Source organism: Elgaria multicarinata, chromosome 3 (genome assembly GCF_023053635.1).
Source record: "Elgaria multicarinata webbii isolate HBS135686 ecotype San Diego chromosome 3, rElgMul1.1.pri, whole genome shotgun sequence".
NCBI classification, from domain to species: Eukaryota; Metazoa; Chordata; class Lepidosauria; order Squamata; family Anguidae; genus Elgaria; species Elgaria multicarinata.
In genome coordinates this window covers 171,828,096-171,883,282 of record NC_086173.1, presented here as the reverse complement: position 1 = coordinate 171,883,282, position 55,187 = coordinate 171,828,096, and the positions used below count along the sequence as shown (strand labels likewise).

Below are 55,187 nucleotides of genomic sequence, written 5' to 3'. Positions count from 1 at the left end.
TAGCATATAGCCAGTGTGGTGTATAGTGCTGGACTGGGAGTCGGGAGATCCGGGTTCTAGTCCCCACTCGGCCATAGAAGCTCACTAGGTGACTTTGGGCCAGTCACAGACTCTCACCCCAGCCTACCTCACCGAGTTGTTGTTGTGAGGATAATAATGGAGAGGAGGAGGAGGAGGATTATGTACGCTGCCTTGGGTTTCTTGGAGGAATCATAGAATCATAGAATAGCAGAGTTGGAAGGGGCCTACAAGGCCATCCAGTCCAACCCCCTGCTCAATGCAGGAATCCACCCTAAAGCATCCCTGACAGATGGTTGTCCAGCTGCCTCTTGAAGGCCTCTAGTGTGGGAGAGCCCACAACCTCCCTAGGTAACTGGTTCCATTGCCGCACTGCTCTAACAGTCAGGAAGTTTTTCCTGATGTCCAACCGGAATCTGGCTTCCTGTCACTTGAGCCTGTTGTTCTGTGTCCTGCACTCTGGGAGGATCGAGAAGAGATCCTGGCCCTCCTCTGTGTGACAACCTTTGAAGTATTTGAAGAGTGCTCTCATGTCTCCCCTCAATTTTCTCTTCTCCAGGCTAAACAGGCCCAGTTCTTTCAGCCTCTCTTCATAGGGCTTTGTTTCCAGACCCCTGATCATCCTGGTTGCCCTCCTCTGAACACGCTCCAGCTTCTCTGCGTCCTTCTTAAAGTGTGGAGCCCAGAACTGGACGCAATACTCTAGGCAGGATATAAATGAAATAAATGAAAAGAACGTAAGAAGAACTGTTGAGCAACATTGATTGGTCTGTTTGAATTTCAGCATCTGCTCCGCCTCTTTTAGGTTTTTCATCCTCCAGTTTGCTCTCGGCCTGTGGCTCTCTGCCATGGGCACGAAGCCGGTCAAGCGGAACTTCTACTCCGAAGGAAAAACCCCAGCCGCAGTCCGGTCGCTGCTACTTTCTGATTCAGGACACAATCTTCTCATTTTCTCCTCTCAATTCTTTTTTCCTCATATCTGTTCCTTATGGCTCGTTCCAATTTCATCTCTCCTAACTTAGTTCCTATTCGGTGTCTCCCCTCTTCTCAGCTGCCTTTTTCATGTTCCTTATGGAACTGTCGCTCTGTTGCTTCTAAGGCCCCTGTCATTCAGGACTTGTTTATCTCTAGGTCTCTCCACCTCCTTGCTCTTACTGAGACCTGGCTTCCTGCCCATGATACCGCCATCTCTGCTGCCCTCTCTCTTGGAGGACTCTCTTTCTCTCACTCTAGTCGCCCAGAGGGTCGGGGTGGTGGTGTGGGTCTTTTATTATCTAGTTTGTGCCAGTTCCAGCCTCTTTCCACTCCATCTTCACATTGCTTCTCCTCCTTTGAGGTACATGTGGTGAGGCTCTTCGCTCCATTGCGACTGCGGATTGCAGTTCTGTACCGCCCCCAGCTCGTCCTCAAAATTTATCTCTGATTTTGATTCGTGGCTGTCCTTTTTCCTCTCTGATAACTGTCCTACTCTTATCTTGGGTGATTTCAATATTCATGTGGATGACCCTCAAGATGCTGCAGCTCTACGATTTCGCTCATTATCTTCCTCTTATGATCTTAAGCTTTGGTCTGATGCACCCACACATTCCCTTGGACACTGTCTGGATCTTGTTCTCACTCGCAATTGCTCTGTGTTGGACTTTTCTACTGCTCACTTTCCGTTGTCAGATCATCACCTAGTTTCTTTCAATATTACTCATAATCCTCCTCCTTCACGTCCCGCTTCTCGCTCTTGTCGTGACTTGCAATCTATCAATTATGAGGCTTTTTCTCAGTCTCTAGCCTCCTCCCTTCCTTCTGTCTTTTCGGCTGTCTCCTTAGACTCAGCTATCTCCTTCTTTAATTCCTCCTTATTTTCAACTCTTGATAATCTTGCTCCATCTACAACTCAGATAGTTCACCCTTCTCAACCCCAACCGTAGCTCACCTCTTTCCTCCGCTACCTTCGCTCTTGTTCCCGGGCAGCTGAACGCCTTTGGCGTAGGACCAGGGACTGGGCGGACTTTGTCCATTACAAATTTGTACTCTCCTCTTTCTCTTCTGCCATTTCATTGGCCAAACAGCAGTATTACTCAACGTTGATCCAGTCAAATGCTAGGCATCCTCAGCGGCTCTTTGCGTCCTTCAATTCTCTTCTGAAGCCTAATCCGCCGCCTCTCTGTCTGCTAATAACTTTGCCTCTTTTTTCAATGCTAAAATCCAAACTATCTGCTCTGATCTGGCCAGCTCTGCTCCTCTTCCAGTTCCTGTTCCTCATCTGTCAGCTCCTCCTGCAAATTTCTCTGCGTTTCCTTCGGTCTCAGCGGATGAACTGTCTACAATACTGCTCTCTTCGAAGCCTTCCACTTGTTCTCGTGATCCGATTCCTTCTCGCGTCTTTCTTAATCTTATCCCTGCTATCCTCCCTTCCTTGCTTCATATTATTAATCTTTCTCTGTCCTCTGGTTCATTTCCTTCTGCTTTTAAACATGCTACAGTCTCTCCCATTCTCAAGAAACCTACTCTTGATAGGCTATCTCTGTCTAACTACCGACCTGTCTCTTTGTTGCCGTTTGTTTCAAAGATCCTGGAGCGTGCGGTCTACTCCCGCTGTCTTGACTTTCTTTCTAGTAACTCTGCTTTGGATCCTTTTCAATCTGGATTCCGTCCTCTGCATTCCACTGAAACAGCCCTTACTAAGATCACCAATCATCTCCTTACTGCCAAGTCTAAAGGCCATTATTCCATTCTTATTCTCCTTGATCTAACTGCAGCCTTTGACACGGTTGATCATGATCTTCTCTTAGATTCCCTTCATGACCTTGGATTTTGTGGCTCTGTCTATAACTGGTTTGCCTCCTATCTAGCGGGTCGCTCTTTCAGCGTGTTGGCTAATGGCAGCTCGTCTTCCTCCTTTCCCCTTTCAGTAGGGGTTCCGCAAGGCTCGGTGCTTGGCCCGTTGTTGTTTTCCTTATACATGTTGCACTTGGGCAAGCTTATTCAATCTCATGGCCTCCAATATCATCTGTACACCGATGATACACAACTATATCTGTCATCTCCAGAACTTTCTCCTGATGTTCACGATCGTATCTCGGCATGTCTTTCAGATATCTCAGCTTGGCTGCTTCATCGTCGTTTGAAACTCAATATGGCAAAAGCTGAATTGCTTGTTTTTCCTCCTAAACCTTCTCCTCATCTCTCATTCTCTCTTACTGTCAATGATGTTACGCTTACTCCGGTCAAGGAAGCTCGTAGCCCTGGCTTTATATTTGACTCCTCGCTCTCCTTTATTCCTCATATTGAGGCAGTAGCTAAATCTTGTCGTTTTTTCCTGTATAATGTTGCCAGGATTCGATCATTTTTGTCTGTCTCTTCTGCCAAGTCGCTTGTTCATGCACTGGTTATTTCTCGGTTGGACTACTGCAACCTTCTTCTCTCTGGCCTTCCTTCTTCTCACATCAGTCCGTTGGTTTCTGTTCACCACTCTGACGCAAAGATCATCTTCTTGGCTCGCCAAACTCTTCCACAGCCCCCTCTTCACCCAGTTCCCTGGCTTTGTGGCCAGGAAAGCCAACACAACAGTGATTGTTCTTCCATGAGAAAGAAGACAGCACTTGGGAAAATGATGCTGAAGGCTGTTTGCCAGAGGAGACCGGTCAGAGCTCCTGGCCAGCAAATGAACCGGAAGACAGCTGGACATCAGGAAAAACTTCCTGACAGTTAGAGCAGTACGACAACAGAACCTGTGACCTAGGGAGGTTGTGGGCTCTCCCACACTAAAGGCCTTCAAGAGGCAGCTGGACAACCATCTGAAAGAGATGCTTTAGGGTGGATTCCTGCATTGAGCAGGGGGTTGGACTCCATGGCCTTGAAGGCCCCTTCCAACTCTGCTGTTCTATGATTCTGTGAAAAAAGCAGGAGGGAGAAGAGAGGAATGCAGCAGAGATCCCAGTCGTTGGCTTTGACCATTGGTGCTTCTAGATTTCTAATGAAGGTTCCTCACACAAAGCCTCCATCCTGTGGTTCCGCCCACATGCACATAGATCTGTCGAGTCGGGGTTAAGATTTCATACATCTGAGGAAGTAGCCACAAAAGTTTGTGCCATCGTAAATGTGTTAGTCTTCAGGGTGCAACAAGACTCTTTGTTGTTCTTTTCTGACTAAAACAGTAGGAGGTAAACATCGATGGAAGGTCACAAAAAAGAGAAACACATTCTCAGAATGCAAAATTTTTTTTTCAGGAAGCCTGACGTGTTTCGGCCTGTCCTTAATTCTAAGGCCTTCCTCAGGGGATTGTTAGAAGAAACGATCTGCAGAATTTCATCTTGTAAAATGATTGTCTCCTGAGGTAATCCAGAGCCTCAGGCATATTTTCCGTCCTGAAAACATGTTTCTCTTCTTTCCGACTTGCTCTTTCCTTCCACAGACTAGGAAATTGTTGATTGTGCTTATTATTTTATTGATTGAAAAAGAATGCAATGATTTATACAGAAGATGAAAGTCATGTTTCAAATGGAAGCTTTGTACACAATAGCCATTTCAAAATAAAACATCACAGTGATAATGAAGGTTATAATCAGAACTGAAATATTGTAATCAAACAAAAGATCAAACGATGTGTAATAGCGTGTCCTCTGATTTATTTATTTATTTTTTAGCAAGATTCATCTCAGGAATTCATTTATTCTAGCTGAATTTCTGAAAATATTATGGTTGATTTTAAGATGATCTCATCATTTTATGGTGCCCCCTCTTTGTGCATTGTTTGATGATATACTAAGCCTGAGCTAAACCGAAAGCTCTTTTCACATTTTAAGCATTTATAGGGTTTCTCCCCTGTGTGGGTTTTCTGATGAGAAGTCAGGCTTGAACTACAATTGAAGCTCTTTCCACACTCAAAGCAAGGATATGGTTTCTCTCCTGTGTGGATTCTTTGATGTGTAGAAAGGCTTGTACTCTGTCTGAAGCTCTTCCCACACTCAAAGCAAGGATACGGCTTCTCCCCTGTATGGATTCTTTGATGTGTAGAAAGGCTTGTACTCTGACTGAAGCCCTTTCCACACTCAAAGCATTTATATGGCTTCTCCCCAGTATGGATTCTTTGATGGTAAGTAAGATACGTGTGATAACTGAAGCTCTTTCCACATGTCAAGCATGTATAAGGTTTCTCTCCTGTGTGGATTCTGAGATGCACAGTAAGGTGTGAGCTCTGACTAAAGCCCTTTCCACAATCCAAGCATCTATATGGCTTCTCCCCTGTATGCATTCTTCGATGGGAAGAAAGGTGTGAGCTCTGACTGAAACTTTTTCCACAGACCAAGCACTTGTATGGTTTGTCCCCTGTGTGAATTCTCTTATGTAAAACGAAGCCTACCCTGAAACTGAATTTCTTCCCACATTCCAAACATGTATATGGTTTTTCCCCTGTATGGATTCTTTGATGTTGAGTTAGGCTTTGGCTATGACTGAAGCTCTTTCCACACTCCATGCATTTATATGGTTTTTCACCAGTGTGGGTTTTTTGATGTGAAGTTAGTCCTGAAGTGTGTCTGAAGCTCTTTCCACACTCAAAGCATCTGTATGGTTTCTGCTCTGTATGAATTCTTTCATGTATAATGAGTTTTCTTCTCTGACTGAAGCTCTTTCCACACTCCATGCATTTATATGGTTTTTCTCCAGTGTGGATTTTTTTATGTGAAGTTAGTCCTGAAGTTTGTCTGAAGCTCTTTCCACACTCAAAGCATTTATATGGTTTCTCCCCCGTGTGAATAGAGAAGTGTGCGTTAAGTTTCGATTTGAAACAGAACATTTTTCCACATGAAGGACACTCATACTTTCTCTTTCCCTTCTGCTGTTCTTGCTGGATTGGGGGCTGTCTGAAGACATCAGCCTGGCTAAAAATGGCTTCCTTCTTCTCATTATTGTCTTGATTGCCCTCCTGCCTCCTTGATCCATCTTCATCCTCAAAGGTTCCTTCCTTCATTTTGTCCTGCTTTGTTCTTCTCGATGCGATCTGACATGGTTCCTGGGAATGATCACAATTCTGTCCATCACCTGCTGGAACAGATAGAAAGAATGACAAGTTTTGGTTTCCAACATGGCAAGTGAAACATTTCTAGTAGCCGTGGTGGAACCAACTGTGCTAAGAGTGCAAATCTATCCATCTTTGAAAAAAAAGAAGCATTACAGCTCCAAATGGAATGGAAAATGCTTGGAGTTGCAGAACATTTTTTTTGTCTAAACATGGCTAGGATTGCATCCTAAATTTTAAGTACCACAAATGACCTGCAAAGGACGTTTACTGGAGAAAAATAAGCAGCCCTTCTGGAAACAACATAATTGGAGATCCAAAGGGATTTATTTAATCACTAATGGTTCCACCTCTATTTATTTCGAAACTTTTCAGCGAAGCAGTCAGTGAACTGAGTAAGAAAGCAATAAACCACAGCAGACATTTTAAACACCAATATAAAATAATGAACAGCAGGAGGTGAAACAGAACACCTTTGAGGTTCATCCACTTCCATGAAGCAGCTGGAATCATCATTATTATTATTATTATTATTATTATTTTAAAATCATTTATTGAGGACAGCAGTTAACAACATAAGTTGTTCAACTCTGGATCTGACAAAGGGTCCAGGACTCTTTTCACATTGGGGCCAACCAAAGCCCACAGAAAACGCACAAGCAGGACATGATCATTTATAAACAAGTTCAAAAGCATTGGTCCCAAGAAATCCTTCACTGGAAGAATTGATCATTCATTCCTAATCTCTGCTTTGTGTGATTTAGCCAGTAACTGATCCTTAAAATGACCTCCCCTCACATTCCATGACTGTCAAGTTTGCTTAGGAGACTTTGGTGAGGGACTCTGTCAAAACCCTTTAGGAAGTCCAAATAAACAATGTAGACTCATAGGATAGTAGAGTTAGAAGGGGCCGCTAAGTCCATCAAGTGCAATCCTCTGCTCAATGCAGGAATCCACCTTAAAGCATCCCTCACAGATGGTTGTCCAGCTACCTCTTGAAGGCCTCTAGGGTAGGAGAGCCCACAACGAACCTCGGCAGGGCTGGGCAGAGGAGGGGGCAGTGGGGCCAGTTGGCATGGGCCTATAATTTTGAGGGGGCCTACTCTAAGTCCCCCTGGGCAAAGTTGCTTGATTTTTAAGTTGTTGGTGATGAATTTGCCCAAAGAAAAGCTTAGGTCCCTAGGTCCCTAATTCTGTTGTCGTACTACTCTAACAATCAGGAAGTTTTTCCTGATGTCCAGCCGGACTCTGGCTTCCTTTAACTTGAGCCCGTTATTCCATGTCCTGCACTCTGGGAGGATGGAGAAGAGATGCTGACCCTCCTCTGTATGACAGCCTTTCAAGTATTTGAAGAGTGCTCTCATGTCTCCCCTCAAGCTTCTCTTCTCCACACTAAACATGCCCAGTTGTTTCACTTTGTTTCCAGACCCCTGAACATCCTGGTTGCCCTCCTCTGAACACACTCCAGCTTGTCTGCATCCGTCTTGAATTGTGGAGCCCAGAACTGGACGCAATAGTCTAGATGAGGCCTAACCAGGGCTGAATAGAGAGGAACCAGTACATCGCGCGATTTGGAAACTATACTTCTATTAATGCGTCACAAAATAGCATTTGCATTTTTTTGCAGCCACATCACACTGTTGGCTCATATTCAGCTGGATCACCCCTGGCCACATGCTTATTGACACTCTCAAGGACTCTGAATGGTAAACATGACATGTCTTACTTTTCCGGAGGCCAAGTTGATTCTTTTTCAGCCGGGATCTTCTTTGCTTCATCTTCTGTCACCACTATTTGCCTCAGTTCCCCAGATTCCCTTCCCGAAAACAGCATTCAAGGCCAGCTGAAACAAATCAAACTATATTTACTTTCTAAAGGATGAATGGGAAGAGACAAAGTTCTCACCTCCACACTGGGGAAGAAACCTAAGCAATTCCTGTCTCAGGGATTTGTCTAATGGACAAATAATATGTCAGAGTGTTATTTATTTATTTATTTATTTATTTATAGTATTTTTATCCTGAACTTCAGCCAAAAAGGCTCTCAGAGCGGCTTACAATTGATCAGTAACTGAATTTGCTTTAATGGATTTACTGGGAAGACAATTGAGAAAATACTCATCTACCTCTCTTAAAATACGGTAAGATATCATATGACATGCAAATGCCAAAATAAATGAATAAATGAAAAGAATTAAGAATTTGAACATACGAATGGGTAAGAAGTAGCAATTGTACCAAAGGGAAGACAACTTGCCTGGCTCACGTGGCACCAACACGGTTATCTTTCAGGCGCCAGGTCAAGACTTTTCTCTTCTCCCAGGCATTTTAACAACATTTAAGAACACTAAGTTTGTTTTTTAACAGACCCCAGAACTGTTGTTTTTAAGTGGATACTATTGTTTTTATACTGTTGTCTTTATGTTTCTGATGGTTTTTAAATTTTGTAACCTTTTTAATGTGGACCATTTTAAACTTTTGTAAACCGCCCGGAGAGCTTCGGCTAATGGGGTGGTATATAAATGTAATAAAATAAATAAAATAAACTCAAGAGATAACATGTACATCCACAATGAATTCTGGGTGATGAGCATCAAAAATAATGGTCAAGTTGATCTTTGAGGTTTACAAAAATAACATGCTACATTAAAGCTCCCATCACTTGGCCCAAAGATGTAGGCCCAGAAATACCTTCAGATCAGCTGGATAGTGATTTGCTACATTTGGATCAACTCACAAGACTTCTCTGCTCAGGCATCAACCCTGGGAGGAGCTCAAAGGAACTCAGGGCTGTCTGGAAGCATGGAAACAACAGGGGAGGTTTTGCTGTTGCCTTTCAGCCCCACTAAGCAAGGAGGAGGAAGCCAAAGGGTTCCTTGCAGGCTTCCAAAACACGCCCCCCCTTCTCCCCATTTTGGGCAGGTAAAGTGGCCCTGATGCCGTCCCACAGCAAAAAGACCCTGAACCCACCGAGGGGTCATTTAAGGCACAATCCGATGCAAATTTAACAGGGGGAAACGTCCTACAATTCCTGGCTGGAGGATGTTGGGAATTGTAGTACTTTTTTCCATACAAACATGTATTGCTTTGTTCCCTTATCCTTTCCATGGTACGTCCAGAGAGGTGGGCTTGGGAAGGCAGAAAGAGGGAGACCCTGGCTATTCCTTTGGAACTGCGCCCAAAGACCCCTCCTTGCCCCAGGCCTGGTGGCATCAAGCTCGGAGCAGGACAGGAAGCCTTTTTGGGGGGTTGGAGGCGCCCTCAAAGTAAAGGAGGCAGTTCATTTCACCTGCAGATTTTTCAAGGGAAAAATGGGAAAATTTCCTAATGAGTTTGTAAAAATGTTTAGTCGGAGCTAAAAAGAAATTGGGGGGGGGGGGGGACTTGGACCTTCTCATCGACCTCCCGGCCTCACTCCTGTGTTGCGCAAAGCTCGAATTTCCTGCAGAGATGCAACCGGATCTTTGCACCGCTTTGTCCGATTTTTCCTTGCGCAGGAGACCCTGGCGTGGTCGCGCAATGCAAAAATGCAAGAAAGGGTGCACGTTGTAGCTGGTTGCATGGAAAAGACCCGCCGGGAAGGGGGGTTCTCTCCCCCCACACACAAACACACAGACCCCCACTCTTTCTCCTGCTCTCACCCAAATGTTGCGCTTGGAATACTTGCCCCGCTTCAGCTCTTTCCCCGGGAAACACGCGAGGCGGGCGATCTCCCAGCACGCCTTGCAGAGATCCAGGTGCAGAGGAGGGGGCGTGGATGAATTGCAAAGAGACGTCACTTCTGGCTCTCTAAGAACAGCAGGTAGAGCCGACTTCAGGGCTGCTCTATGGACCATATCTCTAGGGTGCCCCGGTCCCTTCTCTTTGCATTGGGCGCTGTCCAAAGAGGCCGCGTTCGCTCAGGAGCCGGAAGTGTCGCTGCAGGAGGAGACGCTTCTGCCATTCGGAGTCCTCCAACGGGCGATGAACTGAGCTCTGGTTCCCAGAGTAGCAGGACTTTTTAACAAGTGTTTTTGTGTGTCTCTCTGTGTGTGTGAAATAGTGAGCACACGCACCAGCATTTTCCAGGAAGGGAAATAATAAACCTTTTGGGGGAAAATAGCAAAGCACTGCTTTGGGGGGATGATCCCAAGACCGCGGAACGTTTGGCCGGGAGCCACGGTTTTTCTCAGCTCCTCGCGAGTAACCACAAGGAGCCTGGAACCAGGCACAGACCCCCTCATTTGGGTGTGTGTCGTACACTCCTTCTCCTTTAAAAACAAAAACAGAATGGCAGACACGTCATCGCTACGTGTAAATGAGGGCGATGATCTCCCCTCCTACCCCCTCGTCTTGCCATGGCCAATGTTGGCCAAACTCTTCCACAGCCCCCTCTTCACCCAGTTCCCTGGCTTTTTGGCTAGGAAGGCCAACACAACAGTGATTGTTCTTCCATGAGAAAGAAGGCGGCACTTGGGAAGATGATGCTGAAGGCTGTTTGCCATAGGGGACCAGTCAGAGCTCCTAGCAGGCAAATGAACCAGAAGACAGCTGGACATCAGGAAAAACTTCCTGACTGTTAGAGCAGTGCGACAATGGAACCAGTGACCTAGGGAGGTGGTGGGCTCTCCCACACTAGAGGCCTTCAAGAGGCAGCTGGACAACCATCTGAAAGAGATGCTTTAGGGTGGATTCCTGCATTGAGCAGGGGGTTGGACTCCATGGCCTTGAAGGCCCCTTCCAACTCTGCTGTTCTATGATTCTGTGAAAAAAGCAGGAGGGAGAAGAGAGGAATACAGCAGAGATCCCAGTCGTTGGCTTTGACCATTGGTGCTTCTAGATTTCTAATGAAGATTCCTCACTCCAAGCCTCCATCCTGTGGTCCCACCCACATGGATATAGATCTGTTGAGTAGGGGTTAAGATTTCATACATCTGAGGAAGTAGCCACTAAAGTTTGTGCCATTGTAAATGTGTTAGTCTTCAGTGTGCAACAGGACTCTTTGTTGTTCTTTTTTGACCGAAACAGGAGGAGGTAAATATCGATGGAAGGTCAGAAAAAAGAGAAACATGTTCTCAGAATGCAAAATGTTTATTTTCAGGAAACCTGGCGTGTTTCGGCCTGTTCTTAATTCTAAGGCCTTCCTCAAAGCATTGTTAGAAGAAACTATCTGCAGAATTTCATCTTGTCTCCTGTGGTAATCTAGGGCCTCAGGCATATTTTGTTTCCTGAAAACATGTTTCTCTTCTTCCCGACATGTTCTTTTCTTTCACAGACTAGGAAATTGTTGATTGTGTTTTATTATTTTATTGATTAAAACAGAATGGAATGATTTATACAGAACATGAAAGTCACTTTTCCAATGAAAGCTTTGTACACAATAGCCATTTCAAGATAAAACATCACAGTAATTTTTTTTTATACATTTTTATTTTAAAACACAAAATAAACATCTTACAAAAGAACAACAACACAACATACTACATACATTTTAATAAATGTTGAATACATATATATTGAGTAAATATTATCTATTACCTATCCTATCATACAATATAACCATTCTTAACATATAAGTGCCCCCCCCCCACCTCGGGATCTATTCCTGCTTCCAAAATCTCATGCTTTCTTCCGCTGGCGGTTTCCCACTTCCCCTAGAAAACACAAATATTAGGAACTGTTTCCAAATTCCTTCAAACTCATTTATTTTGGTTATACCTTTCCTCCATTTAATATTACAAGTCAACTTATCATTAATAGCTACATCCCATATTTCTTTGTACCATTGGATTTTTTACCGTCAACAACGTGTCATCTGCAAACATATAGCAATTGAAGGATATAACTTGTTCAAAAAGAACAGAAGAAATAGAAAGGGAGGTGGAGTTGCACTATATGTTAAAAATACCTATCCCTGCACAGAAATACAGGCGGATGAGATTGGGAGCCCCGTCGAGAGCGTCTGGATTAAAATAAATGGGGCTAGGAATAAAAAGAATATGATAATCGGAGTCTACTACCGACCATCCAATCAAGGAGAAGACGAGGACGAAACTTTTGAGAAACAAATTACCAGTGTTTCAAGGAAGTGTGATGTAGTAGTGATGGGGGACTTCAATTACCCTGATATCTGTTGGGAGACCATTACTGCCAAAAGCGGCCCTTCCAAGAAATTCCTGACATGTATGGGTGATAACTTTCTCCTACAGAAAGTGGTGGAAGGAACTAGAGGATCGGCAATCCTTGACTTGTTATTGACCAATAGGGATGACTTAGTGGATAAAGTGGCAGTTACGGGAACTCTGGGGGAAAGTGACCACGTCATACTTGAATTCTTGATTATGAAGGAGACAAAAGTCGAGCATAGCCATACACGTACTCTGGATTTTAGGAAAGCTGATTTTAATAAACTCAGAACTATAATAAGTAAGGTCCCGTGGCAAGGGAGCCTAAAGAGAAAAGGAGTGCAGGATGGGTGGGAGTATTTAAAAAATGAAATTTTAAAGGCACAGTTACAAACAATTCCAACAAGGAGAAAAGATAGAAGACAACAGAGGAAACCAATGTGGCTCCACAAAAAGCTTATTGATGAACTGAAAACAAAAAGGGATACATATAGGAAGTGGAAGGAAGGCCAGGCTACAAAAGAAGAGTACAGACAAGTGGCGCAGAAGTGCCGAAATGGCGTCAGGAAGGCTAAAGCTGTGAATGAGCTGAGATTAGCGAGGGATGCTAAAAGCAATAAAAAGGCTTTCTTCAGATACGTGAGTAGTAAAAGACAGAGGAAAGAAATGGTGGTTCAGCTGCTTAATGAGGATGGCAAATTGATAACAGATGACAAAGAAAAGGCTGAAGTGCTCAATTCCTACTTTGCCTCGGTCTTCTCCCAAAAGCGGGTCTATGACCCCCCTGGAAAAAGTGAAGCAGAAGTTGAGGGGGCAGGATTGCAGTTTGAGATTGATAAACAAATGGTCAAAGAACACCTAATTTCCTTGAATGAGTTCAAATCTCCAGGGCCCGATGAACTGCATCCAAGAGTAATGAAGGAGCTAGCGGAAGAACTCTCAGAACCTTTGTCTATTATCTTTGCAAAATCATGGAAGACGGGTGAGGTGCCGGATGACTGGAGGAGGGCTAACGTTGTCCCTATCTTCAAAAAGGGCAAAAAGGAGGAACCTGGGAACTACAGACCAGTCAGTCTGACATCCATCCCTGGGAAAATTCTGGAGCAGATTATAAAGAAGACAATCTGTAAACACCTTGAAACCAATGCAGTGATTACTAGAAGCCAACATGGATTTGTCAGGAACAAATCCTGTCAGACTAATTTGATCTCATTTTTTGATAGGATAACCTCCCTTGTGGACTGTGGGAATGCTGTGGACGTCATATATCTTGACTTCAGCAAAGCTTTTGACAAAGTACCACATGACATTCTGATTCACAAACTAGCTAAAAGTGGGCTAGATGGAACAACTATTAGGTGGATCCACAGTTGGCTACAGAATCGGACTCAAAGAGTACTTATCAATGGAACCTTCTCAAACTGGGGAGAGGCAACGAGTGGGGTGCCGCAGGGCTCAGTCCTGGGCCCAGTGCTCTTCAACATTTTTATTAATGATTTGGACGAGGAGGTGCAGGGAACGCTGATCAAATTTGCAGATGACACAAAATTGGGTGGGATAGCTAATACCCTGGAAGACAGAAGCAAACTTCAAAGTGATCTTGATAGGCTGGAGTGCTGGGCTGAAAACAACAGAATGAAATTTAATAGGGATAAATGCCAAGTTCTACATTTAGGGAATAGAAACCAAACGCACAGTTACAAGATGGGGGACACTTGGCTCAGCAATACTACAAACGAGAAAGATCTTGGAATTGTTGTAGATCACAAGCTGAATATGAGCCAACAGTGCGATATGGCTGCAAGAAAGGCAAATGCTATTTTGGGCTGCATTAATAGAAGTATAGCTTCCAAATCACGTGAGGTACTGGTTCCTCTCTATTCGGCCCTGGTTAGGCCTCATCTAGAGTATTGCGTCCAGTTCTGGGCTCCACAATTCAAGAAGGATGCAGACAAGCTGGAGCGTGTTCAGAAGAGGGCAACGAGGATGATCAGAGGTCTAGAAACAAAGCCCTATGAAGAGAGACTGAAAGAACTGGGCATGTTTAGCCTGGAGAAGAGAAGATTGAGGGGAGACATGATAGCACTCTTCAAATACTTAAAAGGTTGTCACACAGAGGAGGGCCAGGATCTCTTCTTGATCCTCCCAGAGTGCAGGACACGGAATAACGGGCTCAAGTTAAAGGAAGCCAGATTCCGGCTGGACATCAGGAAAAACTTCCTGACTGTTAGAGCAGTGCGACAATGGAATCAGCTACCTAGGGAGGTTGTGGGCTCTCCCACACTAGAGGCATTCAAGAGGCAGCTGGACAACCATCTGTCAGGGATGCTTTAGGGTGGATTCCTGCATTGAGCAGGGGGTTGGACTCGATGGCCTTGTAGGCCCCTTCCAACTCTGCTATTCTATGATTCTATATACAATTTAATTTCTTTCATACTACCTATTCCTTCAATCTCCTCATCTTCTCGTATTGCATTCGCCAATAATTCCATTACCATTACAAATAGGACTGGTGAGAGCGGTCATCCTTGCCTTGTCCCTCTGGCTAGTCGTATCCTATCTGTCACACCATCATTCACTACCACTACGGCTGTATTTTGAGAGTATAACTGTTCTATTATAGCTTTAAATTTATTTCCAAACCCCATTTTATTTAAAACCATCTTTAAAGCTTGCCAGCTCAAACAATCAAAAGCCTTAAAAATATCCAGTGCCAGAATTCCCGCTTTAACCCTAGACTTATTTATCACCTGTATTACATTTAATACTCTTCCCTCTAAATTAGACATCTGTCTACCTGCTACAAATCCACATTGGTCCTCCCCTATATATTCCTCTATAAATTTATTCAACCGCCTTGCTAAAATAGTTGAAAAAATCTTAGCATCTTGGTTTATTAATGAAATAGGTCTATATGAATCAGGGACAGTCAAATCTTTATCTGGTTTTGGTATTAAAATTATTAATGAATGTTCCCATGATTCTGGTGTTCTTTCCCCTTCCAATATGGAATTATACAAATTCAATAATTTTGGTACTAAAATTCTTTTAAAAACCTTATAATATTCTGGGCCTAGACCATCTACCCCTGGTGATTTACCCAGCTTCAAATTCTCAATTACTACTTCTACTTCTCCTTATTACCTTTTCCATTAACTCTTTATGCTCTATTTTTATTCTCTTCTTTATATACTTTTCTATATAAGCTTCCAACTTTTGTTTTTGAATATCCTTTCCCTTATACAATTCTTGATAAAACTCCTGAAAAATCTTTACTTTATCCTTCATTATATGACAATACTTCCCTTGTTTATCCTTCAAAATCCCTATCCCATTCCTGGCTTTTTCTTTTTGTGTGAGTCTGGAAAGCAATCTAGAATTTCTATTACTGTTTTCAAAATACTCCCTTTTCATATATATTAAAAAAATTTGAACCTCCTCTAAATTTAAATTTTCTAATTATTTTTTCTTTGCTTGTATTTCTATTAATTTATATTTATTTTTAAATTGCCAATAATCTTTCTCCATTTTCTTAATCTCTTCCTCCAATTGTTCCTGCTGTGCTACTTGTTGCCTCCTTAAATTACACATTTCTCTAATACATATCCCTCTTGATACTGCCTTCATGGTATCCCAAACTACTGCCCTTGACGTTCCTCCCTTCTCATTAATTTCCCAAGACTCTGTCAATTCTCTTTGCATTTTTTCTACCACCTTATTATACTTCAAAAGTTTTGTGTTTAGTTTCCACCTAAACGCTTCTTTATAATTCTTTTTAACTGTAAACTCTAAACTTAGCAATGCATGGTCTGTTACCTTTATTACCCCCATTTCCATTTTACATACCTTACTTGCAAACTCTTTTGAAACCATTATATAATCTATTCTAGAGTATGTCTGATGAACTGAGGAGTAGTAAGAAAATCCCGAATTCGATCCATTCAGTAAACGCCAACAATCTACATAATCTTTTTCTTTTACTAGTTTATTTAATATAGTAATATTATTTCTTTTTTCCACATTTGTGGGGTTTGATCTATCCACTCTATTATCCATTACCATATTAAAATCCCCAGCTAAAATAAGATATCCTTCCCTAAACTCCTCTATTTCATTAAATAAATCCATAAAAAACTCTCTGTCTCTCTCATTAGGGGCATAAACATTAACTAATGTATATTGTTCACTTTCAATTTGCCCCTTTATCATAAGATATCTACCATTATCATCCTTTTTTACAGTTTTCAATATGAATCCACTTTTTTTTTAAATCAAAATTGCTACTCCATTTTTTTTTTGACGTCCCTAATGACTTTTCATAATAGACTGACCACTTTGTCCGAATTTCATTTACGCCGTCAAGTTTTTGGTGTGTTTCTTGCATCATAATTATATCAGATCTTTCTTTATTTAACATTTGTTCTATTCTCCTCCTTTTCACGACTGCCCCCAGACCTTTAACATTAAGCGTTGATACTTTAATTTTCTTATTCATATTCACCCATTTGATTTTCCTTCTGATCCCGTGTGCTCTGCAACTCATAAACATACACAACAACAAAAAATAAACCCTGAACCCCCCTTCAACTCCCTCCCTCCCACCCTATTAATCCCCCCCAACCCCCCTTCCCCCCCACTACCTTCCCCCCCCAATATCCCCGTGAGTCTACCACTCCGGCCATTATCTAACTTAGGGGAGGGGGGGAGGCAGAGCCCCGCCCTAACAGCAAGATCTCTATACTTAACTGCTTAACATATTATTATCTCATAAACCATTCCCCATTTTACCCCATCCCAGACGCCCCCGGTTTGGCTCCATTCCCAGCTCCAGCTCCAAGACTTGCATCCTTAAATAACCCCAAACTCTTCAGCAGCTCCTTGCCCTGCTCCAAAGAGGTTACTCTGTGTTGGCCCCCAGCATAGGAAAACTTTAGAAAAACGGGGTAACCCCAAGCATATCTCACTGTATTTCTTGTTAGCGTTTCAGTTATTTGCTTAACGCTGCGTCTCCATTGGAGTGTTTGCTGACAAAAATTGTTGAATACTTACACTGCTTTGCCTTTATATTTAATCATGACCGTAGACCTCAATTTCTTCATCACTTGCTCTTTTTTGTAGTAACTGCCAAATCTCACAAGAATGTCTCTGGTTGATCCTCTATAATTTGCTCCTCCCACTCTATGGATCCTTTCGATATCACAGTCTTTTATATCCAAATCTGGCATCATATCATTGAACCACTTCAAAACTATTTTTCTCAACTCCTCTGCTGGTTCTTCAACAAATTGTTTAATTCGTACATTACAACGACAATCCTGATCTTGGAGCTGGATCAACTTTAATTCTTGATCTTGAAATTTCACCTCACAACTTTTTTCAAAGACATCCTGTTTTTTCACAAGTGCTTTTACTTCCACATCCAGCTTCTTTATATCTTTGTCATTCTGCACGATCTTATCTGCAAGCACCCCCATCCTTGTTGCTGCGTTTTTTTCATTATCATCCATCTTCTTACTCAATGCTGCAGTGCTATCCAGAATCAGCTTCTTCAATTCTTCCAATACAGTTGAAATTGGCACCGTGCCAGATCCCTCCGCCATCTCGACAGATCCATTACTTTCGCTTCCACTACTTTGTGAGACTTTTTCTGCAGACACTTTCTCAAGACGGGCCAAATTATGATTAGAAGGATGAACTCTTTGCCAAGAAGCCTTCCCCGGGTTGTTGTTGTTTTTTTCAATTTTCTAACGTTCGGCATGGATCTATTTTTAACTCTCAGTCAATGTCCCGTTTACAGTCCACACCATCTCTCTTCCTACGCAGATAAACACTTTCTTCTTCGGTGCTTTTTAAAGGGTGAATTTACTGCCAATTAAACCTTTCTCTCAGATTAGGAGTATAAATCACCGCTTATCAGACTAGGAGACGGGAGAGCTCTAGCATTCCAAAGTTAGTTTCATTTTCTTGCTCCCCCCTCCTTTCGTCTGTTTACAGCCAAAGAACGGGCTGCTTTCCTCCCTCCTTATTCTGAGTCTGCTTCCGAAAACAGGATTTTCACCCTCTCTTAGCAATCATAATCATCTTCCTTCACGCATGCCTTTTTAAATGAGATAATTAGCTTTTCAGATCCCCCTGATCGGGAGCTCTTAAGGAGAAATCTTACCCGTCATGGCGTCTGGCTCCGCCCCAAAACATCACAGTAATAATAAAGGATATAATCAGAACTGAAATATTGTAATCAAACAAAAGATCAAACTATGTTTAATAGCGTGTCCTCCGATTTTTTTTATTTTTATTTTTAGCAAGTTTCATCTCCGGAATTCATTTATTCTAGCTGAATTTCTGGAAATATTATAGTTGATTTTAAGATGATCTGATCATTTTATGGTGTCCCCTCTTTGTGCAGTCTTTGATGAGATGTGAAGCCTTTGCTAAACCGAAAGCTCTGTTCACATTTTAAGCATTTATAGGGTTTCTCTCTTGTGTGGATTCTCTGATGAGAAGTCAGGTTTGAACGACTCTTGAAACTCTTTCCACACTCACAGCAAAGATATGGTTTCTCTCCTGTGTGGATTCTTTGATGTTGAGTTAGGTTGTGGCTATGACTGAATCTCTTTCCACACTCCATGCATTTATATGGTTTTCTTCCAGTGTGGATTTTTTGATGTGAGCTTAGTCCTGAAGTGTGTCTGAAGCTCTTTCCACACTCAAAGCATTTATATGGCTTCTCCCCTGTATGGATCCTTTGATGGGAAGTAAGGTGCATGTGATTATGGAAGCCCTTTCCACATGTCAAGCATGTATAAGGTTTCTCTCCTGTGTGGATTCTAAGATGACTATTAAGGTGTGAGCTCTGACTAAAGCCCTTTCCACACTCCAAGCATCTATATGGCTTCTCCCCTGTATGCATTCTTCGATGGGAAGAAAGGTGTGAGCTCTGACTGAAACTTTTTCCACAGACCAAGCACTTGTATGGTTTGTCGCCTGTGTGAATTCTCTTATGTGAACGAAGTTCTGACATATTACAGAAGCCCTTTCCACAATCCAAACATGTATATGGTTTTTCCCCTGTATGGATTCTTTGATGTTGAGTTAGGCTTTGTCTATGACTGAAGCTCTTTCCACACTCCATGCATTTATATGGTTTTTCTCCAGTGTGGACTTTTTGATGTTGAGTTAGGCTTTGGCTATGACTGAAGCTCTTTCCACACTCCATGCATTTATATGGTTTTTCTCCAGTGTGGATTTTTTGATGTGAAGATAGTCCTGAAGTGTCTCTGAAGCTCTTTCCACACTCAAAGCATCTATATGGTTTCTGCCCTGTATGAATTCTTTCATGTATAATAAGTTTTTCTCTCTGACGGAAGCTCTTTCCACACTCAATGCATTTATATGTTTTTTCTCCAGTGTGGGTTTTCTGATGTGAAGTTAGTCCTGAAGTTTGTCTGAAGCTCTTTCCACACTCAAAGCATTTATATGGTTTCTCCCCTGTGTGAATAGAGCAGTGTGCTTTAAGTTTAGATATTAAACAGAACATTTTTCCACATGAAGGACACTCATGCTTTCTCTTTCCATTCTGGTGTTCTTGCTGGATTGAGGGTTGCCTGAAGCCATCAGCCTGGCTAAAAATGGCTTCCTTCCTCTCATTCTCATCTTGATTGTCCTCCTGCCTCCTTGATCCATCTTCATCCTCAAAGATCCCTTCCTTAGTTTTGTCCTGCTTTGTTATTTTCGATGTGATCTGACATGGTTCCTGGGAACAATTACTATTCTGTCCATCACCTGCTGGAACAGGTAGAAAGAATGATCTGTTGTGGTTTCCAACATGGCAATTGAAACATTTCTAGTAGCCCTGGTGGACCAACTGTGCTAAGAGTGCAAATCTATCCATCTTTAAAAAAGAAGAAGCCTTACGGCTCCAAGTGGATTGGAAAATGCTGGGAGTTGAAGGACATTTTTGTTTCTAAACATGGCTAGCATTGCATCCTAAATTTTAAGTACCACAAATGACCTGCAAAGGACATTTACTGTAGAAAAATGAGCAGCCCTTCCCAAGACAACATAATTGGAGATCCAAAGGGATTTATTTAATCACTAATGGTTCCACCTCCATTTATTTTGAAACTTTTCAGTGAAGCAGTCAGTGAACTGACTTAGAAAGCAATAACCCACAGCAGACATCTTAAACACCAATATATATAAAAAAATAGCAGCAGGGAGTGAAATAGAACACCTTTGAGGTTCATCCACTTCCATGAAGCAGCTGGAATTATTATTATTATAAAATCATCTAATAAGCGAAGCAGTTAAGAAAATAAGTTGTTCAGCGCTGGATCTGACAAAGGGTCCAAGACTCTTTTCACATTGGGGCCAACCAACAGCCCGCAGAAAACACACAAGCAGGAAATGATAATTTATAAACTAGTTGAAAAGCATTGGTCCCAAAAAATCCTTCACTGGAAGAATTGATCATTTATTCCTAATCTCTGCTTTGTGTGATTTAGCCAGTAACTGATCCGTAAAATGACCTCTCCTCACATTCCATGACTGCCAAGTTTGCTTAGGAGACTTTGGTGAGGGACTCTGTCAAAAGCCTTTAGGATAGGGTGACCATATTTTGGAAACCAAAAAGGAGGACAACATGGTCGCTCCCAAGGGGGCATGTCCAGTAGCAAGGGGGCGTGCCCACCTGAACATAGCCTTGGTCATATGTCTGATTTTACAGCACACATTTAAGAAAAATCTGTTCTACATAACATCTTAATGTTAAAATCACTGAAATAAAGAACAAGTGAGAGATTCAATGTATCTGAAATTAACTTCACTCACTCCTACTTTTGTAGGTTTTGCTGTACTTTGAAGCTTTTGCTATAGTCTGTGTGTTACATTCTCCCCTTCCCTCAAATATCTTTTCTGAATGTATCTTCACTCATTGCAAGTTGCTGTTGTTGTTAACAGGGTTTGCTACTGCCCCCAGATCTGTTTCAAATTTGGTACGGCTCTTTATCTTTAAAAATGACAGTTTAAAAAATAATTTTAAAGCCTCATTTTTAAAAAAATTCCTAAAAAATCAATGGATAAACAGATCTGATTCAAATTCGGTGTGGCTAAAGCTCGACCTAAATCCTATCATGGTACAAAGTTTCATCTCTTTATCTTTAAAAATGATGATTTTAAAAATAATAATTTTAAAACCTCAATTATTAAAAAATTCCTGAAAAATTTATTGATGAATGGATCTGTTTCAAATTTGGTGTGGCTAAAGCTCAACCTAAATCCTATCACAGTACAAAGTTTCATATCTTTATCTTTAAGAATGATGATTTTAAAAATAATAAATTTAAAACCTAAATTTTTAAAAAAATTCCTACAAAATTAATGGATGAACAGATCTGTTTCAAAATTGGTATGACTAAAGCCCTTCCTAAGAGCTACCATTGCGCCACATTTCATGCCTTCATCTTAAAAAATGACGAAGTTATAAACATTTTAGTTAATTCCCATTAGAGCTACGATTTGAAAAAAAATCCGGATTTCCCCTCCCCTTCCGGATTTGCCAACAAAAACCCAGGCAAATCCGGGCAAATCCAGTCATATGGTCACCCTACTTTAGGACGTCCAAATAAACAATGTAGACTCATAGAATAGTAGAGTTGGAAGGGGCCTCTTAGGCCATCGAGTCCAACCCCCTGCTCAATGCAGGAATCCACCTTAAAGCATCCCTGACAGATGGTTGTCCACCTGCCTCTTGAAGGCCTCTAGTGTGGGAGAGCCCACAATCAACCTCGGCAGGGCCGGGCAGAGGGGGGGGCAATGGGGCCAGTTGGCATGGGACTACAATTTTGAGGGGGCCTACTCTAAGTCCCCCTGGGCAAAATTGCTCTATTTTTCGGTTGTTGATGATGAATTTGTGTGTCTAAACATGGCTAGCATTGCATCCTAAATTTTAAGTACCACAAACGACCTGCAAAGGACGTTTACTGGAGAAAAATGAGCAGCCCTTCCAGAGACAACATAATTGGAGATCCAAAGGGATTTATTTAATCACTAATGGTTCCACCTCTATTTATTTTGAAACTTGTCAGTGAAGCAGTCAGTGAACTGACTAAGAAAGCGAGAAACCACAGCAGACATTTTAAACACGAATACAAAATAATGTTCAGCAGAGGGTGAATCAGAACACCTTTGAGGTTCATCCACTTCCATGAAGCAGCTGGAATTATTATTATTATTTTAAAATCCTCGAATGAGGGAAGCAGTTAAGAACATAAGTTGTTCAGCGCTGGGTCTGACAAAGGGTCCAGGACTCTTTTCACATTGGGGCCAACAAATGCCCCGCAGAAAACGCACAAGCAGGACATGATCATTTATAAACAAGTTCAAAAGCATTGGTCCCAAAAAATCCTTCACTGGAAGAATTGATCATTTATTCCTAATCTCTACTTTGTGTGATTTAGCCAGTAACTGATCCTTAAAATGACCTCTCCTCACATTCCATGACTGCCAAGTTTGCTTAGGAGACTTTGGTGAGGGACTCTGATAAAAGCTTTTAGGAAGTCCAAATAAATAATGTAGACTCATAGAATAGCAGAGTTGGAAGGGACCTCTAAGGCCATCGCGTCCAACCTCCAGCTCAGTGCAGGAATCCACCTTAAAGCATCCCTGACAGATGGTTGTCCACCTGCCTCTTGAAGGCCTCTAGTGTGGGAGAGCCCACAATCAACCTCGGCAGGGCCAGGCAGAGGGGGGGGGCAATGGGGCCAGTTGGCATGGGACTACAATTTTGAGGGGGCCTACTCTAAGTCCCCCTGGCAAAGTTGCTTGATTTTTCGGTTGTTGATGATGAATTTGCCCAAAGAAAAGCACGTAAAGCATTTCTGAATATGAAGAAGTGATGTCTTATATCCACCTTCAATAAAAATGCTTGCATTACATTTTTAATAAATCGTTCTAGTTCATATGTATTTAGAACAGATTCATATGTATTTAGAACCGCTCATTAAGTATTAAAAAATACTTCATGAGCCGTTTGAAATGGAGCCTACATTTCCCATCCGGACCAGGCCTACTACCAGCTTTGCCAGGCCCTGTCCTTAGGTCACTACTTCCATTGTCGTACTACTCAAACAATCAGTTAGTTATTCCTGATGCCCAGCTGGAATCTGGCTTCCTTTAACTTGAGCCCGTTATTCCGTGTCCTGCACTCTGGGATGACCGAGAAGAGATCCTGACCCTCCTCTGTATGACAACCTTTTAAGTATTTGAAGAGGGCTATCAAGTCTCCCCTCAACCTTCTCTTCTCTACGCAACGAATAGAGTGGAACCAGGACCTCGCACAATTTGGAAACTATACTTCTATTAATGCAGCCCGAAATAGCATTTGCTTTTAGTTGCAGCCACATAACACTGTTGGCTCATATTCAGCTGGATCACCCCTGTCCACATGCTTATTGACGCTCTCAAGAACTCTGAATGGTAAACGTGACATTTCTTACTTTTCCGGAAGCCATGTTGATTCTTTTTCAGCTGGGCTCTTCTTTGCTTCATCTTCTGTCACCGCTATTCCCTCAGTTCCCCAGACTCCCTTCACGAAAACAGTATTCAAGGCCTGCTGAAACAAATCAAACTATATTTACTTTCTAAAGGATGACTGGGAAGAGACAAAGTCCTCACCTCCACACTGGGGAAGAACAATAAAAAATTCCTTTCTCAGGGATTTGTCTAATAGACAAATAATATGTCAGAGTGTTATTTATTTATTTGTTTGTTTGTTTATAGTATTTTTATCCTGCACCACAGCCAAAAAGGCTCTCGGACCAGCTTACAATTGATCAGTAAAGAAGACGGTCCCTGCCCTCAGACTTATTCTAAAAAAGACATGACACACAAGGAAAAAGGGATGAGGAGGGAAGAGGGATAATAACTGAATTTGCTTTAACGAACTTACTGGGAAGACAACTGAGAAAATACTCATCTACCTCTCTTAAAATAAGGTAAGATATCTTATGACATTCAAATGCCAAAATAAATAAATAAATGAAAAAGAAGTAAGAATTTGAACATATGAATGAGTCAAAAGTAGCAATTGCACCAAAGGGAAGACAACTTGCCTGGCTGACCTGGCACCAACACTGTTATCATTCAGCATCCAGGTCAAGACTTTTCTCTTCTCCCAGGAATTTTAACAGCATTTGACAATGCTAAGTTTGTTTTTTAACAGACCCCAGAACTGTTGTTTTTAAGTGGATACTGTTGTTTTTTATACTGTTGTCTTTATGTTTCTGATGGTTTTTAAGTTTTGTAACCTTTTTAATGTTGACCATTTTAAACGTTTGTAAACCGCCCGGAGAACTTCGGCTAATGGGGTGGTATATAAATGTAATAAAATAAATAAATAAAATTAACTCAAGAGATAACATGTACATCCACAATGAATGGGTGACGGGCATCAAAAATAACGGTCAAGTCAATCTTTGAGGTTTCGAAAAATAACACACTACATTAAAGCTTCCATCACTTGGCCCAAAGAAGTACGGCTAGGAATACCTTCAGATCAGCTGGATAGAGAGCTTCGGCTATTGGGCGGTATAAAAATGTAATAAATAAATAAATAAATAAATAATAAAATAGTTATTTGCTACTTTTGGATCAACTCACAAGACTTCTCTGCTCAGGCATCAACCCTGGGAGGAGCTCAAAGGAACTCAGGGCTGTCTGGAAGCATGGAAACAACAGGGGAGGATTTCTGTGTTGCCTTTCAGCCCCACTAAGCAAGGAGGAGGAAGCCAAAGGGTTCCTTGCAGGCTCCCAAACAACCCCCCTTCTCCCCATTTTGGGCAGGTGAAGGTGGCCCTGATGCCATCCCACAGCAAAAAGACCCTGAGCCCACCCAGGGGTCATTTGAGGCACAATCCGATGCAAGTTTAGCAGGGGGAAACGTCCTACATTTCCTGGCTGGGGGATGTTGGGAATTGTAGTCCTTTTTTCCATTGAAACATGCATTGCTTTGTTCCCTTATCCTTTCCTTGGTCCGTCCAGAGAGGTGGGCTTGGGAAGGCAGAAAGAGGGAGACCCTGGCTATTCCCTTGAAACAGCGTCCAAAGCCCCCCCCCCCGGTTGCCCCAGGCCTGGTGGCATCAAGCTCGGAGCAGGACAGGAAGCCTTTTTGGGGGGAAGCGCCCCCAAAGTAAAGGGGGCAGTTCATTTCTCCTGCAGGTTTTTCAATGACAAAATGGTAAAATTTCTAATGAGTTTGTAAAAATGTTTAGGCGGAGCTAAAAAGAAATGGGGGGGGGGATTGGCCTTTCTCATCGACCCCCTGGCCTCACTCCTGGGTTGCGCAAAGCTCGAATTTCCAGCAGAGATGCTACCGGACCTTTGCACCGCTTTCTCCGATTTTTCCTTGCGCAGGAGACCCGGGAGTTGTCGCGCAATGCAAAAATGCAAGTCCGGGCGCACGTTGCAGCTGGTTGCATGGAAAAGACCCGCTGGAAAGTGGAGTTCTCTCCCCCCACACACCGACCCAAACTCTTTCTCCTGCTCTCACCCAAATATTGCGCCTGGAATACTTGCCCCGCTTCAGTTCTTCCTCCGGGAAACGCGCGAGGCTGGAGATCTCCCAGCACGCCTTGCAGAGACGCAGGAGCAGAGGGGGGGGGATGAAATGCAAAGAGACGTCACTTCTGGCTCTCTAAGAACAGCAGGTAAGAGCCGGCTGAAGGGCTGCTCTATGGACCATATCTCTAGGGTGCCCCGATCCCTTCTCTTTGCATTGGGCGCTGTCCAAAGAGGCCGCGTTCGCTCAGGAGCCGGAAGTGTCCTTGCAGGAGGAGATGCTTCTGCAATTCGGAGTCCTCCAACGGGCGATGAAGTGAGCTCTGGTTCCCAGAGAAGCAGAACTTTCTCAATGTGTGTGTTAATGTGTGTGTGTAAAATAGTGAGCACACGCACCAGCATTTTCCAGGAAGGGAAATAAACCTTTTGGGGGGAAATAGCAAAGCACTGCTTTGGGGGGATGATCCCGAGACCGCGGAACATGTGGCCAGGCGTCACGGTTTGTCTCAGCTCCTCGCGAGTAACCACAAGGAGTCAGGACCCAGGCACAGACACCACCCCATTTGGGGGGGGGGGTCGTGCACGCCTCCTTTAAAAACAAAAACAAAATGGCAGACACGTTGTCGCTGTGTGTAAATGAGGGCGACGACCTCACGATCATAAAATCGCAAGAGCGTCACTCTCCTTCCCCCTCATCTCACCATGGCCAATGTTGGCCAAACTCTTCCACAGCCCCCTCTTCACCCTGTTCCCTGGCTTTGTGGTCAGGAAGGATAACACTACAGTGATTGTTCTTCTATGAGAAAGAAGACGGCACATGGGAAGATGATGCTGAAAGCTGTTTGCCAGAGGAGGCTGGTCAGAGTCCCTTGCCGGCAAATGAACCAGATTCCAGCTGGACATCAGGAAAAACTTCCTGACAGTTAGAGCAGTACGACAACAGAACCTGTGACCTAGGGAGGTTGTGGGCTCTCCCACACTAGAGGCCTTCAAGAGGCAGCTGGACAAGCATCTGTCAGGGATGCTTTAGGGTGGATTCCTGCATTGAGCAGGGGGTTGGACTCGATGGCCATGTAGACTCCTTCCAACTCTGCTATTCTATGATTCTATGAAAAAAAGCAGGAGGGAGAAGAGAGGAATACAGCAGAGATCCCAGTCGTTGGCTTTGACCATTGGTGCTTCTAGATTTCTAATGAACATTCCTCACAACAAGACTCCATCCCATAGTCCCGCTCATATGCACACAGATCTGTCCTGTCGGGGTTAAGATTTCATACATCTGAGGAAGTAGCCACAAAAGTTTGTGCCATTGTAAATGTGTTAGTCTTCAGGGTGCAACAAGACTCTTTGTTGTTATTTTCTGACCAAAACAGGAGGAGGTAAACATTGATGGAAAGTCAGAAAAAAGAGAAACACATTCTCAGAATGCAAAATGTTTATTTTCAGGAAGCCTGGCGTGTTTCGGCCTGTCCTTAATTCTAAGGCCTTCCTCAGGGGATTGTTAGAAGAATCTATCTGCAGAATTTCATTTTGGAAAATGATTGTCTCCTGTGGTAATCTAGGGCATCAGGCATATTTTGCATCCTGAAAACATGTTTCTCTTCTTTCCGGCTTGCTCTTTCCTTCCACAGACTAGGAAATTGTTCATTGTGTTTTATTATTTTATTGATTGAAACAGAATGGAATGATTCATACAGAACATGAAAGTCACGTTTCCGATGGAAGCTTTGTACAAAACAGCCGTTTCAAAATAAAACATCACAGTAATAATGACCGATATAATCAAACTATGTGTAATAGCGTGTCCTCTGATTATTATTATTTTTAGCAAGAGTCATCTCAGGAATTTATTTATTCTAGCTGCAGTTCTGTAAATATTATGGTTGAGTTTAAGATGATCTGATCATTTTATGGTGCCCCCTCTTTGTGCATTCTTTGATGACATGCGAAGCCTGAGCTAAACCAAAAGCTATTTTCACATTTTAAGCATTTATAGGGTTTCTCTCCTGTGTGGATTCTCTGATGAGAAGTCAGGCTTGAACTACAATTGAAGCTCTTTCCACACTCAAAGCAAGAATACGGTTTCTCCACTCTGTGGATTCTTTGATGTGTAGAAAGGCTTGTACTCTGACTGAAGCTCTTTCCACACTCAAAGCATTTATATGGCTTCTCCCCCGTATGGATTCTTTGATGGGAAGTAAGATGCATGCGATTATGGAAGCCCTTTCCACATGTCAAGCATGTATAAGGTTTCTCTCCTGTGTGTATTCTAAGATGCCCATTAAGGTGTGAGCTCTGACTAAAGCCCTTTCCACAATCCAAGCATCTATATGGTTTCTCCCCTGTATGCATTCTTCGATGGGAAGAAAGGTGTGAGCTCTGAATGAAACTTTTTCCACAGACCAAGCACTTGTATGGTTTGTCCCCTGTGTGAATTCTATTATGTGAACCAAGGTCTGACTTATAACGGAAGCCCTTTCCACACTCCAAACATGTATATGGGTTTTCCCCTGTATGGATTCTTTGATGTTGAGTTAAGCTATGCTTATGACTGAAGCTCTTTCCACACGCCATGCATTTATATGGTTTTTCTCCAGTGTGGATTTTTTTGATGCGAAGTTAGTCCTGAAGTGCATCTGAAGCTCTTTCCTCACTCAAAGCATCTGTATGGTTTCTGCCCTGTATGAATTTTTTCATGTATAACAAGGTTTCTTCTCTGACTGAAGCTCTTTCCACACTCCAAGCATTTATATGATTTCTCCCCCGTGTGAATAGAGCAGTGTGCGTTAAGTTTCGATTCCAAACAGAACTTTTTTCCACATGAAGGACACTCATACTTTCTCTTTCCCTTCTGGTATTCTTGCTGGATTGGGGGTTGTCTGAAGCCATCAGCCTGGCCAAAAATGGCTTCCTTCCTCTCATTATCGTCTTGATTTTCCTCCTGCCTCCTTGATCCATCTTCATCCTCAAAGATCCCTTCCTTCGTTATGTCCTGCTTTGTTCTTCTCGATGCGATCTGACATGGTTCCTGTGAACAATTACTATTCTGTCCATCACCTGCTGGAAAAGGTAGAAAGAATGATCCGTTGTGGTTTCCAACATGGCAATTGAAACATTTCTAGTAGCCCGGGTGGACCAACTGTGCAAAGAGTGCAAATCTATCCATCTTTAAAAAGAAGAAGCCTTATGGGTCCAAGTGGATTGGACAATGCTAAGTGTTGAAGGACATTTTGGTGTCTAAACATGGCTAGGATTGCATTCTAAATTTTAAGTACCACAAATGACCTGCAAAGGACATTTACTGGAGAAAAATGAGCAGCCCTTCCGGAAACAACATAATTGGAGATCCAAAGGGATTTATTTAATCACTAATGATTCCACCTCTATTTATTTTTGAAACTTTTCAGTGAAGCAGTCAGTGAACTGACTTAGAAAGCAATAAACCATAGCAGACATTTTAAACACAAATATAAAATCATGAACGGCACGGGGTGAAACAGAACACCTTTGAGGTTCATCCACTTCCATGAAGCAGCTGGAATTACTATTATTATTTTAAAATTATCTAATGAGGGAAGCAGTTAAGAACATAAATTGTTCAGCACTGGATCTGACAAAGGGTCCAGGACTCTTGTCACGTTGGGGCCAACGAACAGCCTCCAGAAAACGCACAAGCAGGACATGATCATTTATAAACAAGTTGAAAAGCATAGGTCCCAAGAAATCCTTCACTGGAAGAATTGATCATTTATTCCCATAAACTGCCCAGAGAGCTTCAGCTATGGGGCAGTATATAAATGTAATAAATCAGTCAATTTTTGCTTTGTGTGATTTAGCCAGTAACTGATCCGTAAAATGACCTCTCCTCATATTCCACGACTGCCAAGTTTGCTTAGGAGACTTTGGTGAGGGACTCTGTCAAAAGCCTTTAGGAAGTCCAAATAAACAATGTTGACTCATAGAATAGCAGAGTTGGAAGGGGTCTGCAAGGCCCTCGAGTCCAACCCCGTGCTCAATGCAGGAATCCACCTTAAAGCATCCCGGACAGATGGTTGTCCACCTGCTTCTTGAAGGCCTCTAGGGTGGGGGAGACCACAATCAACCTCGGCAGGGCTGGGCAGAGGGGGGCAGTGGGGCCAGTTGGCATGGGCCTACAACTTTGAGGGGGCGTACTCTAAGTCCCCCTGGGCAAAGTTGCTTGATTTTTCGGTTGTTGATGATGAATTTGCCCAAAGAAAAGCACGTAAAGCATTTCTGAATGTGTAGAAGTGATGTCTTATATCCATCTTGAATAAAAATGCTTGCATTATATTTTTAATAAATTGTTCTAGTTCATATGTATTAAGAACTGATTCATATGTATTTAGAACCGCTCATTAAGTATTAAAAAAGACTTCATGGGTCGTTTGAAATGGGGCAGACGTTTCCCATATGGACCAGGTCTAGAACCAGCTTTGCCTGTCCCTGTCCCTAGGTCACTAGTTCCATTGTTGTACTACTCTAACAGTCAGTTAGTTTTTCCAGATGTCCAGCCGGAATCTGGCTTCCCTTAACTTGAGCCCTTTATTCCGTGTCCTGCACTCTGGGAGGATCGAGAAGACATCCTGGCACTCCTCTGTGTGACAACCTTTTAAGTATTTGAAGAGTGCTATCATGCCTCCCCTCAATCTTCTCTTCTCCAGACAAAACAGGCCCAGTTCTTTCCGTCTCTCTTCATAGGGCTTTTTTTCCAGACCCCTGATCATTCTCGTTGCCCTCCTCTGAATACACTCCAGCTTATCTGCCTTCTTATTGAATTGTGGAGCCTAGAACTGGATGCAATACTCTAGATGAGGCCTAACCAGGGCTGAATAGAGAGGAACCAAGACCTCGCACAATTTGGAAACTATACTTCTATTAATGCGTCACAAAATAGCATTTGCTTTTTTTGCAGCCACATCACACTGTTGGCTCATATTCAGCTGGATCACCCCTGTCCACATGTATATTGAGATGTTTATCTCTCAAGAACTCTGAATGGTTAGTGTGACATTTCTTACTTTTCTGGAGGCCATGTTGATTCTTTTTCAGCCTTTCTTTGCTTCATCTTCTGTCACCACTATTTCCCTCAGTTCCCCAGACTCCCTTCCCAAAAACAGTATTCAAGGCCTGCTGAAACAAATCAAACTATATTTACTTTCTAAAGGATGACTGGGAAGAGACAAAGTCCCCAACTCCACACTGGGGAAGAACACTAAGGAATTCCTGTCTCAGGGATTTGTCTAATGTTGTTGTTATTATTATTATTATTATTTATTTATTTATTTATTTATTTATATAGCACCATCAATGTACATGGTGCTGTACAGATTACACAGTAAATAGCAAGACCCTGCCGCATAGGCTTACAATCTAATAAAGTTGTAGTAAACAATAAGGAGGGAAAGAGAATGCAAACAGGCACAGGGAAGTGTAAACAGGCACCGGGTAGGGTGAAGCCAACAGTATAGAGTCAGAACAAACTCAATATTTAAAAGCTATACGGAAAAGAAAAGTTTTTAGCTGAGTTTTAAAAGCTGTGATTGAGTTTGTAGTTCTCAAATGTTCTGGAAGAGCGTTCCAGGCGTAAGGGGCAGCAGCAGAAAAAGGACGAAGCCGAGTAAGGGAAGTAGAGGTCCTTGGGCAGGCGAGAAACATGGCATCAGAGGAGCGAAGAGCATGAGCGGGGCAATAGTGTGAGATGAGAGAGGAAAGATAGGCAGGAGCTAGACCGTGAAGAGCTTTGAAGGTCAGCAGGAGAAGTTTATATTGGATTCTGGAGTGAATTGGAATCCAATGAAGAGATTTCAGAAGTGGAGTAACATGGTCAGAGCGGCAGGCCAAGAGGATGATGTTAGCGGCAGAGTGGTGGACAGAGACCAGCGGACTGATGTGAGAAGAAGGAAGGCCAGTGAGAAGAAAGTTGCAGTAGTCCAACCATGTCAGAGTGTTATTTCTTTCTTTCTTTCTTTCTTTATAGTATTTTTATCCTGGACCTCAGCCAAAAAGGCTCTCGGAGCCGCTTATAATTGATCAATAAAGAAGACGGACGCTGCGCTCAGGCTTACATTCTAAAAAAGACATGACACACAAGGAAAAAGGGATGAGGAGGGAAGAGGGATAATAACGGAATTTTCTTTAATGGACTTACTGGGAAGACAACTGAGAAAATACTCATCTACCTCTCTTAAAATAAGGTAAGATATCTTATGACATGCAAATGCCAAAACAAATAAATAAATGAAAAAGAATTGAGAATTTGAAAATATGAATGAGTAAAAAGTAGCAATTGCACCAAACGGAAGACAATTTGATTGGCTCAACCGGCACCAACACGGTTATCTTTCAGGCACCAGGTCAAGACTTTTCTCTTCTCCCAGGCATTTTAACAACATTTAAGAACACTAAGTTTGTTTTTTAACAGACCCCAGAACTGTTGTTTTTTGTTTTTAAGTGGATACTATTGTTTTTATACTGTTGTCTTCATGTTTCTGATGGTTTCTTAATTTTGTAACCTTTTTAATGTGGACCATTTTAAACTTTTGTAAACTGCCCGGACAGCTTCGGCTAATGGGGTGGCATATAAATGTAAATAAAATAAACTCAAGAGATAACATGTACATCCGCAATGAATTCTGGGTGACGAGCATCAAAAATAACGGTCAAGTTGATCTTTGAGGTTTCCAAAAATAACACGCTACATTAAAGCTCCCATCACTTGGCCCAAAGAAGTAGGGCCAGAAATACCTTCAGATCAGCTGGATAGTTATTTGCTACATTTGGATCAATTCACAAGACTTCTCTGCTCAGGCATCAACCCTGGGAGGAACTGAAAGGAACTCAGGCTTTCTGGCAGCATGGAAACAACAGGGGAGGTTTTTCTGTTGCCTTTCAGCCCCACTAAGCAAGGAGGAGGAAGCCAAAGGGTTCCTTGCAGGCTTCCAAAACAACTGCCCCCCTTCTCCCAATTCTGGGCAGGTGGAGGTGGCCCTGATGCCATCCCACAGCAAAAGGACCCTGAGCCCACTGAGGGGTCATTTCAGACACAATTCGATGCAAGTTTAGAAGGGGGAAACGTCCTATAATTCCTGGCTGGGGGATGTTGGGAATTGTAGTACTTTTTTCCATTGAAACACGCATTGCTTTGTTCCCTTATCCTTTCCATGGTCCGTCCAGAGAGGTGGGCTTGGGAAGGCAGAAAGAGGGAGACCCTGGCTATTCCTTTGAAACGGCGCCCAAAAGCCCCCCCCCCCCGGTTGCCCAGGCCTGGTGGCATCAAGCTCGGAGCAGGACAGGAAGCTTTTTTGGGGGTTGGGGGTGCCCCTAAAGTAAAGGGCGCAGTTCATTTCACCTGCAGGTTTTTCAAGGGCAAAATGGGTAAACTTTCTAATGAGTTTGTAAAAATGTTTAGGCGGAGCTAAAAAGAAATTTGGGTGGGTGGGGCTTGGCCCTTCTCATCGACCTCCCGGCCTCACTCCTGGGTTGCGCAAAGCTCGAATTTCCTGCAGAGATGCAACCGGATCTTTGCACCGCTTTCTCCGATTTTTCCTTGCGCAGGAGACCCGGGAGTGGTCACGCAATGCAAAAATTCAAGTCCGGACGCACGTTGCAGCTGGTTGCTTGGAAAAGACCCGCCGGGAAGTGGAGTTCTCTTCCCCCACACACCGACCCCCACTGTTTCTCCTGCTCTCACCCAAATGTTGCGCTTGGAATTCTTGCCCCGCTTCAGCACTTTCCCCCGGGAAAAGCGGGAGGCGGGCGATCTCCCAGCAGGCCTTGCAGAGACCCAGGAGCAGGGCGGGGGGGGGGAATGAAATGCAAAGAGACGTCACTTCTGGTTTTCTAAGAACAGCAGGTAAGAGCTGGCTGAAGGGCTGCTCTATGGACCATATCTCTAGGGTGCCCTGGTCCCTTTGGGCGCTGTCCAAAGAGGCCGCGTTCGCTCAGGAGCCGGAAGTGTCGCTGCAGGAGGAGATGTTTCTGACATTTGGAGTCCTCCAACGGGCGATGAACTGAGTTCTGGTTCCCAGAGAAGCGGGACTTTTTAAGAAGTGTGTGTGTGTGTGTGTGTGTGTGTGTGTGTGTGTGTGTGTGTAAGTGTGTAAAATAGTGAGCAAACGCACCAGCATTTTCCAGGAAGGGAAATAAACCTTTTGGGGGAAATAGCAAAGCACTGCTTTGGGGGGATGTTCCCGAGACCGCGGAACATGTGGCTCAGCTCCTCGCGAGTAACCACAAGGAGTCGAGACCCAGAAACACACCCCGCATTTGTGGGGGGGAGGGTGTCGTGCACTCCTTCTCCTTTAAAAGCAAATGTATTTGAATTTGAGCATCTGCCCCTCCCTCTTTCAGGTATTTCAGCCGCCTGCTTGCTGGAGGCGTGAGCCTTCTGCGCGAGCACAAGGGCTCTCGGCCTGAGGCTCTCTGCCGTGGGGGCGAAGCCGGTCAAGCGGAACTGTTACCTCGGAGGAAGAACCCCAGCCTCTGACCTTTTCTCCTCATATCTGTTCCTTATGGCTTGTTCCAATTTCGTTTCTCCTAACTTAGTTCCTATCCGGTGTCTCCCCTCTTCTCAGCTGCCTTTTTCGTGTTCCTTATGGAACTGTCGCTCTCTTGCTTCTAAGGCCCCTGTCATCCAGGACTTGTTTATCTCTAGGTCTCTCCACCTCCTTGCTCTTACTGAAACCTGGCTTCCTGCCCATGATACCGCCATCTCTGCTGCCCTCTCTCTTGGAGGACTCTCTTTCTCTCACACTAGTCGCCCAGAGGGTCGTGGTGGTGGTGTGGGTCTTTTATTATCTAGTTTGTGCCAGTTCCAGCCTCTTTCCATTCCACCTTCACATTGCTTTTCCTCCTTTGAGGTACATGTGGTGAGGCTTTTCGCTCCATTGCAACTGCGGATTGCAGTTCTGTACCGCCCCCCAGGCTCGTCCTCAAAATTTATCTCTGATTTTGATTCGTGGCTGTCCTTTTTCCTCTCTGATAACTGTCCTACACTTATCTTGGGTGATTTCAATATTCATGTGGATGACCCTCAAGACTCTGCAGCTCTACGATTTCACTCATTATCTTCCTCTTATGATCTTAAGCTTTGGTCTGATGCTCCCACACATTCCCTTGAACACTGTTTGGATCTTGTTCTCACTCGGAATTGCTCTGTTTTGGACTTTTCTACTGCTCACTTTCCTTTGTCAGATCATCATCTAGTTTCTTTCAATACTACTCATAATCCTCCTGCTTCTCGCTTCTACTTCATAATCCTCCTGCTTCTCGCTCTTGTCATGACTTGCAATCTATCAATTATGAGGCTTTTTCTCAGTCTCTAGCCTCCTCCCTTCCTTCTGTCTTTTCGGCTGTCTCCTTGGACTCAGCTGTCTCCTTCTTTAATTCCTCCTTATCTTCAACTCTTGATAATCTTGCTCCATCTACAACTCGGATAGTTCGCCCTTCTCAACCCCAACCGTGGCTCACCTCCTTCATCCGCTACCTTCACTCTTGTTCCCGGGCTGCTGAACGCCTTTGGCGTAGGACCAGGGACCGGGCAGACTTTGTCCATTACAAATTTGTACTCTCCTCTTTCTCTTCTGCCATCTCACTGGCCAAACAGCAGTACTACTCAACGCTGATCCAGTCAAATGCTAGGCATCCTCAGCGGCTCTTTGCATCCTTCAATTCTCTTCTGAAGCCTAATCCACCATCTCTCCCCGCCTCTCTGTCTGCTAATAACTTTGCCTCTTTTTTCAATGCTAAAATCCAAACTATTCGCTCTGATCTGGCCAGCTCTGCTCCTCTTCCAGTTCCTGTTCCTCATCTGTCAGTTCCTCCTGCAAACTTCTCTGCATTTCCTTCGGCCTCAGCTGATGAACTGTCTACAATACTACGCTCTTCAAAGCCTTCCACTTGTTCTCGTGATCCGATTCCTTCTCGCGTCTTTATTAATCTTATCCCTTCTATCCTCCCTTCCTTGCTTCATATTATTAATTTTTCTTTGTCCTCTGGTTCATTTCCTTCTGCTTTTAAACATGCTACAGTCTCTCCTATTCTCAAGAAACCTACTCTTGATAGGCTATCTCTGTCTAACTACCGACCTGTCTCTTTGTTGCCTTTTGTTTCAAAGATCCTGGAGCGTGCGGTCTACTCTCGTTGTCTTGATTTTCTTTCTAGTAACTCTGCTCTGGATCCTTTTCAATCTGGATTCCGTCCTTTGCATTCCACTGAAACAGCCCTTACTAAGATTACCAATGATCTTCTTATTGCCAAGTCTAAAGGCCTTTATTCCGTTCTTATTCTCCTTCATCTGACTGCAGCCTTTGACACGGTTGATCACGTTCTTCTTTTAGATTCCCTTCATGACCTCGGATTTTGTGGCTCCGTCTATAACTGGTTTGCCTCCTATCTAGCAGGTCGCTCTTTCAGCGTGTTGGCTAATGGCAGCTCGTCTTCCTCCTTTCCCCTTTCAGTAGGGGTTCCGCAAGGCTCGGTGCTTGGCCCGTTGTTGTTTTCCTTATACATGTTGCCCTTGGGTAATCTTATTCAATCTCATGGCCTCCAATATCATCTGTATGCCGATGATACACAATTATATCTTTCATCTTATACTGTTATCTTATACTTTCATCTTATACTTTTATCTTATACTGTTAGTTTTACCCTACCCAGTGCCTGTTTGCATTCTCTTCCCCTCCTTATTGTTTTATTATGATTTTATTAGAATGTAAGCCTATGCGGCAGGGTCTTGCTATTTACTGTTTTACTCTGTACAGCACCACGTACATTGATGGTGATATATAAATAAATCATCATCATCATCATCATCATCATCATCATCATCTCCGGATCTTTCTCCTGATGTTCACGATCGTATCTCGGCATGTCTTTCAGATATCTCAGCTTGGTTGCTTCATCGTCGTTTGAAACTTAATATGGCAAAGACTGAATTGCTTGTTTTTCCTCCTAAACCTTCTCCTCATCTCCCATTCTCTCTTACTGTCAATGATGTTACACTTACTCCAGTCAAGGAAGCTTGTAGTCTTGGCTTTATATTTGATTCCTCGCTCTCCTTTATTCCTCATATTGAGGCAGTAGCTAAATCCTGTCGTTTTTTCCTGTATAATATTGCCAAGATTCGATCATTTTTGTCTGTCTCTTCTGCCAAGACTCTTGTTCATGCATTGGTTATTTCTCAGTTGGACTACTGCAACCTTCTTCTCACTGGCCTTCCTTCTTCTCACATCAATCCGTTGGTTTCTATTCACCACTCTGCTGCTAAGATCATCTTCCTGGCTCGCCGCTCTGACCATGTTACTCCACTTCTGAAATCTCTTCATTGGCTTCCGATTCACTTCAGAATACAATATAAACTTCTCCTGTTGACCTACAAAGCTTTTCACTGTCTAGCTCCTTCCTATCTTTCCTCTCTCATCTCACACTATTGCCCCGCTCGTGCTCTTCACTCCTCTAATACCATGTTTCTCACCTGCCCAAGGGTCTCTACTTCCCTTGCTCGGCTTTGTCCATTTTCTTCGGCTGCCCCTTACGCCTGGAACGCTCTTCCAGAACATTTGAGATCTACAAGTTCAATCGCAGCTTTTAAAGCTCAGCTAAAAACTTTTCTTTTCCCTAAAGCTTTTAAAACTTGATTTTGTTCTGACTTTTATACTGCCTCTTTGGTGCATTCTCTTCCCCTCCTTATTGTTTTATCATGATTTTATTAGAATGTAAGCCTATGCGGCAGGGTCTTACTATTTATTGTTTTACTCTGTACAGCACCATGTACATTGATGGTGCTATATAAATAAATAAATAAATAAATAAATAATAATAAACCAAATGGCAGACACGTCGTCACTGCATGTAAACGTGATCATGAAGTCGCAAGAGCGTCACCCGCCTACCCTCTTGTCTCGCCATGGCCAATGTTACCAAACTCTTCCACAGCCCCCTCTTCACCCAGTTCCCTGGCTTTGTGGCCAGGAAGGCCAACACAACAGTGATTGTTCTTCCATGAGAAAGAAGACGGCACTTGGGAAGATGATGCTGAAGGCTGTTTGCCAGAGGAGACCGGTCAGAGCTCCTGGCCAGCAAATGAACCGGAAGACAGCTGGACATCAGGAAAAACTTCCTGACAGTTAGAGCAGTACGACAACAGAACCTGTGACCTAGGGAGGTTGTGGGCTCTCCCACACTAAAGGCCTTCAAGAGGCAGCTGGACAACCATCTGTCAGAGATGCTTTAGGGTGGATTCCTGCATTGAGCACGGGGTTGGACTCCATGGCCTTGAAGGCCCCTTCCAACTCTGCTGTTCTATGATTCTGTGAAAAAAGCAGGAGGGAGAAGAGAGGAATACAGCAGAGATCCCAGTCGTTGGCTTTGACCATTGGTGCTTCTAGATTTCTAATGAAGATTCCTCACATCAAGTCTCCATCCCGTGGTCCCACCCACATGGATATAGATCTGTCTGGTCGGGGTTAAGATTTCATACATCTGAGGAAGTAGCCACTAAAGTTTGTGCCATCGTAAACGTGTTAGTCTTCAGTGTGCAACAAGACTCTTTGTTGTTCTTTTCTGACCAAAACAGGAGGAGGTAAATATCGATGGAAGGTCAGAAAAAAGAGAAACACGTACTCAGAATGCAAAATGTCTATTTTCAGGAAGCCTGGCATGTTTTGGCCTGTCCTTAATTCTAAGGCCTTCCTCAGGGGATTGTTAGAAGAATGTATCTGCAGAATTTCATCTTGTAAAATGATTGTCTCCTGTGGCAATCTAGGGCCTCAGGCATATTTTGCATCCTGAAAACATGTTTCTCTTCTTTCTGACTTGATCTTTTCTTTCTACAGACTAGGAAATTGTTGATTGTGTTTATTATTTTATTGATTAAAACAGAATGGAATGATTTATACAGAACATGAAAGTCACATTTACAATGGAAGCTTTGTACACAATAGCCATTTCAAAATTAAACATCGCAGTAATAATAAAGGATATAAGCAGAACTGAAATATTGTAATCAAACAAAAGATCAAACTATGTGTAATAGCGTGTCCTCTGATTTTTAATATATATATTTTAGCAAGATTCATCTCATAGGAATTCGTTTATACTAGCTGAATTTTTGGAAGTACAGAAAGGTTTGAAATATTATGGTTGATTTTAAGATGATCTGATTGTTTTATAGTGCCCCCTCTTTGTGCATTCTTTGATGAGATATGAAGTCTGTGCGAAACCGAAAGCTCTTTTCACATTTTAAGCATTTATAGGGTTTCTCTCCTGTGTGGATTCTCTGATGAGAAGTCAGGTTTGAACGACACTTGAAGTTCTTTCCACACTCAAAGCAAGGATATGGTTTCTCTCCTGTGTGGATTCTTTGATGTTGAGTTAGGCAATGGCTATGACTGAATCTCTTTCCACACTCCATGCATTTATATGGTTTTTCTCCAGTGTGGATTTTTTGATGTGAGCTTAGTCCTGAAGTGTGTCTGAAGCTCTTTCCACACTCAAAGCATTTATATGGCTTCTCCCCCGTATGGATTCTTTGATGGGAAGTAAGATGCATGCGATTACGGAAGCCCTTTCCACATGTCAAGCATGTATAAGGTTTCTCTCCTGTGTGGATTCTAAGATGCTCATTAAGGTGTGAGCTCTGACTAAAGCCCTTTCCACACTCCAAGCATTTGTATGGCTTCTCCCCTGTATGCATTCTTCGATGGGAAGAAAGATGTGGGCTCTGACTGAAACTTTTTCCACAGACCAAGCACTTGTATGGTTTGTCCCCTGTGTGAATTCTCTTATGTGAAACAAGTTCTGACCTATAACGGAAGCGCTTTCCACACTCCAAACATGTATATGGTTTTTCCCCTGTATGGATTCTTTGATGTTGAGTTAAGCTTTGGTTAGTACTGAGGCTCTTTCCACACTCCATGCATTTATATGGTTTTTCTCCAGTGTGGACTTTTTGATGTTGAGTTAGGCTTTGGCTATGACTGAAGCTCTTTCCACACTCCATGCATTTATATGGTTTTTCTCCAGTGTGGATTTTTTGATGTGAAGTGAGTCCTGAAGTGTCTCTGAAGCTCTTTCCACACTCAAAGCATCTGTATGGTTTCTGCCCTGTATGAATATTTTCATGTATAACAAGGTTTTTTCTCTGACTGAAGCTCTTTCCACACTCCAAGCATTTATATGGTTTCTCCCCTGTATGAATAGAGCAGTGCGCATTAAATATCGATTTGAAACAGAACATTTTTCCACATGATGGACACTCATATTTTCTCTTTCCCTTCTGGTGTTCTTGTTGGATTGGGAGTTGTCTGAAGCCATCAGCCTGGCTAAAAATGGCTTCCTTCCTCTCTTTCTCATCTTTATTGACCTCCTGCCTCCTTGATCCATCTTCATCCTCAAAGATCCCTTCCTTCGTTTTGTCCTGCTTTGTTCTTCTCGATGAGATCTGATATGGTTCCTGGGAACGATTACTATTCTGTCCATCACCTGCTGGAACAGGTAGAAAGAATGATCAGTTGTGGTTTCCAACATGGCAATTGAAACATTTCTAGTAGCCCAGGTGGACCAACTGTGCTAAGAGTGGAAATTTATCCATCTTTAAAAAAGAAGAAGCCTTACGGCTCCAAGTGGATTGGAAAATGCTGGGAGTTGCAGGACATTTTTGTAGGGGTGTGCACAGACCCCCCGCTCCGCTTCACTTGCAGATCCGCCATTTTCCGGATCGGGCCACTCCGCCCCGCCCCCGCTCCGCCCACTTCCGCTCCGCTCCGCCCGGAGCTCCGGATCCGGATCCGGAGCTCCGTTTCCCCCCATAGGCTTGCATTGAAAGCTAAAAAATTATACAACTTTTTTTCTGTTCAAGTTAGAAACCTCATGTTTGGCACCATGACACCTCATGGGGATATACACACGCATGCCAAGTTTCAAAGCAATCCCATCATCCCCTGATTTTTGACGAATTTTTGAAAATCGGGCACCCCACACACAACATCCCTGCGAGGTGGGCAGGGGAGGAGGGAGGGAAGGCAGGCAGGCATGCAGCTGGCATTTCTGGGGGCATAAGGAAGTGAGCCAAGGATAAGCCAGTAATGCATATAAAATGGAATAAATCAATCAATAAACAAAGGAGGGGTGGAATTAAAAGCAGCAGTGTTGCTCAATAAACAACAAGAAGAACTTTTTTTAAAAGGCTATATCTGTCTTTTACCAGCAATAGGGGGACGTGCCCGGGGGAGGGGGAAGTAGCTGCCAGTTCAAGACACTGACAGCCACAGCTCTGAGAAGAAGTAAAACGCTCACTTCGACTCAGAACAGGCATTGCTCCACCACTGAAAAGTGACCATTCACTTCAACTCATGATAGGCATTGCTCCACCGTTTTACTCTCTTTGGAAGGCTCTAATGGCCTTCCAGTGCAGGAGAGAGTGGGGGCACGTCCACAATGAGATGCCCTAGGGGAGCTCATCCCCTTGCACCACATCGATTCAGTTGTTCCCCAAGGTTAGGGTGGGGAGCAGTGCTGTGTTTCTATCTCTTATTCTTGGCTTAGTATATGATTTCAGGTTGTGTTTGTGCATTTGGTGGGGCTACTGTGTTAAAAAACACGGGGAAAAGCCCGTTCAGATGAAGAAAGAGAAGTTTCCCAGAATCCCAAGTTACCTGTTTTGCCTATGCCCTCCTCCAACTTTGGGATCATCATGACCGGGAGCTGACTCTGCCCCTCAGCCCTTTGAAAAAGGTATTTTTCCCGCCGATTTTTTAAAAACGTCTAGCCCGCGACCCGTACGATGGTCTCAAAATGACCCCCATCCACGACTCTCTGTGCACAAGAATTTTCAGAACGATAGCTTAAACCCCCCCCCAGTTATCCCCGATTCTTTCCCTCAATGCAATCCTATGGGCGAAAAGCCGAAAACGCAGTTTGAGCCGCGCGGTTGACCCGATTTTCACAAAAATATAGCCCGCGACCCAGACAACGCAGAAAGTTGAGAGTGGTCTCAAAATGACCCCCATCCACGACTCTCTGTGCACAAGAATTTCCAGAATGATAGCTTCAAAAACAACGTAGTTATGCGCGATTATTTGCCGCAATGCAATCCTATGGCGAAATGTTTTCAAGATGGCGACCGGAGCGCTCCGCCTGAACTCGGAGCTCCGAAAAATGGGCGCTTCTCTTCGCCTTGCTTCTAGGGGGGTCCGCGGTCCGCTCCTACTCCGCCTCTGGGTAAGGCGGAGCAGGCCAATCCGCTACTGCTTCTACGCTCCTAATCGGAGCGGAGCACATCCCTACATTTTTGTTTCTAAACATGGCTAGGATTGCATCCTAAATTTTAAGTACCACAAATGACCTGCAAAGGACATTTACTTGAGAAAAATGAGCAGCCCTTCCCAAGACAACATAATTGGAGATCCAAAGGGATTTATTTAATCACAAGTGGTTCCACCTCTATTTATTTTGAATCTTTTCAGCGAAGCAGTCAGTGAACAGACTTAGAAAGCAATAACCCACAGAAGACATTTTAAACACCAATATATAAAAAAATGAGCAGCAGGGACTGAAATAGAACACCTCTGAGGTTCATCCACTTGCATGAAGCAGCTGGAATTATTATTATTATTTTAAAATCATCTAATAAGCGAAGCACTTAAGAAAATAAGTTGTTCAGCACTGGATCTGAGAAAGGGTCAGGGACTCTTTTCACATTGGGGCCAACGAACGGCCCACAGAAAACGCACAAGCAGGAAATGATCATTTATAAACAAGTTGAAAAGCATAGGTCACAAAAAATCCTTCACTGGAAGAATTGATCATTTATTCCTAATCTCTGCTTTGTGCGATTTAGCCAGTAACTGATCCGTAAAATGACCTCTCCTCATATTCCACGACTGCCAAGTTTGCTTAGGAGACTTTGGTGAGGGACTCTGTCAAAAGCTTTTAGGATAGGATGACCATATTTTGGAAACCAAAAAGGAGGACAACATGGTCGCCCCCAAGGGGGCGTGTCCAGTACCAAGGGGGCGTGCCCACCCGAACATAGCCTTGGTCACATGTCTGATTTTACAGCACACATTTAAGACAAATCTGTTCTACATAACATATTAATGTTAAAAACACTGAAATAAAGAACAAGTGAGGGATTCAATGTAACTGAAATTAACTTCACTCACTCCTACTTTTGTAGGTTTTGCTGTACTTTGAAGCTATTGCTATACTCTGTGTGTTACATTCTCCCCTTCCCTCAAATATCTTTTCTGACTGTATCTTCACTCATTGCAAGTTGCTGTTGTTGTTAACAGGGTTTGCTACTGCCCCCAGATCTGTTTCAAATTTGGTATGGCTTAAGCTCTACCTAAAAGCTATAATGGTGCCAACTTTCAGCTCTTTATCTTTAAAAATGAGAGTTTAAAAAATAATTTTAAAACCTCATTTTTAAAAAAATTCGTAAAAAATCAATGGATGAACAGATCTGATTCAAATTTGGTGTGGTTAAAACTCAACCTAAATCCTATCAAGGTACAAAGTTTTATCTTTAAAAATGATGATTTTAAAAATAATAATTTTAAAACCTATTTTTTTTAAAAAAAATCCTAAAAAATCAATGGATGAATGGATCTGTTTCTAAATTGGTATGACTAAAGCCCTTCCAAAGAGCTACCATTGTGCCACATTTCATGCCTTTATATTAAAAAATGACAAAGTTATAAATATTTTTGTTAATTCCCATTAGAGCTGCTCTTTGAAAAAAAATCTGGATTTCCCCTCCCATTCTGGATTTGCCATCAAAAACCCGGACAAATCCGGGCAAATCCAGTCATATGGTCACCCTACTTTAGGACGTCCAAATAAACAATGTAGACTCATAGAATAGTAGAGTTGGAAGGGGCCTCTAAGGCCATCGAGTCCAACCCCCTGCTCAATGCAGGAATCCACCTTAAAGCATCCCGGACAGATGGTTGTCCACCTGCTTCTTGAAGGCCTCTAGGGTGGGGGAGACCACAATCAACCTCGGCAGGGCTGTGCAGAGGGGGGCCAGTGAGGCCAGTTGGCATGGGCCTACAATTTTGAGGGGTCCTACTCTAAGTCCCCCTGGGCAAAATTGCTTGATTTTTCGGTTGTTGATGATGAATTTGCCCAAAGAAAAGCACGTAAAGCATTTCTGAATATGAAGAAGTGATGTCTTATATCCACCTTGAATAAACATGCTTGCATTACATTTTTAATAAAGCGTTCTAGTTCATATGTATTTAGAACTGATTCATATGTCTTCATGAGCCGTTTGAAATGGAGCCTACATTTCCCATTTGGACCAGGCCTACTACCAGCTTTGCCCGGCACTGTCCCTAGGTCACTCCTTCCATTGTCGTACTACTCGAACAATCAGTTAGTTTTTCCTGATGCCCAGCTGGAAATAGCATTTGCTTTTAGTTGCAGCCACATCACACTGTTGGCTCATATTCAGCTGGATCACCCCTGTCCACATGCTTATTGACGCTCTCAAGAACTCTGAATGGTTAGTGTGACATTTCTTACTTTTCCGGAAGCCATGTTGATTCTTTTTCAGCCGGGCTCTTCTTTGCTTCATCTTCTGTCATCACTATTTCCCTCAGTTCCCCAGACTCCCTTCCCGAAAACAGTAGTCAAGGCCTGCTGAAACAAATCAAACTATATTTACTTTCTAAAGGATGACTGGGAAGAGACAAAGTCCCCACCTCCACACTAGGGAAGAACACTAAGAAATTCCTGTCTCAGGGATTTGTCTCATGGACAAATAATATGTGGGAGTATTTATTTATTTATTTATAGTATTTTTATCCTGCACCTCAGCCAAAAAGACTCTCGGTGTGGCTTAAATTGATCAGTAAAGAAGACGGTCCCTGCCCTCAGGCTTACATTCTAAAAAAGACATGACACACAAGGAAAAAGGGATGAGGAGGGAAGAGGGATAATAACTGAATTTGCTTTAACGAACTTACTGGGAAGACAACTGAGAAAATACTCATCTACCTCTCTTAAAATAAGGTAAGATATCTTATGACATGCAAATGCAAAAATAAATAAATAAATGTAAAATAATTAAGAATTTGAACATATGAATGAGTCAAAAGTAGCAATTGCACCAAAGCGAAGACAACTTGCCTGGCTCACCTGGCACCAACACTGTTATCTTTCAGGCGCCAGGTCAAGACTTTTCTCTTCTCCCAGGCATTTTAACAGCATTTAACAACACTAAGTTTGTTTTTTAACAGACCTCAGAACTGTTGTTTTTAAGTGGATACTGTTGTTTTTATACTGTTGTCTTTATGTTTCTGATGGTTTTTAAATTTTGTAACCTTTTCAACGTTGACCATTTTAAACTTTTGTAAACCGCCTGGAGAGCTTCGGTTAATGGGGTGCTATATAAATGTAATAACATAAATAAATAAATAAATAAATAAAATAAACGCAAGAGATAACATGTACATCCGCAATGAATTCTGGGTGACGAGCATCAAAAATAACGTTCAAGTCGATCTTTGAGGTTTCCAAAAATAACACGCTACATTAAAGCTCCCATCACTCAGCCCAAAGAAGTAGGCCCAGAAATACCTTCAGATCAGCTGGATAGTTATTTGCTACATTTGGATCAACTCACAAGACTTCTCTGCTCAGGCATCAACCCTGGGAGGAGCTCAAAGGAACTCAGGGCTTTCTGGCAGCATGGAAACAACAAGGGAGGATTTTTCTGCTGCCTGTCAGCCCCACTTAGTAAGGAGGAGGAAGCCAAAGGGTTCCTTGCAGGCTTCCAAACAACCCCCCTTCTCCCCATTCTGGGCAGGTGAAGCTGGCCCTGATGCCGTCCCACAGCAAAAACACCCTGAGCCCACTGAGGGGTAATTTAAGGCACAATCCGATGCAAGTTTAGCAGGGGGAAACGTCCTACAATTCCTGGCTGGGGAATATTGGGAATTGTAGTACTTTTTTCCATTGAAACACGCATTGCTTTGTTCCCTTATCCTTTCCTTGGTCTGTCCAGAGAGGTGGGCTTGGGAAGGCAGAAAGAGGGAGACCCTGGCTATTCCCTTGAAACGGCGTCCAAAGCCCCCCCCCCCCGTTGCCCCAGGCATGGTGGCATCAAGCTCAGAGTAGGACAGGAAGCCTTTTTGGGGGTGGGGGGTGCCCCTAAAGTAAAGGAGGCAGTTCATTTCACCTGCAGGTTTTTCAAGGGCAAAATGGGAAAATTTTCTAATGAGTTTGTAAAAATGTTTAGGCGGAGCTAAAAAGAAAGGGGGGGGCTTGGCCCTTCTCATCGACCCCCTGGCCTCACTCCTGGGTTGCGCAAAGCTCGAATTTCCTGCAGAGATGCAACCGGATCTTTGCACCGCTTTCTCCGATTTTTCCTTGCGCAGGAGACCCAGGCGTGGTCGCGCAAAGCAAAAATGCAAGACCGGGCGCACGTTGCAGCTGGTTGCATGGAAAAGACCCGCCGGGAGGGGGGTTCTCTCCCACCACACACCGACCCCCTCTTTCTCCTGCTCTCACCCAAATGTTGCGCTTGGAATACTTGACCCGCTTCAGCTGTTTCCCGGGAAACGCGCGAGGCGGGCGATCTCCAAGCGCGCCTTGCAGAGACCCAGGTGCAGAGGTGGGGGGGGGGATGAAATGCAAAGAGACGTCACTTCTGGCTCTCTAAGAACAGCAGGTAAGAGCCGGCTGCAGGGCTGCTCTATGGACCATATCTCTAGGGTGCCCCGGTCCCTTCTCTTGGCATTGGGCGCTGTCCAAAGAGGCCGCGTTCGCTCAGGAGCCGGAAGTGTCCTTGCAGGAGGAGATGCTTCTGCCATTCGGAATCCTCCAACGGGCGATGAAGTGAGCTCTGGTTCCCAGAGAAGCAGGACTTTGTCATGTTTGCGTGTGCGTGTGCGTGTGTGTGTGTGTGTGTGTAAAATAGTGAGCACACGCACCTGCATTTTCCAGGAAGGGAAATAATCCTTTTGGGGAAAATAGCAAGGCACTGCTTTGGGGGGATGATTGCGGGCGTCACGGTTTGTCTCAGCTCCTCGCGAGTAACCACAAGGAACCGGGACCCAGGTACAGACACCCCCCATTTCAAGGGAGGTGTCGTGCACTCCTTCACCTTTAAAAATAAAACAAGGGCTACAATATCACAATCATGCAGTCGTAAGAGCGTCACCTGCGCACCCCCTCATGTCGCCATGGCCAATGTTGGCCAAACTCTTCCACACACCCTCATCACCCTGTTCCCTGGCTTTGTGTCCAGGAAGGCCAACACAATAGTGATTGTTCTTCTATGAGAAAGAAGGCGGCCCTTCGGAAGATGATGCTGAAGGCTGTTTGCCAGAGGAGGCTGGTCAGAGCTCCTGGCCGGCAAATGAACCGGAAGACACCTGGACATCAGGAAGAAATTCCTGACTGTTAAAGCAGTACGACAACGGAACCAGTGACCTAGGGAGGTGGTGGGCTCTCCCACACTAGAGGCCTTCAAGAGGCAGCTGGGATGCTTTAGGGTGGATTCCTGCATTGAGCAGGGGGTTGGACTTGATGGCCTTGTAGGCCCCTTCCCATTCTACTATTCTATTATTCTATGAAAAAAGCAGGAAGGTGTAGAGAAGAATACAGCAGAGATCCCAGTCGTTGGCTTTGACCATTGGTGCTTCTAGATTTCTAATGAAGATTCCTCACAACAATCCTCCATCCCATAGTCCCGCCCATATGCACACAGATCTGTCGAGTCGGGGTTAAGATTTCATACATCTGAGGAAGTAGCCACAAAAGTTTGTGCCATCGTAAATGTGTTAGTCTTCAGGGTGCAACAAAACTCTTTGTTGTTCTTTTCTGACCAAAACAGGAGGAGGTAAACATCAATGGAAGGTCACAAAAAATAGAAACACATTCTCAGAATGCAAAATGTTTATTTTCAGGAAGCCTGGCGTGTTTCGGCCTATCCTTAATTCTAAGGCCTTCCTCAGGGGATTGTTAAAAGAAACTATCTGCAGAATTTCATATTGTAAAATGATTGTCTCCTGTGGTAATCTAGGGCCTCAGGCATATTTTGCGTCCTGAAAACATGTTTCTCTTCTTTCCGGCTTGTTCTTTTCTTTCACAGACTAGGAAATTGTTGATTGTGTTTTATTATTTTATTGATTAAAACAGAATGGAATGATTTATACAGAACATGAAAGTCACATTTCCAATGGAAGCTTTGTACACAATAGCCGTTTCAAAATAAAACATAACAGTAATAATAAAGGATATAATCAGAACTGAAATAGTGTAATCAAACAAAAGATCAAACTATGTGTAATAGCGTGTCTTCTGATTTTTTCCCTTTATTTAGCAAGATTCATCTCAGGAATTCATTTATTCTAGCTGCATTTCCAGAAATATTATAGATGATTTTAAGATGATCTGATCATTTTATGGTGCCCCCTCTTTGTGCATTCTTTGATGACATGCTAAGCCTGAGCTAAACCGAAAACTCTTTTCACATTTTAAGCATTTATAGGGTTTCTCCCCTGTGTGGGTTTTCTGATGAGAAGTCAGACTTGAAGCCTGTCTGAAGCTCTTCCCACACTCAAAGCAAGGATACGGTTTCTCCCCTGTATGGATTCTTTGATGTGTAGAAAGGCTTGTACTCTGACTGAAGCCCTTCCCACACTCAAAGCATTTATATGGCTTCTCCCCAGTATGGATTCTTTGATGGTAAGTAAGATACGTGTGATAACTGAAGCTCTTTCCACATGTCAAGCATGTATAAGGTTTCTCTCCTGTGTGGATTCTAAGATGCACAGTAAGGTGTGAGCTCTGACTAAAGCCCTTTCCACACTCTAAGCATATGTATGGCTTCTCCCCTGTATGCATTCTTCGATGGGAAGAAAGGTGTGAGCTCTGATTGAAACTTTTTCCACAGACCAAGCACTTGTATGGTTTGTCCCCTGTGTGAATTCTCTTATGTAAAACGAAGCCTACCCTGAAACTGAATTTCTTCCCACATTCCAAACATGTATATGGTTTTTCCCCTGTATGGATTCTTTGATGTTGAGTTAAGCTTTGGTTAGTACTGAGGCTCTTTCCACACTCCATGCATTTATATGGTTTTTCTCCAGTGTGGACTTTTTGATGTTGAGTTAGGCTTTGGCTATGACTGAAGCTCTTTCCACACTCCATGCATTTATATGGTTTTTCTCCAGTGTGGATTTTTTGATGTGAAGTTAGTCCTGAAGTTTCTCTGAAGCTCTTTCCACACTCAAAGCATCTGTATGGTTTCTGGCCTGTATGAATTCTTTCATGTATAATAAGTTTTTCTCTCCGACTGAAGCTCTTTCCACACTCCATGCATTTATATGGTTTTTCTCCAGTGTGGGTTTTTTGATGTGAAGTTAGTCCTGAAGTGTCTCTGAAGCTCTTTCCAAACTCAAAGCATCTGTAAGGTTTCTCTCCTGTATGAATAGAGCAGTGTGCATTAAGTTTCGATTTGAAACAGAATATTTTTCCACATGAAGGACACTCATACTTTCTCTTTCCCTTCTGGTGTTCTTGCTGGATTGGGGGTTGTTTGAAGCCATCAGCCTGGCTAAAAATGGCTTCCTTCCTCTCATTCCCATCATGATTGTCCTCCTGCCTCCTTGAACCATCTTCATCCTCAAAGATCCCTTCCTTCGTTTTGTCCCGCTTTGTTCTTTTCGATGTGATCTGACATGGTTCCTGGGAACAATTACTATTCTGTCCATCACCTGCTGGAACAGGTAGAAAGAATGATCAATTTTGGTTTCCAACATGGCAATTGAAACATTTCTAGTAGCCGTGGTGGAACCAACTGTGCTAAGAGTGCAAATCTATCCATCTCTAAAAAAGAAGAAGCCTTACGGCTCCAATGGAATGGAAAATGCTGGGAGCTGCAGGACATTTGTGTGTCTAAACATGGCTAGCATTGCATCCTAAATTTTAAGTACCACAAACGACCTGCAAAGGACGTTTACTGGAGAAAAATGAGCAGCCCTTCCAGAGACAACATAATTGGACATCGAAACGGATTTATTTAATCACTAATGGTTCCACCTCTATTTATTTTGAAACTTGTCAGTGAAGCAGTCAGTGAACTGACTAAGAAAGCGATAAACCACAGCAGACATTTTAAACACGAATACAAAATAATGAACAGCAGGGGGTGAATCAGAACACCTTTGAGGTTCATCCACTTCCATGAAGCAGCTGGAATTATTATTATTATTTTAAAATCCTCGAATGAGGGAAGCAGTTAAGAACATAAGTTGTTCAGCGCTGGGTCTGACAAAGGGTCCAGGACTCTTTTCACATTGGGGCCAACCAACGCCCCGCAGAAAACGCACAAGCAGGACATGATCATTTATAAACAAGTTCAAAAGCATTGGTCCCAAAAATCCTTAACTGGAAGAATTGATAATTTATTCCTAATCTCTGCTTTGTGTGATTTAGCCAGTAACTGATCCTTAAAATGACCTCTCCTCACATTCCATGACTGCCAAGTTTGCTTAGGAGACTTTGGTGAGGGACTCTGTCAAAAGCCTTTAGGAAGTCCAAATAAATAATGTAGACTCATAGAATAGCAGAGTTGGAAGGGACCTCTAAGGCCATTGTTGATGATGAATTTGCCCAAAGAAAAGCATAGGTCCCTAGGTCACTAGTTCCATTGTCATACTGCTCTAACAATCAGGAAGTTTTTCCTGATGTCCAGCCAGAATCTGGCTTCCTTTAACTTGAGCTCGTTATTCCGTGTCCTGCACTCTGGGATGATCGATAAGGGATCCTGACCCTCCTCTGTATGACAACCTTTCAAGTATTTGAAGACTGCTATCATGTCTCCCCTCAAACGTCTCTTCTCCACGCTACACATGCCCAGTTGTTTCAGTCTCTCTTCATAGGGCTTTGTTTCCAGACCCCTGATCATCCTGGTTGCCCTCCTCTGAACACGCTCCAGCTTGTCTGCATCTTCTTGAATTGTGGAGCCCAGAACTGGACGCAATACTCTAGATGAGGCCTAACCAAGGCCGAATAGGGAGGAACCAGGATCTCACGTGATTTGGAAACTATACTTCTATTAATGCGTCACAAAATAGCGTTTGCATTTTTTGCAGCCACATCACACTGTTGGCTCATATTCAGCTGGATCACCCCTGGCCACATGCTTATTGACACTCTCAAGAATTCTGAATGGTTAGTGTGACATTTCTTACTTTTCCGGAAGCCATGTTGATTCTTTTTCAGCCGGGCTCTTCTTTGCTTCATCTTCTGTCACCACTATTTCCCTCAGTTCCCCAGACTCCCTTCCCGAAAACGTATTCAAGGCCTGCTGAAACAAATCAAACTATATTTACTTTCTAAAGGATGACTGGGAAGAGACAAAGTCCCCACCTCCACACTGGGGAAGAACACTAAGCAATTCCAGTCTCAGGGATTTGTCTAAGGACAAATAATATGTCAGAGTGTTATTTATTTATTTATTTATTTATTTATAGTATTTTTCTCCTGCACCTCAGCCAAAAAGTCTCTCGGAGCGCCTTTCAATTGATCAGTAAAGAAGACGGTCCCTGCCCTCAGGCTTACATTCTAAAAAAGACATGACACACAAGGAAAAAGGGATGAGGAGGGAAGAGGGATAATAACTGAATTTGCTTTAATGGACTTACTGGGAAGACAACTGAGAAAATACTCATCTACCTCTCTTAAAATAAGGTAAGATATCTTATGACATGCAAATGCCAAAATAAATAAATAAATGAAAAAGAATTAAGAATTTGAAAATATGAATGAGTAAGAAGTAGCAATTGTACCAAAGGGAAGACAACTTGCCTGGCTCACGTGGCACCAACACGGTTATCTTTCAGGCACCAGGTCAAGACTTTTCTCTTCTCCCAGGCATTTTCACAGCATTTAGAAATGCTAAGTTGGTTTTTTAACAGACCCCAGAACTATTGTTTTTAAGTGGATACAGTTGTTTTTATACTGTTGTCTTTATGTTTTTGATGGTTTTTAAATTTTGTAACCTTTTTAATGTTGACCATTTTAAACTTTTGTAAACCGCCCGGAGAGCTTTGGCTAATGGGGTGGTATATAAATGTAATTAAATAAATAAAATAAACTCAAGAGATAACATGTACATCCACAATGAATTCTGGGTGACAAGCATCAAAAATAATGGGGGGCGGAGCTTGGCAGCCATGGCGGTGGCAGGTTTCTTCTGAGGCTCTGAGCGGCTTTGCCGGAAAAAGCAATTATCTATTTTTTAATGGGCATAAATCTTTGAGCAAACGACAGGAAATGATTATAAAAGCTATCGGAGCTGGAAAGTGTTGAGAAGAGCCGATGGGAGGAGGTGAGCTTGACGGAATGTCTTTAGGCAAAACCGAAAGTAACATGATTGATGTCGCAGTTTGAAAAGAAAGAACTTATGCTTGTTAGACGTTGATCTGATTTACAGCGATCCTCACTTCTCATCCTTTATCTTAAGTTGGAAAGATTGAAATACTGGCTTTGAAGTTGTTTGCTGTAATCTTTGTAAAGTGGAAAGTGGAAGCTGTTTGCGGTGTGCCGAGAAGGGGGGGGTGAAGGGGAAGAAACAGCATTCTGTGAGGGAGATGTGGGATTTTGAGAAACTGTGAATGATTGGATCTGATCCCCTCTAGTGAATGCTGTTGTGAACTGAATATATTTCCTCCCCCTCGGGAAGAAGGTGGTGTGTTTGGCACATAGAAGAGAAGCCAGTAAAAGTTGCTAAGGAAGTGGGGGCTCTAAGATTTATGCCCTACTCAGAAGGGTCCTATGTCCAACATTAAAAGAAAGATTAAGAAGTGGGAAAAGTTGAATATACAAAAAAAGAAACCTTCAAATCATAATTTAACCCACCTCTCCCACCTGGAAGATACAGCCCCTGGAACAGACCAGGAAGACGAAGTTATAGACCCAGTTTCTTTGGATACAGTACCAAATAAAGAAAAGAATATGGCTGAAGGGGGAAAAGCAATGGACAGCAACTTTCCCTCCCTAGCAGAAATTAAGGCAGTTATTGTAGAGAATAATATCATCATTTTTAAAAAAATGGATCAGCAAATGAATGAATTTAGACAACAAATGCGTGTTCTTTCGGATAAGACCGCAGAAAACTCGGATAAGATCAAAGAGATAGAGGCAAAAGCGGAATTGGACCAGAAGAAGCAAGAGGCTTTTGAAAAATCAACAAATATTCAATTTAAGGAATGGGAATTACGTCTGATTGCCTTGGAAGACCAATCTCGTAGATCTTCGATTCGAATAAAGCAGCTGAAGCAGATACAAGGAGAAGATCTTAGAGAAATCATTCTGAACTGGTTCAAAGAGCTGATGCCTGACATACCAATAGATGGATCGGATCTGGACCGAGTCCACCGCGTGGGGGGGCAAAACTACAAAGGGACTAGAGATATTTTGGTGAAATTTGGTAACTATTATAAAAAAGAGCAAATCATGAAAGAATTGAGATCTTTGACCCAGTTACAATATAAAGGCAAAGCAGTGCAAATTTATAATGATCTTTCTCAACATACATTAAATTGGAGACGGAGTATTAAACCAATAACTGGAATGTTAATGCAGAACAAAATTCCATATGCATGGGGTTACCCGGTGTTCTTAAGATTTACATATGGGAGGAGGGAACACAGAGTAACCTCATTGGATCAAGGTAAAGAATTGCTGAAGAGGCTGGGTCTGGATGGGGAAGCAAATGGGGCTGGAGTGGGTGGGGGAGGGAATGAGGCTGGGACATCTGGAGAGTAAGAGAATTGTTAATTATGTTTGGAGATAATTGCAAATAGAAATGCTAATATAGAAACCTGCCGGCCAGGCGCAGCACTGCCTCCCCCCCCCTTTAAAGTAGATGGCTGGAGTACTAGACTCACGGGGATATGGGGGGGGATTAGAGTGGGGGGGTGGGGAGGGGGGGAAGGTAGGAGAGGAGGGATTGGGGTAGGAGGGTGGGGGTTTTATGTATGGAGTTTGTTTTTTTATGTAAGCAAGTTTGAATTGCTGAGCACAAGGGATCGGAAGAGATTTCAAAAGGGTGATTATGGATAAAAAGATAAAGGTATCAACACTCAATGTTAAAGGTTTGGGAGCAGTCGTGAAAAGGAAGAGAATAGAACAAATGCTTAATAAAGAGGGATCAGATATTATAATGGTCCAAGAGACACACCAAGGCTCCGAGAATTCGAATATGATAAAATTAAAGTGGTTAGCCTATTATGAAAAGTCATTAGGGACATCGAAAAAAAATGGAGTGGCCACTTTGATTTCAAAAAAAAGTGGGTTTATATTAGAAGAAGTAAAAAAGGATGATAAGGGCAGATATCTTATGTTAAAAGGTAAAATTGAGGGAAAGGTCTATACTTTGATTAATGTTTATGCCCCAAATGAGAGGCATAGAGAGTTTTTTATAAAGTTGTTTAAAGAAATAGAAGAATTTAAGGAGGGGTATGCTATATTAGCTGGGGATTTTAATATGGTTATGGATAATAAACGGGACAGGTCAAATCCCACTAATGCTGAAAAGAGGAACAATATGACTATATTGAATAAATTAGTAAAAGAAAATGATTATTTAGATTCGTGGCGTTTACTTAACGGGAATAGGCCTGGATTTTCATACTTTTCCCCAGTTCATCATACATACTCCAGGATAGATTATATATTTGTTTCAAAAGATTTTGCAACAAGGATTTGTAAAATGGAAATGGGGGTAATAAAAGTAACTGATCATGCCTTGTTAAGTCTAGAATTTACAGTTAAGAAAGATTATAAAGAGGCATATAGATGGAAGTTGAACACAAAGATATTGAAATACAATAAAATAGTAGATAAAATTCGGAAGGAACTGTCGGAGTCATGGGAAATTAATGAAAAAGGAGGAACAGCTGGGTCAGTCATTTGGGACACCATGAAGGCTGTAGCAAGAGGAATCTGTATTAGAGAAACATGTAGTTTAAAAAGACAACAACGTGCAGAACAGGAAAAGTTAGAGATAGAAATTAAAAACTTGGAGGAAAGATATTGGCGAGTTAAAGATAAATATAAATTAGTGGAAATACAAGCTAAGAAGAAACAATTAGAAAATTTAAATATAGAAGAGATTCAAAAGAATTTAATGTATATGAAAAGGGAATATTTTGAAAACAGTGATAAGAACTCGAGGTTGCTTGCCAAGCTCACACAAAAAGAAAAAGGGAGGAATGGGATAGAAACGTTGAAAGATAGCCGAGGGAATTATTGTCATGCAATGAAAGCTAAAATAAAAATATTTCAGGAATTTTATCAGGAATTGTATAAGGGTAAAGAAATTCAACAAGAAAAGGTGGAGGAGTATATTGGAAGGTTTATAAAGAAGGGAATAAAATTAGAATATAAGGAGTTAATGGAGTCAGTAATAACTCAAAGAGAAGTTGAAGAGGTTATTGATAAATTAAAAGTTGGTAAATC

General features: G+C 42.8%; 2 protein-coding genes across 2 annotated transcripts; both read right to left on the bottom strand.

The window, feature by feature from the left end:
• Positions 1-4,738: 4,738 nt before the first annotated feature.
• On the bottom strand, positions 4,739-28,291 carry LOC134395792 (zinc finger protein 721-like). Its single transcript, XM_063121953.1, has 3 exons — positions 27,734-28,291; positions 18,625-19,409; positions 4,739-5,770 (listed from the first exon to the last, which is right to left on the bottom strand). Exons 1-3 carry the CDS (start codon positions 28,260-28,262, stop codon positions 4,739-4,741), a joined length of 2,346 nt encoding a protein of 781 aa, XP_062978023.1. The 5' UTR covers positions 28,263-28,291.
• A 10,583-nt stretch (positions 28,292-38,874) lies between these two features.
• On the bottom strand, positions 38,875-50,966 carry LOC134395791 (zinc finger protein 850-like). The gene is made up of 4 exons (XM_063121952.1): positions 50,915-50,966; positions 48,129-49,435; positions 46,876-46,990; positions 38,875-40,190 (listed from the first exon to the last, which is right to left on the bottom strand). The coding sequence occupies exons 1-4, from the start codon at positions 50,964-50,966 to the stop codon at positions 38,875-38,877; spliced, it is 2,790 nt and encodes a 929-aa protein (XP_062978022.1).
• Positions 50,967-55,187: the final 4,221 nt, after the last annotated feature.

What these genes read in the sequence shown, in the direction of transcription:
- LOC134395792 (XM_063121953.1), bottom strand. Translation starts at nt 28,262, where the DNA reads ATGGCGTGTGGAAAGAGCTTCAGTCATAAGCATAGCTTAACTCAACAT. An exon ending in GTGTGGAAAGAGCTTCAATT is followed by an intron (nt 19,410 to 27,733) that starts GTAGTTCAAGCC and finishes AGAGCTTCAGAG; the next exon opens with ACACTTCAGGACTATCTTCA. An exon ending in ACCTGACTTCTCATCAGAGA is followed by an intron (nt 5,771 to 18,624) that starts ATCCACACAAGA and finishes GCACACTTCTCT; the next exon opens with ATTCACACGGGGGAGAAACC.
- LOC134395791 (XM_063121952.1), bottom strand. Translation starts at nt 50,966, where the DNA reads ATGAAGCAAAGAAGAGCCCGGCTGAAAAAGAATCAACATGGCTTCCGG. An exon ending in TCAACATGGCTTCCGGAAAA is followed by an intron (nt 49,436 to 50,914) that starts GTAAGAAATGTC and finishes CTGTTCCAGCAG; the next exon opens with GTGATGGACAGAATAGTAAT. An exon ending in AAAGAATGCACAAAGAGGGG is followed by an intron (nt 46,991 to 48,128) that starts GCACCATAAAAT and finishes TCTTTCTCATAG; the next exon opens with AAGAACAATCACTATTGTGT.